We start from the raw sequence: 72089 nt of genomic DNA, 5'->3' as shown, positions 1-72089 counted from the left end.
AATGATCAGATCAGTACTCGGGTTTGAACCCAGCTGACACCCCTCAGTTCTCATAGTTTTTCATAATCGCCCACTTCTCTCTCTCTCTCTCTCTCTCTCTCTCTCTCTCTCTCTGGCATCATGGATCTCATTTTTGATAAAATCTTGTTTTAAAAAAAAATGAGAAAAAATAAAAAATGGCTACAATTATTAATAAAAATCTATTTCATATGGACTAATAAAACTATTTGTTGCAGTGAGGGTTGGGCTACAAAAATGGATAAAAATCTATTTCATATGGAATCAGGGCTAGGCTAGGACTAGGCTTTAAAAAAAAAATAACTGTTTCGGGAGGCAGGAATGGGCTACATTCTGGTCCTGCCCCCCCTACGCCTTTGCCTCTCTCACTCTCTCAGGTGGCTTTCACCATAAAACTCTCTCTCTCTCTCTCTCTCTCTCTCTCTCTCTCTCTCTCTCTCTCTCTCTCTCTATATATATATATATATATATATATATATATATATATATATATATATATATATATAGGAAAATTGAAGCAAGTAAACCTACAAAATATGTAAATTAGTATTAACCAAGATTTTCATAGATTTATTGTAAATCTAACCCTGCATATGCATTCATCGTGGTCCATTTGCTTGGAATCAATTATTGGAATATGGTAATTGGATAAAAAAATATGATTTTGTATGCTTCAATGTTTATGAAAATTCTGAGTTGTTGATTTTCAAACCTTAAAAAATCAATCTTATGCATCGTAATCGGATGATTTAAGAGTCATTTTCTATAAAACCAAGCATCTAGATCGCAATTGTATTGTGAAGTTTTAGAAAAAGTAAAAAAAACACTATGAAAAACTTGGTTTACATATTTCAGTTATATATATATATATATGTGTGTGTGTGTGTGTGTGTGTGTGTGTGTGTGTGTGTGTGCGTAGAATTCTTTCATATTTAACTTAGTTTCACGTCTTTGTAGAAACAATGGGCAGTTGAAGTGATGCTTGCTTATCTATCATGACAAAACGGGAAGAGAATCCAAAAGGTGTAATGCCCCAAAATCCCTTACCCAAAATTTTACGTAAAAGTTTGAAATTTTATTTTTGACTTTCAATCAACAAAAACACAGCGTTCAAGATTCTGGACCTTGGGGTCGATCGATTCTCGGTGAGTCATGGGTGGGAGATCACATTCAAACAACCACAGCAAAAACTGCTTGTTTACATGTCAAAGATTTAAAAAATATATACAACTTAAAAAATGTTTAGGATTCAAAATAAAACAAACAATATCCTAAATTGGCCCTCTTATCTAGAAGATTTGGCTCTGAATACTAGCATTGTCTCGCACTTCTACTGTTTATTACTCATTTGAAATATAATAAAGGGTTCAAACTTGTGACTTTCTGGTAGGTATCCTATTAATTTCAGGTAAAAAGCATAATATTTAATATTTATAACACAGTATTCACAAATTTAGTGAATCTATATTATACCATTCATGTATCGTAGTAAATCAATAGATATGCAATAGTATGAACATGAAGATCTTGTGTTTCAGTATTTACCTCCTGCAGCAGGTACTCACAGGAAAAAGATTGTGACACAGCTGAGACCACACAGAGGATTATTGTTCTATGTATTTTAATACCTCATATGACTAAGTGGTCACTATAGCCAATCAGGAAACGGTACATCGACTGAGAGAAGTTTCTTTAAAGTGTGTCAGACAAAGATACACCATATCCTTCTGCAGAAGTCCATGAAAACTACCAACCTAAGATATATATGTGGCAGATCATGTTTCATACCTCCGATGACCATGGACGTTGAGTCATTGCCACTCGGGGGGCTATTAAAAACACTATCCATCGAAGTTTGTACCACCTACCAACTCTAAGATAGACCTAGACCTGAATGAAAAACTAAATGTTTTATTTCTTAGCAAGTATTTTATTATTGTATTTGTCTCTTATGGGCATTCCAAGGCATCGATGGTCAACATACCCTTTTAGGATAGCCAATATTTTATGATATTGTTATATGCTCCCTCTCATTCAATATTGCTCACCCTTTGCTCATATGAGCACTTCACCTAAGAAGGCGGATCCCTTTAAGTGTGTATGTATAAATGCATTATTTTATCTTGCAATATTGCTCTGGCACTTTTGGCCATTACAAGCACTTCGCCTGTGCAGGCGGATCCGAATCATCACATTTATCGTGCATATAATCAAAACAACACCACACAAAATTTAAGTTGCATTACAAAAGTTCCTCGAATCTTGGCCTCATTTTGAGCCATATTCATGCATGCTCAATAATAATGGCCTTTGCATAATTATGTATATTCATGGCTCGTAAGGTTTCGCGAACCCTAGCAATATGATTGAAGTATTCATTTATTGCATGTAAATCATGATTTTTTATAAATAATTGCATCCGAGCACAAATTTTATGTAAATAGTTGCGTGAATATATTTCCTCGTAGTATCACATATGCAAAAATATTTTATTCGAAAATAATCATTTGTTGGTAAAATATCTATTTTTCTTGTAAATTATTCATGAAATATCCATTTCCTTATAAACTATTTATTTTCCCTCAAAAAATATTTGTAAAACATTCATTTCTTTATAAAATATCCAAACTATTCATTTTCTTCGTAAAAATGCTTACTTCTTTGAAAGACATCCATTTTTCTCGCAAAATATCCAAACTAGTTAATTTTATCTTAAAATATTTACTTCTTTGAAAGACATCCATTTTCCTCATAAAATATCCAAACTATTTGTTTCCCTCATAAAATATTTACTTCTTTGAAAGACATTTATTTTTTTCGTAAAATATCCAAACTATTTATTTTCTTCATAAAAATATTTACTTCTTTTTTCTCATAAAATATTCATTATCTTGTAAAACACTCATTTCTTTGTAAAGTACTCATTTTCCTCGTAAAAGTGTTCATAAAATATCCATATCCGTCGTAAGATATCCATATCCAAACACATTTTATTTTAAATATTGTTTACATCAAAAAATCGCAATGGTGTATATAATTAAAAATAATATTTACATAAATTAAATAAATAAATACATATATTAAATGTCACGTGCTTTACAAGCATTTGATAGGAAGAGACCCTACCTTGGAGCATGTGTCAAATTTTTAAAAAAAATCTAAAATGTTTTGGAGGAATTTTCCTTCAAACAAATATATGAATCTCTGGTGATTCTCATGTATGCGTAAGTTCATCGATAGAGGTGGCAGAGTCAAACTGAACCCGACTGAGCCGAGGTGGAGTCAATGTAAACACCCCAAATTTTCCACATTCACTCACAAACCCTTTTCTCTTGCAACTGGGGCCCGCTCTCTAAATCCTCTGAGAAATCAGTGGGTCGACATCTGAGCCAGGGCTATTCAGAGCCCGAATTTTGCCCCAAATTCAAATATTTCAAAATTCAATCCTCATTTTGACTCAAATTAAATCATCAATATTTACCTTCAAACCCTATTTTGAAATCAATTTCAAATACCTGGATTTTAGATCAACATTTTGTCATTTGCCAACCCCCAGGATCTTTATTTCAAAACATTTCCTTTAGAAAGCGACCTGGATTTATTTTAAAATCATTTTTTTAACTAATCTCAATTCTCAAATAAGACCCATCTAGGTGGTGTCACTTTGGAATTCCTTCATTTCTCAAAATTCTCAAATTTTAGAGTCCTAGTCAGATCAGGACTCTATCTTTTTACCTTTTTGAGCTTCTTCAAAATTCTATTTATTTTTTAATTAGTAAAAGTCTTATCCCTAGTCAATTCCCTTCATTTTGGCCAAAATCTCAAAGTTTCAATCAGACTAGGACTCTATCACAAAGTTTCAGTCGGATTAGAACTCTATCACGATTTTATCTTTTATTCATGTTTTCACTCATTTTCAAAAATCTTCTCATCTGACTTTCAAAAAGGCAAAAAATTTTGCGTTTCAGTCAAACTAGGACTCTATCATAGAGTTTCAGTCGAACTAGGACTCTATCTTCCACCTCTATTTTTACTTATTTTCAATAAAATCTATCAAAATCTTTCATTTTGGTCAAAATTTTAGAGTTTCAGTCAGACTAGGACTCTATTTCAGATTTCAGTCAAATCATGCCTCTATATTTTATTGGTATTTTTACTTGTTTTCAAGAAAATATTTCAAAAACTTTCAAAATCTTTCGAAAGAAGTCAACATCTTAGAGTTTTAGTAAGATTAGGACTCTGTTATAGAGTTTCAGTTGGATTAGGACTCTAACCCTGACTTCATTTTTTTAAAAAATCTTTCAAAAACTTATTCATTTATCTTTCAAACAATTAAATTTCAAATTTTAGAACTTTATTTAAGACTCAAAATTGGTTTTTAAAAGTCTGTTTTCACCTTAGCATTTTAAACCTTATTTTAACCTCTAATTAAAAGTTTTAAAAACCAAATATGGGTCTGCCTTGGTGGCGCCACATTTAAGACTTTTTTAGTTGAATTAGAATTCAATTAGACTAATTAGCCAGAGATGGAGTAGGTTAGAATTCCAAGCACAATCACCCTCTCTCATTTGACTCATCTCAACCAATTAAGAAGAATTTCAAAAAATTGGGACTCCTTAATTAAGAGTTTCAAAAAGTTATAAATAGGGGCACCAAGGGGGGCTACCCATGCTCTCTCTCTCATCTTTCCACTTTTTCTTGCTCTCTCTCTCTCTCTCTCTCCATTGGAGCAGCAGCCCAAGGTAAGACTTCTTCTAGTTTTTTTTTCATTATCTTTATTAATTTTTAATGCTTTAGTTGATATTTTAGCCATTGTCACCCCTTGCATGTTGATTTCAAGTATGCATTCCATTCAAAAATCATGTAAATGATTCAAGAAAGTGATCTACAGATCACTCGTGATCATCTACACATTTTTGATCCATTGAAATCATTATCTATGGGTTTATTATGCTAAACGCCCAAAAAAGATTGAGATTTAATCGTTCGATGATTGAATCCCTCTTTTAGAGGCTAAATCAAATTCAAACCATGCCTTCCCTGATTTTTTATTTTATTTTATCATTTTTATGTTTGTTTTACTCATTCAAGCATAAAATCCAAATTCGTTAGGTTATTTATAGTTTTTTCTTTATTATTTTTCATGTTTAGATTAGGATATTTCATGCATTATCGATAATCTGTAAATCTCGATTATGGACACACGGGAACGATGTTATTTCATGTTCATTTTTCTGTAAAAAAAATAAATTTTTTTAGAGTTGATTTATGCATTTATTAGTGACCTTCCATGAAAAAATTGTATTATTTTGAGTTTTATAACTCTGCTAAAAAAATCAGAAACCAAACCATGATTCATGAATAGTGAAAATGCTATATGAATTCAAGGGTGGCTTTTTGAGATGATATCTCTCTTATCAAAGATTTGATCGATGATCCGTAAAAAACAGTAGGTTCATCATAATGTCTAGTATTTCATGTAAAAAATTCAGATTTTTTTATGATTGATTTTTATTTTTATTTTATCAAAAACTCTAATCTATTTTACAAAGCCCGTTATGGCTTGTTTAACCCTTATATCAACTTGTGTGGACTGTATCTCTCTAACCAAAGATTCGATTGATGATCCGTAAAAATGAATATCTTCAACTGTGTCTTTGCTATTATTTGTGAAAATTTTATAATTTTTTAACATTGTTTTATATATTTCCTTGCACCCAAAACTGAATCTTTTTATTTCAACTCGTTATATATTTGCCGGAATCAAGCGTATATTCTCGGAGTGATATCTCTCTAACCGGAGATGATTTTTCTGATATGTAAAAAGGAATTTTTTTGTTTATCTGTTTAGTATTTTTCTATAAATTTATATGAATTTCTATGGTGGTTTAATATTGATTCAGCTCTGATACTATAAAAGGTACGTGCCCACGAGCAAAAATTATATATTTTATGTTTTATTTAATTTTTATAATAAAATAATGCTAAAATTTCTATTTTTTATTCTATTTTAATTTTAGGGTTATTAAAAATGTTTATATCAATTTTTGTGAAATTTGGAATTCATTTGATACATTATTTAATTAAATCATGAAAACAGGATGCCCGTAGAGTCCTGATTCAAGCGAAACACTTGCAAAAATCAATATTTTTCTAATATTTCAATTTTTTTAGGAAACACATCATGTTTTAGAGTTTGATCGTGTTTATAATCATGATAAGGTGCTTCACACCAGATTTGATGTTGATTTGAATCTGTTTGATCCTTCAATCAAAAGTTTTACAAAAGTCTTTTCTGAAAACCCTAAATTCAAGGCCATAATCTTGTTTTTAGGGGCATTTTGGTTATTTTTCTCAAAATTCTGAATTTAAAAGTTGTTTGTTTTTATTATTTATTTAAATTTTTATTGTATTTTATTATGTTTATCTAAGGAAAACATGGAAAAAAGATTTATATCTAGATAAATCCCTCAATTTTCAATATTGTTGGATAAATCTAGAAAAGCTAACATATCTTCACTAACAAGTTTCCTAGTTTTGCAGAGACATTCAAGATTGTATTTTCTTTATTTTTTTTCTTTTATTTTAATTTATTTTTGATGTAAATTGTAAACAATTTAGAATAAGAATTTAAATTTCTGCTTAGAATAGGGTTGTATTGCATATAGTTTATTCTTTTATAATATGATTCGTGTGATGAATGATGATTCATGCATATTTAGACTCACAATAGTCTACACGAATGGCATGTGCACTAGCTTCTAAGGAGTTGATAAACTCGGTGGGTTTCATATTTGTGGTCATAGTCATAATACAAATGAAACTCAAATTTATTATCTTTTTCTAAGCCACAAATAACCTACACTCTTAGGCATTTTCAGAAATCATTGCATATTTCAAAGTTTTATTTTTAAGTATTTACCCTTTTTAGAATCAAATGAGATATATTCAATATGTATTCGTGGCCATAGTTAGGGATATGTAAAGAGTTTATTTCGTCTAAATTCTATAAGGCACAAAAGTCCTTTTCATCAATGATTTTTCATAAATTCTTTAGAAAATATTTTCTCAATTTGCATCCATGCATCATCTAGGTTAGATTGCATCATGAAAAGTTTTCAGAAAGCTACACGCTCATCCTTTCGATCAATTCAAGAGTTTAAAACTCAAAAAAATTGATTTTCTAAAAAATCATTCAAGTCTCCTTCATAAACCGATTTTCCTCAAAACATCAAAATTTATTCAAAATTCAATTTTTCTTTTCTTCAAAAATATTTTCAAAATGTAATTCACGATTTTTAAAGTATCTCCTTCTTTCAAGTATTTTCCAATATTTGAAGCAAACATCATGTTTTCAATCTGCATTTTTTTAAGTCATAGAACATGTCCGATTCTTTGTGCATTTAGGAATAGAACAACGATTTAGACAAGTTGAGCAAAACAAAGCACATGATTGATCCTTGGTTTGATTACCCCTGGTTATGATGACAGGAATGGTTGAACCTCGTACCGACAGGCGAGTTTCATTCTTCAAAATTATCCTGCATTTTAAAACGGAAGTGAGTTATTTTCAAAAGTTCAGTTTGACTTGCAGAAGTAAAATTTTGCAATGATAACAGTCATCTTATGTTGAACCGAGTTAAAGGGATAGAGGTGGTCAACTAGATTGGACTGGGTTGAGGTACGGTGAGGTGAGGGTGGCAAGTGGGCTAAAACCAAATTGAGGTGGCTCTGGTCGACTTTGGTGGGAAGGTAGTGATCGGGTTTGGAAGGTGCAGGGTTTAGCGAGGAACTGGGTAGGTGAAGGAGGGTCAAGTAGGGTCAGATAGCAGCAATGTGGGGGAGTCGGGGGTTCAGGCGAACTTAGCCAAATCGGGTTGAGCTTGGTGGCTGAGGGGAGTGAACCAAATGGGGTGGTGGTTTGGTTGGGGTGTGGTGGAGGTGGCCACGTCAAGTGGTGAGGGCTAGGTTCATCACAAGGGGGAGGCTCTGCTAGCACCACCACCCAAGGTAGTGGCTAAGGCAAGGGAAAGGAAAGGCAAAAAGGGGGAGGGGGCTGGGAAGACTACAACCACCAAAAGAGGTGGTGAGAGGGGGTGAAAAGGGAGAAAAGATAAAGAGAGACAGAGAGAGATGGCAGAGTGAGGGTGTTGAATAAGAGAAGTGAGAGGAGATAGGTGGTATTTATAGGTTTGAGGAGGGGGTTGGGGCGTTGCCAAGTGATAAAAGGAGGGAGCTACTTTGTAAAAATGAAATAGCATGTGCAAGGGGGGAGGGGAAATACATACTTGGGTTTGAGATTCCATGGGTAAAAACGGTGGGCTATGCTTATGGTGTGGTGGTCTGGGTGTGTGCTGGATCCTGGTTGAATCCAATCTAGATCTAGACTAAATTAGTTTGGTTAGGTTAAAAAATTATTGTTGGTTTCACTAAATAGGCCTTAACCTAGTTAGTGAAACTAGGTCCTATATATGTTATGTATTTAAAAAACAAGGTCTTTCAAAAAAAAATCAGAATAGTTTTTTTATTAGCATTTACACATAAATGGTTGATTGCTGGTCAACCTGGGGCTTGGATGACTATGACCCTTAGGTCATATCTATCCTTGAATTTCTCTAAAATTACTATTATATCTTTGGAACTTGTCGAACATGTCCTGAATGCATTGCAATTTTGATTTTGATGAAATCAAAACCATTCTTGAATTTTCAATACGAATGCAACCAAATATTCAAAACTCATAAAATAGACCTTAAAATTATGTTTTTCCCTTAACCATTTTTTCTCCATAAATAATTTTTATTTCCAATAATCACAACCATGCACATATATATATATATATATATATATATATATATATATATATATATATATATATATATATATATATATATATAATTCATCTTAAATGAGAAGTTCCTCATTTATTCAAAAAAATTATGGGTGTTACAACCTACCCCTCCTAAAAGAATTTTGTTTGTGAAATTTTGATCATTGCCCTATGATGTTGCCATCTTACTTTAACAAGATGAATGATCTTCGTCCTTAGCACATGATTCCTATATGATGTGCTTCTAAGGTCATGTCTTCTTGAATATCTATATCTTCATATTGGATAATGTGTGATGGGTCATAGACATATTTCCTTAACATCGAGATGTAAAACACACTATGACTTTGTGCATATTTGAAAAGCAACTCTACTTGGTAAGTTGTTTCGCCAATTTTTCTTAAGATCTTAAAGGGTTTGCTAAATTTGAGACTTAGCTTCCCTTTAATTCTGAATATAAACACGCACTTTTTCAAAGATACTTTAATAAAAAACCTCATCTCTAACGACAAAAGTCAGTTCTTTGCATTTTAGATATGCAAAACTCTTTTGGCGACTCTAAGCTATACGCAGTCTTTTTCAAATCATTTATACTTGTTGGGTGTAATGTTTCAATATAGTTGGTAAATTTGTCATTCGTTCGCCTACTTCATCCTAATGAATAAGTGATCGGCAAGATCTCCCATATAGAGCTTTGTATGGAGCCATCCTGATGCCGGCATGAAAACTATTGTTGTATGCAAATTCTGTAAGCGCTACATGTGAATCCCAGACTCCTTTTCAATCCGAGATACAAGCTCATAAGATATCTTTCAGAGTTTGTATCATTTGATCTGATTGCCCATATGTTTAAAGATAAAAAGTTATACTGAACTTCAATTGTGTCCCAAAGCTTGTTATAGTTGCTTTCAAAATCAAGATGTCAATCTGAGATCACTATCAGAGATAATCAAGATTGACACCCCATGTAATCTAATAATTTCTCGGATGTATAGTTTTACTAAACTTTTTAAAGATTGGTTTGCACGAATAGACAAAAAATATGCAGATTTGGTTAAGCAATTGATGATTACCCAAATGGCATCATGTTGCTTTTGAGTCTTGGGTAGCTCTATAACAAAATTCATTGTTATTTCTTCTCATTTCCATTATGGAATCTCGATTTGTTGCATTACTCTATCAGATTTTTTATGCTTAATTTTAATTTGTTGTCAAGTCAAGTATCTCAAGACGAAACCTGCCACGTCTCTCTTTATATTGTTTCACCAATACTTCCTTTATAAGTCTTTAAACATTTTTTTGCTTCTCGGGTGAATGGTATAACAAGTTTTATGAGCTTATTCAAGCATTTTATTCCTTAATTCAGGGTCATTAGGTACCCATATTCTATTTTTCCTTCAAATACTTACGTATTTTCAAAGACAGAAAAAAACATCATCTTCTTGATGGGCTCTTGCTTTCATCTTTTCATATAGAGGATCTTTACTCTGCAATGCAATTATTTGAGTGAGTATCTCAGGTTGTACTGTCAAACTGAACAAATGGATCTTTCCTGGTTCTAACATGAATGGTTTCCAATCGATGAAATTCCCTATGAGTTTCTATCATTTCATTAATGAGGTTGGTAACATATCTCTAGTTTTACAGTTGAAGGCATCTGCTACAACACTTGCCTTTCCCATATGATAGGAAATGATGAAATCATAATCCTTTATAAACTCTAACCAGCGTCATTGCCTCATATTCAACTCTTTTTGCGAAAATAAATATTTGAGGCTCTTGTGATCAGATATTACCTGAAACTACTTTCCATATAAGTAATGACATCATATTTTTAAAACAAACATTATTGTAGTTCTTCTCATGAATCTTTAACTGCCTCAAAGAGTAGGCAATAACTCTTTCATTCTATATCAATATGCAACCTAGACCAGTTCCAGATGCATTAATATATACTATAAATCCTTCTTGTTCAGAGGGCAAGGTTAATACAGAAGTTGAGGTGAGCGTCTTTTTAAGAATTTGAAAACTTTCTTCACATTTATCAATTCATTCGAACTTGATTCATTTTCTTAAAAGCTTTGTCATGGGTAATGCTATATGTGAGAATTCCTATATAAATCTATGATAATACCCAGTAAATCGTAGAAAGTTGTAAATGTTTGAAATAGTCTTTGGTTGCTTCCATTCCAAAATTGCTTCTACCTATAATTATATAAAAAATCCTTAAAGTTCTAATTTAATATCTAAACCGAATTTGAAATCTTAATTTCTTGTAGTAAAAAATAAAATAATTATCTTCGTGGGATCTATGGACACTCCATCTTTTGATATTACGCTTTTCAAAAACTTGACTTTCTTAAGCCATAATTCACACTTAGAAAATTTAGCGTAGAATTGTCGTTTCCTCAGAGTTTTCAAGATTATTCTAAAGTGCTCCTGATGTTGCTCCATACTTTCATAATATACCAAAACATCATTATCGTGAAAATATCCACGTATGGTCTGAACATACTATTCATCAAGTCCATGAAGGATCTGGGCACATTTGTGCACCTAAAAGGCATCACTATGAACTCAGTGCCCATACCTAGTTCGAAAAGCACTATTTGAAATGTCATTTATCATGATTCTAAGTTAATGATATTCATACCTATGATCAATCTTTGAGAATACTATGACTTTTTATAGTTGATCAAATAGATCCTCAATATGTGGTAATTGACATATGTTTTTTATTGTGGCATGGTTAAACAACCTATAATCGATGCATAATTTCAATAATTCATCTTTCTTCTTTACGAATAACATTGGTGCTCCCCATAAAGATACACTTGGCCTAATAAATCTTTTTCTTATCAATTCTTGTAGTTGTTTCTTTAATTCCTCGAGTTATGTTGGAGCCATCTCATGTTGGGCAGGGCACCAAAATGTTAGGATTATTGTTATCTTATCCATACAGTTTCATATGGATATGATAAGATCAGATAGCCATATCATGCACATGGCACCAAATGGATATGCTCAGTGTAACACGTTTGTTGGATAAGTATTAAATAACAACAAAATGTGGTAACTATATGCCACATTATCATATTTTGCATGTTTTGATATTATTGACGGCATTATCAATATGATAATGCAATTACTGAGTTGAACATTGTTGTAACATATCTTCTTCTTTCCTATATAAAGCGTATTATATCCCACGAATGCATTGATTCAATAATAACAACATTTTCCCATCATCAGTCTCTGCATGCTTCTTTCATTCTCAGCATTCTCTTTCATGGTATCAAAGTGGGTACATCATCAGCCTCTTTATGATCTCTGAAGTTGTGCCCTTGTGTTGCCTTGCTGAGAGAGGATAATCGCCTCTCCTCTATCGTTGTTGCTCTGTTATATGGTGGACCTCTACTGCAACTATGTTGCTGCAGCACTATCATTTTTTTCTTATGTTCCTGTGTTGGGTCCTGTAAGATCAAGTCAAACCTCTGTCATCTTGGCCTTCTATGCGAGTCATCTAACACTGTGGTAGATGTGCCCTATGTCTCCATCGAGCACTTTGACCTGCATCGCCTCCCTCATTGTTAGCCTTTGTTAGTCACTCGAGTGCCATTGGGGTCTACCATTCTCTGGTTCAATGTTTGCTAAGATCAAACCGAGTTTGTGTTCAGTTTCTTTTCGATGTTTGTGCTAGCAAGACTGTTTGCTTGGTTTGCTAAGATCAGGCTCCCTATATCTTGTTATATTTGATGCAACACTGTTGACATTGACCTGACCGCTTGCCAGCACTATTCAGTGCCACCATTTATCCTCTCTAAGAGGCGACCTCTTTCTATTGCAAGATGTTTTATTCTTAAGAACAAATGAGAAAGGTTGTGTTCTCTGCTGCACATCTTCGTTGCAGCTATAACCTCTCTTCATTACAATTGCCACTCTTATTCTCTTGCTCCTGCTGATTGTTGAAAGACATCGTGTCATATCCTCTAGTGCCAAGCTACCATCGCATGATTCATGGCTTCTAGCTATCATTTGCAGAAGGATGAAGATACAACAGATTTCAATCCCTTCTATATACATTATTTTGATAATCCAAGAGCATTGCTCGTATCGCAATTTTTTACGAGAGAAAATTATTCTATGTGGAAGCGGGCAATGTCTATGTCGCTTAGTGCCAAGAACAAGATGGGGTTCATCAATAGCACCATCATGAAACCCACAAACCCACCAAAAATAGTAGCCGCTGGGGAGAGGTGTAACAATATGGTCCTCTCTTGGATTCTCAATGTCATTCATAAAGATTTATCAAAAAGTGTCATATATGCTCAAAGCACCACCCAGGTATGGAAGGACTTGTAGGATCAATTCTCTCAATTAGACGCTTAAAGGATCTATCAGATCCAACATCAAATAATCAACACAAAGCAAATACAATCTTCAGTGGTAGAGTACTTCATAAAATTAAAGGGACTATGGGACGAACTCAATCTCAAAACTGATGATTGTAGCAAGTAGGAGGGGGAATGGTCTCTACATCTTTGAGAATACCAGTGAGATTGTCTTGGCTTCCCTAACACTTGCCCACATTTGGCACTCCATACTAGGCCACATTTCTAATAAACGTTTGCAAACTCTTGTTAATTCCAATAAAATAGATGCTTGTTTATTTAATGATCATTGCGACATTTGTCACTTTGCCAAACAATCTCATTTACCGTTTTCCATAAGCTTCATTTCAACTGATGATCCTTTCTAATTGATACATTGTGATTTGTGGGGAAAATACCATACTCCCTCTATTTTGGGTGCTCATTATTTTTTAGCCATCGTTGATGGTTTTTTAGAAGCACTTGGGTCTACCCAATGATATATAAGTCGGAAACCTTGCAGCTTATGCCAAATTTTTTTCCATGATCAAAACCCAATTTGACACTCAAATATATCTTCAAAGTGACAATATAACATTTTTTTTCTCAAATAACATGCAGTCTTTCTTTCGTGAGCAAGGGGTAGTCCATCAACATAGTTGCATCTACACACCCCAACAAAATGAAGTGGTAAAATTCAAGCATCGTGATGTCTTAAATATGGCACATGCCTTTCGATTCCAAGGTAATCTTCCCATAAAATTCTGGGGAGAATGCATTCTTACAGCTGCATATTTACTTAACTGAGTTTCTACCAAAACCCTACTTGGTAAAACTCCCTATGAGGTTCTTTTTAAAAAAAGTCCTAGTTACATGCATCTTCGTATTTTCGATTGCTTATGTTATGCCCACAACATTCATCATTCGCATAAGTTTGACACTCATGCGAAACAATGCGTGTTCATTGGATATCCTCACAGCTAAAATACTTATCGAGTATATGATCTTGACAATCAAGCAATTTTCACAAGTAGGGATGCAAATAATTTTTCCTTTCAAATAATAGTTGATGCACCAGAAGATGATGGGAGCGTGGTTCTGCTTATACCATTTCCTGATGTATCTCAAGCACTAAATAGTTATGTCATCACACCTCACCATAATCCAACTTCAGATCCCAACAATGTCGTACTATCCGACCAAGCCCTTGATCCAACCCAAGAGCCATATACTGATTTAGATACGAACCCAATGCACTTAAACAAAAAGCACATTATATCATACGAATGCATTGATTCAATAATAACAACATTTTTTCTTCATCAGTCTTTGCATGCTTCTTCCATTCTCAACATTCTCTTTTATGGTATCAGAGCGGGTACATCATCAACCTCTTTGTGATCTCTGAAGTCTTGCCTTGCTGAGAAGGGATAATCGCCTCTTCTATGCTGCTACTGCTCTGTTACATGGTGGACCTCTACTGCACATGTGTCGTTGTAGCACTATCATTTTTTTCTTCTATTCCTGTGTTGGGTCATGTAAAGATCAAGTTAGACCTCTGCCATCTTGGCTTTCAGTGCAAGTTATCCAACAATATGGTGGATATTCACTATGTCTCCATCGAGAACTCTAATTGCATTGTCTCCATATTATGCACACCAAATGGGCACCTCGAGTTCTGTTGGAACTATATGGTATGGTGTTTTGGAGATTGACACAATTTTGAGTAATAATTTGACACCGAATTCTATGTCTCGATGTGGAGGAAGATCTAGTAATTCTTCTAGAAAGATATCCAAAAAAATTATGTACTACTTTCAGGCTATCAATAGATACAAATGTTGGATTTACAGAGGATATACTGACCAAGAAAGCTATGCAACCATTCCTTAGGTATTTTTTAACCTTCAATGTGGATATTACTTGATCCTTTAAAACAAGTTTGAAAATCTTGAATTCTAGCTTATGAATTTCTAGTCGAGATAATACAACCCTACCTTCCCGATATAAAATCTTAGTAAAATGTTTCTATATCCAATCCATGTCAGGTATGATGTCATACTTTGTCATATCAAGTAAGATTGCATCTACAAGTAGATTTTATCCTTATATTTCAACAGGTACATGCAATAAATAAATGAATGTGATCCACCACAGTTGAATAAAACAAATGCAACTTGACTAGCTATCAGTATGGTACCTTGCACTAGGTCACCTGTGGTGAGCTTCTTAACACTAGTGGCATATACATGACCTGTCGCTGCTGGCCTCTGAGGTTGTTGTTGAGATTAGGGCTACCTTAAGAATTGTCCTCCTCCTGAGGCTCTCTTATGGTCATCTGTCGCTTTCTTGTGGCATTCCTTTATAAAGTGACCCATCTTACCACAATATATACAGCCACTTGTATCCTTGGGGCAAGACCGCCCTATATTATGATGATTGCACTTAGGGCAGTACGTGTTTGGTTGTTGTTCTTGGGAAGGAGTTTTTTCTTGCTGAGGGGATTTTGGAACTGGTGCAGTGGAGTTTCTTCCTCTAAAATTCTTTTTTTTCAGAACAGTGGTCATTGTGTCTAACCGCCAAAAAGCAACCTTTTACCATTTCCTTCATGTCATGTTGGCTTCTTGTTCAAACTTTTGTTTAATCACTCATATTCTTCATCCAACAGGGTAGCCGTAGTCATAGCTACAGGGATGGTTTATGGCATACTTATCAGGACTCTTAAGCAAAGTCCTTCCTTGAGACCTCTGATATACTTATTTGCCCTCTCACAATCGTCAACAAACATGTTAGTATAATATATTTTCAGATTTTGGAATCTAGTGGTGCAATCTACCAAGTTCATGTTTTCTTGACTTAATTTAAGAAATTTCACATTCTTTTTATCTCGTGCATGAAGGAGAAAGCAATCCTCTAGAAAGGATTTCCAAAAATAGTTCTAGGTGAGTTGTCAGTTCACCTTTCTCTCCGAATTTCAAAAACTTAAAAGGAACTTCATTGTCTTCATTATCATAGCCTTCGGGTAATAAGTCCTCCGTAGAATATATCCTTTAGTCTATATCCACATATCTCATTCTGATGTTGAGATTCTGGACCATGTCCTCAAGGGATTTGATTTTCTTGCATGACTCTGAGGATCTAGTATAGACTGGATGGGTCATCCGGTGTTTGTGAGCTCTTCTCTCTCGATCGAACACCTGGGATTCACCATAATACTCTTGTTCTTGGGTATGTCCATCTCTTCTCGCTTCCAACACCTCTTGGGTCTATTGGTACTCTTCTCTTTCTTGCAATTACCTTGTCTTTTTTCTCTATCTTCCTTATTTGATGCCTCATATGTGCCAGCTCATCGCTCTCCTTGGTTGGGGTCTGACATGGAATGTTCTACGGACTTGTCTCCTAACTTACTTGTCTATGTTGGAGTCATCAATCACGTAATCCATTGGAAGTATGTTATGAAAAACTCGAAAGTACCAACGAGCGCTCCACTCAGACTGTACTAGACTATTTTCTTTTCTTCGAGTATCTTTGAGCTCTCTAGGGACATCAGTGTGGGTCGCTTCGTTCAAATCCATAACATCATCATCCGATGTGACAACCCATTCATGGGTCTAAGCATATGGGGTGACATCTCATAAGTGGGATTTTTCTAAGGTGGTTCCTCCAGAATAGACAAGGTGTTTGTCTTCTTGGTTTAAGATCAGGTATTTATAATACCCCAAGCAGGTGATTCAAAGAAGCTCAAACAAGTAAATAGAGATTTTGTAATTGGATGGGCATCATATGTCTCTTTAAAAAGCACTCCATGGATTTTTGAGGTTTCTTCGGGTTCTAGGATATGGTTTCCTTCTGGATCCAATATCTGATGTACTCAAGCTAACAACTTAAGAGTATTCATATGGACATTTTGGCTCTGAATGATATTGTCACTAATATACCCAAGCTAACAACTTAAATGTACGAGTGGGGGAATCCAAAGATCCAAATGTAGGATAGAGGAGAGTTGAAAATCCAAAACAAAAAGTGGGCTTTAATCCTAAAAGTGAGAGAGTAGAAAAAAATAGGAAGCACACAACTGAAATAAACAAGGTTTTCACACAATATCCTAAAATTGTGAGAGGTTATGTTTTTTAATTTCTAAATGTCATGCAATTTCTTCAACAATGGTTTCTAAAAATGCTAAAACCTAGCTTAATATTTATGCATGAAAGTAATGCGAAAAAGGCTTATAATTAAAAAAAAAAAGTAAAACAACACAACTAACTGAAACCCTAAAATAAAAATAGAATGTGCCGATAATGAGAAAATCTAACGGTTGCAAAGAAGAGCTCACAGATGATAGAAAGGTCTGAGACGACAGAGTCCAGGACGACCAAACAGTTTGAGATGACACTACCTGAACGACATAACCGAAATGGCCAAGGTTCAAACGACTAATCCTAGTTAAACGACCAAACTAGGTCAGACGGCTAAAATAGACAAATGCTCTGGACGACCAAAGAGCAAAGGGTTGTAGGACCTGGACGACCAACTCTGCAAGAAACTTACAGAGTTTTAATGGTCAAATCTGTAATAAGGTCACAAGGCCCAGATGGCCAAGTCTGCGAAAAGGATCTGCAGGACCTGAATGGCGAGATACAAAAAAAGAAAAAAACATATTATGGCCTAACGACTAAATTTGTTATAAACAAAGTCTGGCTGGATGGCCAAACCTGTTAGAGACAACAGAGTCAAGACCTTGGATGACCAAGTCTATGGAAAAAGCAAGATGGATCACTAAAGCTATTTTTGTCATTTAACGAAGCAGAAAATATTATAAAAAGTAGGAATTCATACTAGCCATAGACGGCCCTGCCTGAACAAAGAGGGCCAAATGGTCGGGATGGCTAAGCTTAAAAAAAGCAAAGACTGGAGGCAAAGACGACTTTGCCTGCAACAGGGAAAAGGGAAAAAAATAGAAGGCAGACTCTGCGGATGGCAAAGCCGTCAGATGGATAAATATTGGACAGGCAAACCTTGTTTAGCCGTCTAGACAGGCAAAAAACTAAGAAAAATAAAAATAAAAAATACAATTCTAACTACAAAATTTGAAAAAAACTATGGCGTCCCACCGTTATCGCCAAAAACTGTTGATAAATTTTGTTGAGACTTACCTTCTAAATGGCTAAAAACTCCTTTAAAGAGATGTGGGGATGTTGTTCGAACTTTGAATATCCTTTGCCAAAGAGAATGTAAAGCCAAAATTGCCTTTTGATTTCGTAGAGACACTCACACAATAGATGATGCAAATAAACAAAAGAAACGTGCAAGTATCCACTCTAAAATTATAAAATTAAATTAATGAATAAAATGAACAAATAAAAAGAGGAAAAAGGGGAAACAAATTCACCTTTTCATACCTGGGGTCCATTTTAGGCTTTTGAGTTATTTGCGATCATTTAAAAGCACTTTCGCTAAAAACTGAGGATTTTTTGTAGTTGTTCTGACATAATCTCCACACAAGTGAAGAAGATCGAAGGGATGAGTGTCAGCGGTCTTGCGTTTGTACTTCTTTGTGTCAGCGTTTGGATGTCTTCCTTCCTCCCTTCATTATAGGGGTGGGCTCTTATTTATAGGCATTAAGAAATGAGGTTAATTGAAAGGAATCCTCCTTGAGAGAAATTTATCTAGAAGGAATATTGTCTTAAAATCGTGCAAAAGTGGTTAGAGATGAGACAAATGTGTCTTAGTTTTTAAAATTGATTGGATGGCTACGTTGGTTTGTCTTTCAAGAAATGGACGACTAAATAGGTTTGGTCATCTTCTGAAGACAAAAAACTAAATGTCAGATAGACTGGACTGGACGGTTGAACCGGTGTAGCCATTGGGAAACAAGAGGGGTGTTGTACGTCTAAACTTAGATAGTCATCCAGGATCGAACTACTAAACTGAGATAGTCATCCAGGGTTGAGTGACTAAACAACTTTAGTCATCTAACGGATCCTCTAGGTTTTCTCGTGCCACCCTCTTTGTGAACTCCAACTTGTAACTTGATTCTTCCAAAGATGTTAGTATTTTGAGCATCTTGGAAAAATTGGGTGTCTATAATAACCTCTCTTGGGTTACAATTTGTGTTCATTAGTGTTGCTTCTTAACGCTTTCTATCTCGAGCCTAAACTTGGATAACCGTAGCGAGAGTATTGAGGGGTCTCCATAACAAGCCCTCATTGTTCTTCCCATTCATTCAGAGGATCTTGCCTTGTTCAACAAAATATCCTCGGTTTAATCGATGCAATAAATGTAACGCTCTAAAATTTTAACCCTTAAATTTTAGAAAAAACATTTTTTCCCTTTTAAAACAATAAAAACAATATTTTATTTGGGTTAAAGATTCTAGGTGGGTTACAATACAATCAATCATCATAACTAAATTAAAATATGAATATTAAGATTTAATCCAATTTCAATAATTTAAAATACATATCAGAGTATTTGATGACAATAATTATTTTTTTAAAACTATCCCCGAGAAAGGAAAGGACTGGCTCTCGATGTCTTTAAAATATTTTGTATATGCTTCGCAATTTCATATCATTTTCTACCTAAAATCCCATAAGATGGGTCAGACTCGTGAAATCCTGGTAGAAAATAACATACTTGCATAATGTACGATATCAGAATCCATTCAAACATAGCCTCAAACATATCAATTATGCAATACACATCTTAGGAGGCTATGACATAAAAATCATGCTAACAATTAAAATAACAAGTCAATTTAATGCACAACTACTTATGTTAAGATTCACATTAATACAATAAATTATTCATATGCATGAACATATACAATATGCATGAACTTACCATTCTACTGCTTAAGTCCTTCATGCATGAAGAGCTTTTCATCTTCACTTACTATTTTCTTGCTTAAATGATGCATGTCATGTTCTATCTATATGCAATTCAAAGTTAAGTTTCACTTGCCAATATCTGTTTGTGGGTAAGACACAGACTCTTTCATATGGAAGTATGACTCAGGTTTGTATCTTCAAACAATTGTGTCTTATTAACATACATGATGACCCAGTTGTGCATACTCTAGAGAGGGAATATAATTTTATAAAGAGAGTTTTCAACTGTTGCAATCCCAATATATCAGATTTTTCTCACGAGTCTTACCTACCATGCTACGGATAAATCATGGTAGTTTCTCCAGTTACTGGTCTTGTGGATGTGGGACAAATGCAACCTTCCATGCTAAGCCAAATATCCCATAGAACCATCAGTACCATGTTTACTCTCTCAATAAGCCCCAAGAGAATTAATTTTATTTTGATTTCTTAATTAACTCTCTTGTTAGTCGTGCCAATACCCACATTTAGGGTTTAAATGCAGTAATATTCATGGCACTCTATCATGTTTTTGATTAGTCTCTACTATAAAATCAATACAATAATATAATCATTATACATTTACAGAGTCAAGGTAGGTTAATCATTGATATTTATGCATACTTAATTCAATCAATAATAAAATGCATTCAATTAACATGCAAATCAGTTGAATATCTCATTTAAGCATCGACAAACATGCTGCAAAAAGTAAAATACAACTCGGTATTAACATATGTCATACTATGCAGTTGAGATCCCTGTTAACCCGGTTTTGGAAAACCCACCAAAAATCATAGGTACCGAATTTAACTCTCAACCATTTACTGGGATTACCCTATTATATTAGGAACAAAGTCCAATAAACATAATTATAAATCTTATTGTAATAAAATAAATAAAAAATCATGGATTGAACCCTGTTCAGAAAAAATATCAGACAGATCCTGTTAACTGCAAAAATTTAATTTGGCTTGAAGAATTTCTCAAGAATTATAAAAAAATATTTTGACAAAAATCTTTTTATAGAATCTTTTTGTATATGTTACCTTTCATCTAAAATTTTTATAATATATTTTGATTAGTTTTGATTAGGGTTTTAGAGCTTTTAAAATCTTTGGTCAAAAAAATCCTGTTGACAGGGCAAAAAAAAATTTGCTCTCTTGCAATAGATGTTCAGGCCTCCAAACTGAATCAAACGGGACAAAACAAGATTCTAAATTCACGCCCTAAATGTGAAAATACTTCAGTATTTCTATTTATATTCATTGATTATATTTTTATAGAGATGTTTTTTTTTCAAAACTGGTCGTAACAAAAAATGAGGACAAAATAACCAAGATTCAAACTCATGCAAGAACAATAAACATGGTGAAACTCATACAATAAAAAAAATTTCGATGCTCTAAACATATTTACAATATCATACAACACATCTTTGATCATATTTAAGCTAATCTTGCTAAGACATTAACAAACATAATCTAAAAATCACCAAACCTTCATAGAATATCTCAAATACGATTTCATTTATGCAAGAGTTACAATAGGCACAAAAATAACATACAATCATATATTATCTATGTAATAACATGTTTAATCATGCTATACATGTCCTAATCTACCATATATAATCAAATTAATTTTCTTTATCATAAAACATCAAAACCTTAAATCATTTATGGTAAAACCTTCTTCAAAATGATTTTTCCATATTTTTAACCAAGATTTATACAAGAGACATATTTATAGCATCAAGATCCATGAAAAAATACTCAAAAACATGCTTCTATATTGATTATTCAAACTGAATAATCAAATAAAATACATATCTACCTATTCATATGATTTTTGCTTTTTAGGGTTTTGAAACTAGTCTTTTCCAAATCATTTTCTAAAAAATGATCTTCCAAAATACCATTTTGAGTTTTTAAAAATATTTTTCATGTAGATCTAATAGACATAGATGTTTTGGGAATAGATTATATGATGATCCAAGCTCTGGATAAAAAAGAGAATATGCTAATGCATCCCAAAATTGAACATCATGAAAGTAGGGATTCCCTACTGAAAACGCGCTTCCTGCAATGATACGATCACTTTTTCCTACATTCGTACCTCGTTCTAGGCTGGATTAGACCTTCGCTAAGGCGGTTGCAGATCTCTAATGAAGGTCTAAACTTTTCTAATGATTTGAAGGAAGAAGAGGATATGAGGAAGAACAAGGAAGAGATGCACATCCTTATCATGAGGGCCTCTATTTATAGATGGGCTTAGGCAAGAGTCTCATATCTAATATAAGAGGTTAATATCTATTAAATTTTTTTATTAATAAAACAAGTAAATAAATTATGGGTCCTAACTTATTCAATTTTAAAATATATTAAGCTAGAGAAGAAATGTGGGGTATTCTTACCCTCTCTTGGGCTCTAGTGACATGGTAACCTTTCGGGAGGCCTATAGACCCAAAGACTTAACAAAATTTGATGTTTAAATAGTTGATTTGATAGCTCTCAAAATGCAGATCATCGTGATGATCTTAGATTTAATTGTATGCACATAAAATGGTAAGAAAATTTAGTTGACATTAAATAACATTAATTTTTTACCAACAATTAGGCATGAACTTCGGTAGATGATAAAATACTCAAATCAACACCAGTTTGGGTATGTAAATAGTCGATTTTGATGCCCTTAAAATGCGAAACATCAAGAATAACTTTGGTTTAATAGATGAGCCACTGATCGGCCAATATTTTTGTCGAAACAATTATAATAGTGCTATAAACGTCACATCCTATGGGTCCAATCCAATGAGTTTGGATCCAAATATCCGAAGTTATATCTAATCCAATTCATCCCTAATTAGATCCAAATATCATGAAGTATATCTAACCTAATTGGGTTGGATTCAAATACCATTACTTAAATCCACTACATAATTTAAGGTCTAAATCCATATTAAATTTCTATGTATGATTAAATTCTCATTTCACACCTAATTAAATTCAATAGTAAATTTTATTTCAACTACTGACTTAATTCAATTTATAGTTTCAATCTCAAATTGGAAATTAGATAAATTCCTATTTTAATCAATATAATATATAAATAATGATTTAATAATTATCAAAACATCATAGGTATTATAATAAAAATATGATAAGTCATAACTAGTTGTAGCAGAAAAAACAAACATATATTAAAGGAAGTTGAAAATTACAAACACACTTCAATACAAAAATTTAACAAAACAAATACTTCTATGTTTCTCCTATGGGTGTCTGGAGAATTATTTCATATAAAGTAGTCGGATCAGTGAATTTATATCATAAGCACAGGTTGCTGTTGTGTATTCGGGTGATGCAGGTATGTATTTAGGTGATGTCGAAGAGTTTTGGTTACTTATACCCACACATGAGTCTGAAGAGGTGATTTCTATTGTTGTTGCTTCTTGACCACTGACATGTGATTCTGTATCAGATAAGTTTTTTGTTGCTTGATGTCTTCTTTCATATCCCTTTCTGATGTGGCATTCAAAGTGAGTATGCCTAACTTCATCACAAAATTGGCAATCTAACTGTTCAAGCAAGCATATGTGCTCCAAATGCATTATCTAGCATCAGCAACATTCACCCAATCGCCCATGGTTGGTGGCTCGGAGAATCAACTATTGGGCTTGTTATCTCATGTTGTGCATAGTTGTTCATTATTGCTCGACAACCTCATTCAAGGCATTGATAGCCTCAATCATGTCATTAGAAGATATCTACTTAAACCAGATAATATCAATATAACAAAAAAAATGAGTATTGTACTTAAAGTGATGTCAGAAACAAGGCAGATACTAAACCAAAAATTTCTTGACCTGAGGCTATGATACCATGTTTGCAATGCCCCAAAATCCCCAACTCAAAATTTTAGGTACAAATTTAAAATTTTTTGTTTTTTGACTTTTAATCAGGGAAAACTCAACATTCAAGGTTCTGGACCTTGGGGTCGATCGACTCCGGGCGAGTCACATGTGGGAAACTAATAGATCACATTAAAACAAACACATGAAAAAATGCTTATTTACATATCAAAGTTTCAAAAAGTATATACAACTTCTAAATGTTTAAGATTCAAAATAAAACAAAAAGTATCCTAAACTGGCCCGCTGATCCAAAAGTTTTGGTTTTGAACGTTGCCTTTGCCTCATGCCATCTCTTGTACATTGCTCATCTAAAATTTTATAATAAAGAGGGTCAAACTTGTGACAACCTGGTAGGCATTCTATCAACTATATCCTATCAATTATAATAAATTTGATAAAATTTTAAATATTTAGTATTTACAACATAGTATTCAAAAATCTAGTGAATCTATATTATACCATTCAAATATCACAGTAAATCAACAAATACACAACAGTGTGAACATGAATATCTTATATTTGATATTTACCTTTTGTTGCAGATACTCATAGAGGAAAAACTATAACAGTTGAGACCGCATAGAGGTTTATTATTTTATGTATTTAAGTACCCTGCATAACTAACTAGTCACCATAGCCAATCAGAGGATGATACACTGATCAAGAGAAGTTTTTCCAAGGTGTATCAAACAACAATGCATCATATCCTTTCATAGAAGTCCATGAAAACTATCAACCTAGTATATATATATATATATGATAGATTTTGTTACATACCTCTGATGACTAGGGACGTCGAGTCATTGCCACTACCTATTAATAACAGTATTAATTGGAGTTTGTACCACTTACCCTCTCCAATTTCTGCTTCTTATAGGGCGCTAAATGAAATTCTAAGAGTTTTATTTTTTAACCATTGTTTTATTCAATTGTACTACTGGTCCACAACAAATATACATCCTGTATGAAATATGAAAGGCTAAAGTGTTTTTATACTTCAAGTTAAAAGTAGGTGATATCTTGAATTTGTTTTTTCACATTATACCAGCTGGAAATATCGTTGTTTTCTTAATATCAGCAATATTTATGTCATAGGTCCCACGATGTTTAGATAACCGAACCTATTATAGTGGGTTCAGACCCTAATACTAAGGGGTCGGTTTCGGGTCTAGTCGGGCAAGACCAATGATCCATTCCAAGGTAAAAAAAAACAAAAACTCTAAATTCCCATGATACCCTTGCGTGGACATGGACCCGAACCCAAGAGAAGAGGAGGAGGGCCCCAATCCCGAGGAAGTAAACCCTGGTCTCCCCGGCGATCGAAAATATATGAAGAGACAGGGATCGGACAAAAGTTTATAACGGTAAAACAACGGCAGCAAAATTACGGGAGAAATTCCATATGCATACTTGACGTAATCTTATCGGGAAAATATTGTTAGAGTAAATTAATTAAAACTAGTTTAAAATATGTCCAAACGGCTTAAGAAAAGGGGAAGAACGTAAAATTTTTTTTTTCAAAATACCGTTGCATGAGTAGTTATAGCTGATAATAAATTACCAGATGAGATAAAGTTGAAATCGAGACATTTGAGAAGATCGAAAATATCGCGTGGTTTGAAATATGGAGATATTTCGGGCGTTTGGTTGAGGCGGCTAACAGATTTGCGATATTTTCGAAAATATCGCGACGTTTTTTGCGCGCCTATTTTAGCGGAGGCCGTCGGGCTCTTCCGTCTATATAAGGCGGCACCAATCGTGCGCGCCCGCCCAGCCACCGAATATCCGGCGATCACATTTACCTCCTCCGATGATTCCTCGCCGTTCGATCCTCCCGATCGCGGCGGATTCCGGTACTCTTGGCCCGACTGTCGCCCTTTGATCTCTTCCCCGTCTTCTCCCTCTCCTTCTTTCCCGTCTCACCTAGGGTTTCATGATCCGATCGGTTCCCCTCTCCCTGAAACCCTAAAGCTCGCTGCCCGCCCAGTGAGGGCTTTCTTGGAGCTCTCCGGCGTCGGTTCTCGGTGAGTTTGATCGCTCCGTTTGCAGAATTCTCGGTTGCCTTGTCGGATTTTTAAGGTATCGTACTCAAAGTTAGTCGAATTTGTTTGCGCTACTGCCTCTTTAGTTGATTGATTGTCTTTCTGTTTAGTTGTTATCTGCGTTTGTCGATAGACTGTGTTAAAGTATCGAATCGCTTGTTTCACACTACCTCATTTGAGATATCTTACTGGTGAATGGTTACTTCAAATTCAAGCCGTTTCTGCTTGTTTCCTTGCTTTTCGAAGTATAATTGGAGTTCCCTGCTGTTTTTAGTTCGTTTGGTTGCGTAATCGTTAAATTTCGGGTGGAAATTTGTATTCTTTACTTAGAAGTACACCATCCTGGTGGTTTTCCTTGCATTATTTGGTGCGAACTTGTTCTGTTAGACATCGATTACTTTCAGGAGGTAATTTTTGCGTTAAGTTGATATTTAAAGTTTTTATGCTTTGTAACTAACTGGGTGCTTGAATTAGTGATGGAATCGTGTTATGTAGATTTGGATTAATGGTGTCAGTGATGTGTTGTTTTGATCTGAAAAAATGTTTTGATTGTATGTATTGTCATTCTTATAGGTGGCTTATTGCAATGTGGGTCCTGACTGTGGTGCATAGTTGATCATAGTAACTTGGTCTGGAATTTGGTACTCGGTTATGCAGTTGAAGGAATAGAGGCGGTGTTTGATACGATATGCGGCGGAGAAGCACTGTGAAGTAGCATTAATGTCATCCGGTGGTCGATTTGATCCAGCTTCTGGCAGTCCGGAAGGCTCAACTCTTACCACGAACTACTCCAATGGGCAGCGTGGATCATTTGCAGCCGGGTCTTTGGACAGGTCAAGCAGCTTCCGCGAGGGCAGTGACAATCGCATGATGAGCTCTGGTTCCACGTCATTGAGAGGAGATGTAACTCCATATGCAGATATGCCACCGATGACCCAGTGTTTGAACCTTGATTCAATTTCCATGGGTGAACAGAAGTTTACGTGGCTGGGGGAGTTGAAGAAAGCCTTGGGTATTTCATCGAGCATGATGATAGAAGATGGCTCTTTTGGGGCAAAGCTTCTTCCTCTCCCGATGTTGGAGGAATTGAAGCGTTTCAAGTCCAGCGTTGTCGAAAGCTCCACTCGAGCAAAGTATTTACTTCCCCTTCCTGGTTAATATGTCTTTCTGATCAGATGATTAGTGTATATCAGCACCCTAAACTCACGAAAAAGGAAAGGGAAAAATGAAGAAAGAAGAAAGTAACAAATATGCAGTTTTTTTCTTTTTTTTTGGGCCAACTTAGTTCACTTGTTTGATTATTTTAAGAATATTAGGTTTCTGAACTGTGTATTTCTAACTTATCTCTTTGACCAGGGATCGAACAAAATTACTGAATGAATCCATAGCAAAGTTTGACAAATATCGACATGCTCTTTTGTCTCGGAAGCGGCCACGGAGTGAGGGACTACCAAATGAAAGGTCTAGTGGTTTGCTCTCTGGAGATCGCTCTACTTCAGGAACAAACTTGATGAAGATGGGGCCACAACCTCATCAATCATTAGGCACTATGGACCTTATATCTCCACGATCTGATGATAGGGCTAAGAATATGATTCCTAATAGGCGCAGTCGCACATCAATGGCGGATGTATGGGTTTGTGTTCTTTTATGTTTATTGTGGTTTCAATAGATCTCTTTCCCTTTGCTTTTCTTAACCTCATTCGTCCCTGTTTGATGTTTTCGGTCACTTTCTATCTATTTTCTGCTCACTGTTTTTGAGTATCTGCGATCATGTTCAGTTCCGGTTTGTGTATCTCTTCGAATCTTCACATTCCTTTTTGCTTTATCCTTGTGTGCTTGTGATGTTAAGGGTTCTAATTGCAAGTTTGCAACTTTCTCTGCAAAACTCTAGTTATGTTGTTTTGGTTTAGTTGTGTTGCTTGATTTCTATTCATCTTTACCATTTTGGCAGCATTTCTTTTCTTTCCTTCTCATCACAGAAAGTCGTAACTCTCTCTCTCAGAGACATGCATGCACACATGCTCAATCTAATGTACTAGATAGTCAAATGCTATATAATGAAGAGTATTAAATAGGGGCGAAACTAGAAAATTTATATAAGAGGGGCTGGCTATATATAAAAATATATAAAAATAAAAAAATACAAATTATATATATAAGGAAATTTTGCATACAAAAACTATAGGCATTAGTATGCTAATCAACCTGTTCACCAAATACATTGAATTAGAGTCAACTTTGATACAACCCCCAAAAGGAACAAATTATGACATATATAGCATTTCTTGACCCGAGCTCTTTATATATTTGGATCATTTAACGGAGATCATTTATTTGAGCATCCAAGGAAGAAGGCCATAGCCCTAAGTACTAGGGTTATCCTAGCAGTCAAAACCTGTAAACATTTTAAACACTAGCTTTTCTGCAACATTGCTAATATGATTACTTAAAGTTAGTTGAAAACCAATCACTAATTTTTTTAATATACCTATGTTTGCAAATGGATTGTGTTTGGTCATACCTGCAATCCAAATCTAATATCTTGTCCTCGGATTTGGATTTTAAAATAAGATCCAAATGTATATTTGTTCAGGTCAGATTTAGTCTTTTGTAAGTTTTTTTCTTTTTTCCTTTTTTGATTAGGATCAACAGATATATGTTCCAATTCAGGAAAAATGATATATATTTGTACTTTTTGCATATAAAACCCATGTCTCGAGTATGATATAATATTCTCATGCAAAATTTGATTCTAGATTCAACTCTATTTCATCAAATTCAGTTTGGATCTATATCTGAATCTTGTCCTGTTGTCAATTTGGATTGAAAAACTACCATGATCCAGCCTGCATTCAACCTGTTTGCAGCTCTAGATGTAATCTAGAAGTGAGGCATAATCAGATATACCAAGTTACAAACAGACAGAAAAGGTTAACAGCCAGAGTCTATTATGTGAATATTCTAAAAAAAGAGAGTTCAGCAGTGGATGTATCTCAAGAGAACCACTTGAATGCAATTTTACAAAAAAAAAAGTATGAAGAAACTGTCAAAACTGAAGCCTGGAAACAACAAAAGCGGGTGGCACCCTCCCTTCGAGGAAATTATTGTAATGAGATATGTGGAAATACAAAGAGTGCTATAAGCACTTACAATGTCCTACAATGGACAAACAAAAGAGACAATAGCCAAGTCCACAAAGGGACAACACAACATAAAATATAAAAGTTTCTTTATTCAAAGAGAGAGAGAGCTCACAAGAATACATGTTACATAGGGGTTCACCCTTATTTATACAAGAAGAAGAAGAGAGGAAGGGAGGTCACAAGGGCCTCAAAAGGTGCGCCAAAAGGGGGCTCCCATAGAGTCGTTGGGAGCCCCCAACGGTCACAATTGTGACCGTTGGGGGCCCCAACGATTCTATGGTGGGCCCCTTTTATGTGGCTTAAAAAATGAAAAAAAAACAAAAATAAAATAAATACAGAAAATAAAAAAAGGAAAAAAACAAGTACCCATATCGGGTATTGTGTGAAATGATCATAATACCCCTATCGGGTATTATGGTGTATATATATATATATATATATATATATAATGATACATATATTTTAACACCCCCCTTAAACTTTACGGGGAGATGACGGGAAGTTTGCCAAGAAGAGACATGAAGGGGGGGGGGCAGGAAGAACTTTAGTAAAGAAGTCCGCCAGCTGATATTCTGAAGTAACGTATGGAAGAGTAATTGTTCCTCGTAGAAATTCATTCTGAACATAATGACAGTCCATCTCGATATGTTTGGTACGCTCATGGAAGGTGTGATTGCTTGCGATATATATGACACTTGTTGTCATATCATAGTTTTGAAGCTCAAGCAATATCAACCCCCATGTCTTTAAGAAGACTGCGAAGCCAAACTAGTTCCATTGTTATGGTTGCCATAGCCCGATATTCAGCTTCAATAGAAGACAACGAAACTTTCTGTTGCTTCTTGCATCTTCAGGCAATTAAGGAATCTCCTAAAAATACACAAAACCAGTAGTTGAGATTCTATCATTAGGGTTACCTCCCTAATCTGCATCAGTATAAGTAAGAAGGTTTAATGAAGAGGATGATGATAGAAATAACCCTTTATTTATAGTGTTTTTGATGTATCAGATGACCCGAAGTACCACGCTCGTATGCACAGTTGTAGGAGCATGCTGAAATTGGCTGACAGAGTGAACCGCATGAGCGATGTCTGGTCTGGTGATGGTTAGGTAAGTGAGAGATCCAATGAGTTGTCTGTAGGGTGTGGGATCTTCCAGAAGAACCCCATCCTCCAACCTTAATTTGGCATTAATGACCTCTGGAGTCTCTACCTTTTTATCATCTAAAATTTCAGACTTGGAACAAATATCTGCAGCAAGATTCATCTGTGACAAAATATATCCTCTAGGAGAGTATGCAACTTCAATACCAAGAAAATATCTAAGAAAGCCTAAATCAGACATGTCAAAATTAGTGTTCAACATGGTTTTAACATCAATAATACTATTTTGATCGTTTCCGGTGATAATCATGTCATCAACATAAAGCAATAAAATAACAATGCTAGTACCTGCACTTTTAACAAAGAGAGCTGTGTCAGTATAATAAGAGTGAAATCCTAATTTAATCATGATATCACTAAAACGATCATACCAAGCCTTGGAGGCTTGTTTAAGACCATATACGACTTTTAAGAGTTTGACTTTGTCCAATATTAATTCCAGGTGGCGGATCCATATATACTTCTTCATTTAAATTCCTATTTAGAAAAACATTTTTCACATCTAGTTGATATATAGGCCATTTTTTTGTTGATGCGACAACTGTTAGAGTTCTGACACTAGTCATTCGGGCTACAAGAGCGAATGTTTCCTCATAGCCGATTCCATATTCTTGCGAATATCCCTTCGCTACTAACCTGACTTTATATCCTTCAAAGGATCCATTGCTTTTAGTTTTAACTTTAAAGACCCAGCGACATCCAATAGTTTTTTTTATGTGGAGGGAGTTTGACTATTTCCCAAGTATTAGCCTTTCTTAGCGCATCTAATTCTAGTTTCATTGCTTCAACCCAATGTGGTAGAGTTTTAGCTTGATTATAGTGAGCGGGTTCATAATATGAATATAAGGTTATCAAACATGCTCGATAATTGGGTGCTAAAGACTCATAGGAAACAAACCTATTAGGGGGGATTGATTATCTAGAAGAGTGCCGAATGGGAGGCTTTTCTGAAGATTCAGAAATTTGAGAGTATTTTTCTAAGGCACTAATAGGCCTTCCTTGATCTCTTCGCGTGTAAACATTAATATTTTCATTACTAACACCATCACTCGATGGTGACACATCAAGATTGGATACATCCACAAGTGTCTTCTATGCTTTCAAGATGATTCATAGAATCATCATTTATGTCATCAATAAGATCATGTAAACACATATAATTGCTTTCATTTGATTTTTTCATTTTTTCAAAATCATTCTCATCTTCTAAAAAAGTTACATCTTTTGAAACATATAGTTTGCCATTTTCGAAATCAAAATACCTATAGCCTTTTTGATTTTCCTCATAGCCTAAAAAAACACATTCAATTGCCTTTAGAGACAACTTATCTCTCTTATGCAAGAGAACAAAGCATTTACAACAAAAAATACGAAGACAATTAAAATCCAGAGTGAATTTAAAAAGTTTTTCATAAGGAGAGACGTTCTTTAATTTTGAGGAAGGCATTCTATTGATTAGGTATGTTGAGGTTAAGGCGTCTTTGGCCCAAATTTTTTTTGGAATATTTTTAGAGACAATCAATGTTCTAGCGGTTTCTATGATATGCTTATGCTTTCTTTCTGCTAGTCCGTTTTGGTGTGGAGTTCTAGGACATGAGCTTTGGTGACAAATTCCATTTTGAGTTAAATAATTTTGAAATTCATTAGATAAGTATTCACCACCGGAATCGGTTCTCAAAGTAGATATATTACTTTGAAATTGATTTTGAATTTTTATATGAAATTCTTTAAAGAAGAAAAATACTTCCGATTTGTGACTAAGAAAATAGATCCAAACATATCGAGTAAAGTCATCGATGAAAGTGACATAGTAGGGGTAACCCCTTTTAGACATAACCGGAGATGGTTCCCAAACATTCGAGTGCACCAATTCAAAGGGTCTTGAAGAGAGAAAAGTTCTAGTTGGAAAAAGAATATACTTCATTTTTTTAAAAATACAATCTTTGCAATTAATGTCTTTTTCCTTACAAAATTTGTTTCCAAACGGAAAACGATACACTTTTGAATAGCTTGGATGACCAAGCCTTTTATGCCAAGTTTCAATACTTTTTTCTTGGACATAAGAACAAAAATAGTTTGTAGGAAGGTTTAGATGATCCATATAGTAGAGGTCCCCCTTTCTATGGCCTTGCCCAATCCGCTTCCCGGACCGGAGATCCTGCACAAAGCATCCATTAGATGAGAAAGATATTTCACATCCATGGTCGGCAATTTGGGAGCGAAAAAAAATTTAAATTTAGTTTTGGAACAACTCTAACTTTTGGAACAAAAAGATTTTGAGAATTTTTTGAGTTTAGAGTTCCAATACTAGAGATTTTCAAAAAAGTTCTATTGGCCGTAGAAATACAAGAGACTTTTGAATTGGTGCAAACATCGACTAAGGTATTCTCATGAGGGGTCATATGAAAAGATGCTTCAGAGTCTAAGATCCAAGAATACGTACCGGGTGATGATGTAGACGCAATGGCCGCACCCGATGTGGAGGAAGTAGCTTTAAGGATTTATTGAAGAGCCATGAATATTTGACCAAGGGTTTCTTTGAGGTCACCATTCTTGCCTTCATCTTCTTTGGTGATAGATTCTTCAAGAGAGGTCACCTTAGGCTTGAAAGTTCCATTGAGCTTTGGGCAAGCAGGTTTAATGTGATCCGACTCATAGCAATGATGACATACAATCATTTTTCTTCCTTCGTTGTAGTTTCTTTGTTTTCCAAAGTGGGGGGGTTTATAGGTTTTTACATTATTGCCGGGTTTGGAAATGGCAAACACTTCATCAACATTCTTACTCATGCCAAGCCTTGTTTCTTCTTGAGTGATTTCGGCAATAGCATCCTCTATTGGAGGAAAGATGAATCTATGGAGAGGTGATGACCTCACTTGCTCAAATCTGGGACATAGCCCAAATAAGAATTGGAACAATCGATCTTGTTTCATTTGCTTTTGTCTCAATTCAACATCTTTCATAGCAACCCATTTTGGCTCTAAAAGAGCCAACTCATCCCATAATGCGTTTAAAACACTATAGTAGTCTTGAATACTCGAATCACCTTGTTTGGTGGTTCTAATTTTTTCTTGCAAAAAATATGCTCTTGCAAGATCCTTTTGAGTATACATACCCTTCATAAAAAACCAAGCCTCATTTGCCTGACGAAATTTAGCTATATTAGCACATGCCTTGAGTTTGACATTGTTCATGAACCAAACAAGGATTTTTGCGTGATTGCTTTCCCAATCTTCAATTTCTTTTTGGTGATTTTCAATAGCTTTGAGGCGAGTATCTCCTTCAAGAGCCTTTTCTTGGCCACCTTCGGTCTTTGTGAGCTCCAATTTAGGTTCCGGAATGAAACCCATAACATACCCCCAAAGTTTCTTACCTTTGAGGTTGTTCTGCATAGCCGAAACCCACATCATGTAGTTCTTTCGATTGAGTTTGAAGCTATGTCACATGGGTGCGGGTACGGGTGCGGCACGGGTGCGGCGCAATTTCAAAAAATTCGGACACGGGGACTCGGCTATATATATATTAAAAAAATATATTTTAAATATATATAATTATATATATAACAATAAATTAACACATAAAGATTGTAAATTTTAAAGGAAAAATAAAAAAGCAATTCTTAACAACACAAACTTACCAAAATATAACACATAAAGAAGCTTGTGAGTGTGATAAACAACAAAACTTATCATAAATCTACCTCATCGTCTGAATTAGAGGGAAGAACAGGATCGAGGTAGTCCATGTTGAGAGTATGCAAATTATGTTCTCACTCTAAGTCAAAATCTTCTGGATTTACATCCCAATTCTTGGATGGTCCACAACTACATCAAAAAATGACTATATTAGTATCTAACTCAAAACTTTGAATACAAATATTTAAATACAAACTTTGAATACAAAGAAAAAAAGTACCTATACTCTTCTTTGGTGCGACGAAAAATTAATCGTAGATTAGAGTGAACATAAACCAAATCCTCTGCTCTTTTACTAGTGAGTTTGTTTCTTTTAATGTTGTGAATTTGAGCATATGCACTCCAATTTCTTTCACAACAAGATGATGTAGTAGGTTGGGATAACAACTTCATTGCAAGACGTTGCAGATTTGGTGTATCTGATCCATATGTTGCCCACCAATTAAGGGGATCTTTCTCGTCCCTTGCCACGAGTACTGCTAAAGAATCAAATCTCCTAGTAGAAAACTTGCCAAACTCACTATTTACAACCTTAAACATATGAGGATCATTAAAAAGTCTTCCCAAACATATCATTCTATTTCTTGATATCTCAGGATCTTCATTTGGAGAAACACGACTAACACCTGCTGTTAACCATTTTTTTGCATAGTATTTTGGATTGAGAGAGTGCAATGCAAATGTGTATTGCTTTTATCTCATATTCTCATTAAAACTTAATGTACATGATTATAAAATTCTGAATCATCAAGTGCAATATCTTTCTTCTCATGTTTAAAAATGATACTTTGAATTTTTTCAATCATATTGTCCCACATTTCATAAATTCTATGAAGCATGGTTACATCTCTGTCAACTTCTCTCAACATTTCCCAAATAGGCTCTATAAATTTAACAAAATATGTAATTTTATCCCACACAAAATCATCACAAATGCATTTTTTGATAGCTTGAGCCTTGACATCATCTTCAGTACGATAAAAATCCCAATCTTGATAAACTACCATCATCATCAATGCATTCTTGAGTTGCTTAATTCTTTTCATCATAACATTGAGAGAAGCAAAACGAGTTTCAGCAACTTTCAGTAACTTGAGATCAGAATGCCTATTAAATATAAAAAGGGCATGATGATGGTTTACAACAAAAATTTTAATATTTCGAACATCATGCTCTATTTTCTCAATCCATAAACACATTTCATGTGCATGTGCATCATCTTTTGATGAATTGCATATACTCTTAAGTGCCAAATTTAAACTATGTGCTGCATATGGAGTCCAAAAAATATGTGAATATGTATCTTCACTTGCCAAATTCATTCTTGCACGACTGTAAACTGGAGCATTGTCAGTAATGATTTGCACTACATTTCACCCACTTCTTTTATCACTTCGACAAATAATCTCTTTAAATATTCAACATCTTTATACTCTCCAGATGCATCAACAGTCTTCAAAAAGATTGGCCCATTAAGTGAGTAAGCAATGAAGTTTATCAGTGGTCGCCTTTGTATATCAGTCCACCCATCAGAAACAATCGACACTCCATGTCGTTTCCGTGCAAATTTTTGGGTCTCTAACAAGTCTTCAATTCTATTTTTTTCCTCTGCAAGAATGACTGTTCTTAGTTTTTCTGAACTAGGAGACACATAACCACTCAAATTACAATTAGCCAAAGATGTAATCATATCTTTTCAGTATGGACTTGTAGCTATATTTAAAAGGAATTGAGCTTGAGTAAAAGAATCGACCAATCTTTTTATCAATTTATGCTCTTGCCATGTTTTTGAATGACACTTGTATTGTTTTATTGCTTTCTATCTTTCTTTTCTTCAAAAGCTCTTCTTGTACATCACTAGCAATAGGAAAAGACAAATTAATTGAATCGCTTCTCATCTTTGCAATTTTCTTCTTTTTAGCTTCTTCTTGTTCTTTCTTTAATTGCTTTAACATGTTTTTGTCAACCCCAGAACATGCCCTAATTCCTTCACCACGAATATGCAAAAGATGTGCTTTCACACGCGTATAAGAACCTGTGAAAAACAGTCTTACATAAATTACAATGAAACTGCACATTCTCACCATCACTAGCTTTTAGCCCTTTTGTCACAAGCCTCCAAAGTGGTTGAGAATCTTCTAATTCTGGGTTAGTGTAAAAACCGAAAAGTTTTGCTAATAAATTTTGTTTATATTACAAAATATTTCAAAAAAATGCAAATTGGGCCTAGATCCACATTTCGGATCTAGGACCCATAAAGGGGTAATCAGGTATAAATGATATCAACCACAAGTTAATAATAATAAAAATAATAAAATCAAAATTTTAATTATAAAGTTAATCCGAGGATCCACAGTTGGATCCATATCGTTTGGGGGCGGGTTACGGGTCTCGGGTCCGGACCCGAGCCGCGCCCTGTGTAACATGGCTTATAAGAAAAAGGGGCAACCCGATAAGGGTTGCCCGATAAGTCTGAAACGAAAGAAGAAAGGGGGTTAGGGTTCTGAGAGAGAACCCTAACCGAAATCGCAGGAAAGAAAGGGAGGGGGCTTGAAGCGCAGCCGCTGGAGGGAAGGGGGCTCCATTTTGTCGGGCCTTCCTCTTCAAAAGGGGGTCCCAAGTTGGTCGCCTTCCCCATTTTTTTTTTCTCTCTCTCTCTCTCTGTTGGTGTGCGCACGCCGGAGGAAGGAGCCCCATTACCGGCGAATCCCCGGCCATCCGCAGGTGTCAAGGGCCACTCGAGCATCTCCTTTCACGACAGTTGGGAGGAGCGTCACCAGTCTGCACCCCTCTGCGATGTTCGTCTCCGGCCACCGGAAAACCACCGTAAGAGGTACGGGTCCCCTCTCGTGGAAATGAATGAGAAATCGAACCCTGGTTCGATTTTGTGCTCTTTCCTTTGGATGGAAACCCTGAAAAAAAAGGGATTGGGGTCATCGCTTTAGTTGATGGTGGTAGGCGACAGGCCCAACCGACCCAGTCGGCTGGGTGTTGTGTTAGTTTTGGCAGGGTCCCAACCGACCCAGTTGGTTGGGTACAGGTGCTGGTTGTGGCAGGGCCAAGGCAGGCCCAACCGACTCAGTCAATCGGCTGGGTGTTGGTCTGGGTCTCAGGTAAAAAAAAGGGGGTTTTAGGTTCAATATCCTGATGTTCTTGCTTGGCTTTGATAAGTACATTGACATCCTTGACTCGAGTGTGACGTTAGTCATTTTCTTTTTAGTATGTTTCATAAATTTGATCAGCCTGTGCGTGTTTCCCATAGTGGTGATTTTTGTTTTTCTGTAAATGAAAAATTTGGAATTGTGGGCTTATGTTAGGAAACTTTCTTTATGTAAAAACAAAAGCTATGGGCTGGGTATAGGTAGTGGGATTCCTTTTATGTTAGGACCCATGGATAAAACCCTTTGTAGCTTCTTGCATCTTCTGGAATAGTCTAAATGGAAGTAGGGGGAGAACTCTACATATGATTATGGACACATCCGTGTCGGGTTCACGCTGAGTTGTTCCACCAAGTAATGTGTGTTTATGAACCTATGTTGGATTGCCATTACACAATTCAGCTTGTGTTTTGTTTAAGACTTCAACTGTGTATATTGGCCTGCTTATTTTTACCTTGTTGTCGTGGGCTGAGATCACACTAGGCTGATAGTACAGTTCGTGTTCTTTCAGGATGGAGTTTCGCTTGAGATGGGCTTGAAATCATGTTATCCATTCACACTCTTGCTTTCTTTATTTTTCTTACATATGATTGAATATTATCGAATTAATGTCTTCATGGTATAGTTAAATCAGAGAGAAATCTGTAGTCTATTCCATGTGATGAATGGCTTGCTTTTGCTCGCTTGTGGTACAAGTGTTACAAGAAAATATATACATAAATAGTTGTTAAACATGTATGATGTTGTTTACTGGCAGCACACACATGCCCAAACTGGGTCTGCGTGTATTCTGTTGGGCCCGACGGATAGGGTCGGTTGGGCTTCGCAGGTTAAAAAAAAAAATATATATATCTATATATATATATATACAAAATTTCATAAAGGGGATTTTCTCTATGCTGTTTAGGTCTTGACAGCATACACAGGCCCAGACCCGTCCTGTGCTGTCAGACCCAGCCGACAAGGTCGGCTGGGCTGGATTTGTTTATTAAAACAAAAAGAAAAATAATATATAATTCCTGCTTTTCTCCTTCAGTGATATATTGTTCGGTTTGACAGGAGGAGTGTGAGTTTTTAATAGATGCACATTTTGATGGAAATGAGCAATGTTATGAGTATACATGTAAAATGTATAGTCATGCTTCTACTAGACTATTGATGTCTCATTTAACATAAGTATGTGAAATTGCGGGGTTTATTCGCGTGCACATACTCGCAAGAGATATGTATTGGTGGATACCCATATGTGATGGAGGTAGTACACGTAGTGAGAATGTAAAAATGACATGCTTATAATTGGGTTTATGGTTGCATGAGTGGACATGCTTTTGACACTTTGGCCTAGTGTTATAAATAAAACACTACTTTTGCTTTTGTTGTGATGCATTGATGGCCTAATGGATCATCACCGGCCTGAAGAGCCGTGAACTTGGTTGTTTTTGTTATATGTTTAATAGCATCACTCAAACCACACAAGTTGGTAGGGCACACTACTACACTGTTCTCGTTGTCCTCACGGGCTGGAGTCTCGTAAGGGAGGATGTGGGTTTTCACTTTACCTTTGCATATGGTGTTGCACACTTAAAGAATTGACTTTAATAAGAACAGTGTAACTTATGTTCTGGGATCTTCCATCTGGAGAATGAAGATCTTAGAAGTCCAGTCTTGAGGAGACTGTGAGGATACAAAAACTCCGTGTGCTTAAATTTGGTTTCTTGAACCTGATATTGAGGTTCCTTCTCCTGGCCATGGTTTTAGGGAGAGTCCGCCACTTTACCCGGAAGTGGTGTGTTAGTCACAACTGTGAGGTTATGGTACCAAGGAAGTGACACTTGTGGGCGTGGGTGTCCCCGACATTAGATGTGGAGCTCTAATGTTCCGAAGGTAATTCGGTCGAGGGCTAAGTTGGAACCTAGTAATAAAATACAAATTGTGTGCTAAGCTACTCTGGGAACCTAACTTGACCTCGGGGTTTTTACCTGTTTGGTGTATCCACGGGCGATAGTAAAAAAAAAAAAAGAGAAACTTAAATTGTATGCATTTAATAGGGCATGCATATAAAAAAAAGGGAACTATAATGAAAGACAATAAGGTGTTCATACATTATACGTATGTCATGCATAACCTTGCTATGCATTAGTACATGCATAATTTACTTCCCTTAAATGTTATATGGATGGGTGATGGTTACACTTTAATGTATGTGGAATACCTTGCTTACTTAGATTGATATACTTGCTGTTGATTAAGGTTCTTATATGCTTAATAGATGTGGTATGAATGTTTAATCAGATTAGTAAATTATCACACTTACATTCCTCTGAAAAATTGCATAAAATTGTACATGTGTTCTTTATGTTCTCTTATTTTCACTAGAGGGATCTGTACACAGAATTCTTCGGATTTCTGACCCTCTTCTTTTATGGTTTTACACAGGAGCAAGAACTCAGTGAAGCGATTGGTGTCTAGGAAAGTCACGGGTGTCACACACTTGCTGGATAGATCACAAATGAACATTATGGCTTTACTTTTGTTTCCTTTTTGGTTCATTTAATGGATGTTGCACTTTAAATAATTCATTATGCAAGTGTTTATAGACATGTTTATCAGTTTTTCAATAAATGAATAATGGTTTGATTTAAAAGATAAATGTAAGCTCTATTGTGGTGTGTGGTTATCCTGCGGTGAGTGGAACTGTAAAGGCCCCAGATCTCTGGGAATAATTTCACCTATTGAAAAAAAAATCCGCATTTTCAAGGAGCATGAGTTGGGGTTGTTACAGGTTTGGTATCAGAGCCACCACAATATCTTACACTTTTTATCATCATTTTTGCAATAAGTTTTAATTTTGGTAAGTGGGCCATGTTCTGAAGTGTCAGCAAGACGTGCCTCGAACTCCAGATCAGTCATCTTCACTGGTAAGGTTATTTAAGTACTTTTATCTAAGCATTGACATTTAGTATGCTTGATTGTATGTAGGAGTAAACCTCATTCTAGAATACACTAGTAATTGTATGTGATCTTTAAATGTAGTTGTATAGGATCAACCCCAAGAGGGGTAGGATCAGAGAGGGTTTAATTTTATGAAATTCATGTGCGATGTAGATGTCGTATACTCGCAGAGGTGCTTCGTCCTCTATTGCTGCTCCCGCAAACTGGCAGGAGCAGAGAGATTTTATGATGGAAGCCATTCATACCCTGACCGAAACCATGACGGCTCAGGCTGCACAGACAGCACAGGCGGTGCAAGCGGCTCAAACCATACAGGCGGCACAGGCTGCTCAAGCGGCACAGGCTGCGCAAGCGGCACAGGCCGCTCAGGCAGCTGCACAGGCAGCCGCACAAGCAGTAGCTCGTGACCCTCCTGTCAATGTTGTTTCAAACGCGGGCGGCACTTCCTTCAAAAGGTTCCTGAAGTTGGATCCGCCAACTTTTTCAGGGAAGGCAGACCCAGAGGCAGCGGAGAACTGGGTTGAGGAGATGGAGCGGGCGTTTGGTGTCCTATCTGTCCCTGAGGACAAAAAGACACCTTTTGGCACGTACCGGCTGAAGGGCGACGCCAAGAAGTGGTGGGACACCCTGCGAAGGGTGAAGTTCACTGAATGGGGCGAGAATCCCTGGGAGACGTTCAGAGAGGAGTTTCTGGATGCGTACTTTCCCTCCTACGCCGGGGAACATATGCAACGAGAGTTCCTCGATTTGACTTAGGGGACCATGAGTCTGGTGGACTACACTACAAGGTTCCGGAACCTCGAGAGGTACTGTCCGGACACCTTCAAGAATGAGAAGGCAAGGGCGGGAAAGTATGTGCACGAATTAAAGGATGGGTTGCGGACTCGCGTCCTGACGAGTCGGCCTACTACTTTGGCCGATGCGATTGAGTCGGTTACCGTCCTGACCAAAGATTGGGAGAAGTCTAGGGCTACAATTAAGAAAGGGGGTGGCTTTGGAGATGGTTCTCCGGGTGTGACGAGGAAGAATTCACCAGCAGGCGGTAGGGTTCAAGGTAACAAGAAACAACAGACCCATGATGGGCGACAACAAAATCAATTCCAGCAGCAGAGACAGTAGGGAAGGGCCCTGCCAGTGTGTCGCAAGTGCGGCAAGAACTGTTACAACAATGAAGCCATACATGATACTTCAAGTACAAGGTTTTGATGATGAGCAAGTGGAATCAACTGCATTTCAGCTAAGGCTATGAAGAAATTGAAGAATTCGATGAAGAATCTTTGAAGACTAGTGTGCAAATGTTTAATTCATTAAAAGTCTTAGATTCTTGTAAGAGCCTTACTTAGAGTGCATATTTAGGTTGCATTTCACCTTAAAAGTCTTTAGAAAAACTTTTCTAAAAGAAACACTTTTGAAAATCTTTTTAGAAAATTCTCTTCTTAAATTTTCATGTTTATTAGTCGACCAATAGACTTACCAGTCGACTAATCCTTTCGCGCCATATTTTCTAAAAAGTCATTCTTGTCAAATTAGTCGACCGAAGATTTTATCAGTCGACTGGACAAAATGTCTGTTTTCTGGAAAATTAGCAGCAGTCGACTAATGGTTTTATCAGTCGACTGAACAGAACATGTGTTTTTTGAAAATTTAGCAGCAGTCGACTAATGCTTTTTATCAGTCGACCGAACAAAATGTTTTGTTTTTCAGAAGTTTTTAGCAGCAGTCGACTAAAAGGTTTTTCAGTCTACTTATGATATTATCAGTCGACTAACTTTTCTCAAGTCGACTAAGTTTCAAAAGTTCAGATTTTCAAACGGCTCGATTAACAGATCAGTCGACCGACAATAAATGTCAGTCTACTAATAACTAACTATTAGTCGACTAACTGATGTTTCAGTCGACTAATTTTGCCGTTTTCCTGAAACTTCAAAAAGGCATGTCTTTTCATTTTTCAAACGTTTTGATCGTTCGAAATGGACTGTTTTGACACCTTTTTATACCCTCAACGTATGAAAAACTTTAACTATAAATATGAGTGCATTGTACACTCAAAAGAAACAAGAATTCAATCGATTTGAATCATTTACATATTGCTTTTCACTTCTATTCATTCAAGTATTTGTTTTCTCACTCACGTGATATTTTCACTTCAGTTTTTCACTCAAATCACTTTGAGAGATAGTGAATTCGTGAGTAGAGTGTTTCAACAACCTCAAAAGCCAATTGCATCTCATTTGCATTCAAAAGGAAGGCTCATAGGTTGTATTGTAAGTTGTTATTTCTTTTCTGTAAAAAGAAGGACTCCTTGGTGTAAAGGAGTTGTTTGCTTTCTGTAGGATTGTTACTGAAAGTGGGACCAGTTATGGTCTGTGTGATCTTGTAGTTTACAAGGTTGATAGTGGATAATCTCAAGCGGGTTTTGCTTGGGGACTGGATGTAGGTCGGGATAGACCGAACCAGGATAAAATCTTGTGTTCTTTGTGTGTTTGCTTTGAGATTTGCAAAATCATTCAATATTCTGCAGAAATTTTTAAAAGCACTATTCACCCCCCCTCTAGTGCTCGTTGCCTCGATCCTAGTGCACTTTCAAGAACCATCAACCTGACTTTTGCCCTATGTTCAAGGGAGTCTGTTTTCAGTGTCAGCAACCTGGGCACATCGCTCCTTTCTGTCCGAACAAGCCTGCGGTTCCGGGAGGACAACAACCACCACAACAGCGACAACAGAGGCCTCAACAACAACAAGATCAACGCAGGACCAATGGGCGAGTCTACGCGGCTACAACAGCTACTCAGGGCCATCAGTCTGATCTGATCGAAGGTATATTCTTAGTTGCTGAACACTTTGCACGTGTGATGTTTGATTTAGGTGCAACACACAACTTTATTTCTTCTTCGTTTGCAAAGTTGCTTAATTTGGTTCCTTCTAGCCTCGAAAGGGCTCTTAATGTGATGTCACCTATGGGTGCATCCTCCTCCTGCGGGAAATATTTCCCAGCAGTAAGCGTGGTGATAGAAGGCCATGATTTGTCTGCCGATTTGGTCATTTTAGATATGACATTTTATGATGTCATTTTGGGTATGGACTGGTTGTCCAAGCATAATGCGACCCTCTAATGCCGGGGTAAGAAGGTTATCATGGAGCGTCCCAATTTGTCTGCGTTGTTGCGTCTTTCAACGAGACCGACCGACGGGGTGAGGGTCGTCTCAGCTTTGAAGGCCTTTAAGTACCACAAACAGGGTTGCATGGTGTTTTTGGCCAGTGTGTCCGTTCAAGACAGTCAGGCGACACCCTTGGAGCAGTTAGATGTGGTCCGCGAGTTCCCAGATGTTTTCCCGGAGGACTTGTCGGGCTTACCGCCGCATCGGGAAATCAAGTTCTTGATTGAGCTAGTGCCCGGTATGACACCAGTTTCTCGAGCTCCGTATCGCATGGCACCTGCGGAGTTTAGAATTGAAAAAGCAGTTGCAGGAGCTTCTTGACAGGATTTATTAGACCGAGTGTGTTCCCTTGGGGTGCACTGGTCCTCTTTGTTAAGAAAAAGGACGGCTCAATGCGACTTTGTATCGATTACCATATGCTAAACCAAGTGACGGTGAAAAACAAGTACCCACTGCCGAGGATTGATGATCTGTTTGATCAATTGAGGAAGGCAAAGGTGTTCTCGAAGATCGACTTTCGTTCGGGGTACCATCAGTTGAGAATCAAGACAGAGGACATTCCAAAAACAACATTCAGATCCAGATATGGGCATTATGAGTTTCTAGTGATGTCCTTCGGACTCACCAACGCGCCTGCAGCGTTTATGGACCTGATGAATCGGGTTTTTAGTTTATGGTTGGACTCGTTTGTCATCGTGTTCATAGATGACATTCTGATTTACTCAGAGAGTATGGAAGAACACCGAGAACATCTATGAATCGTATTACAAACACTAAGAGAACATCAACTTTATGCTAAGTTCTCAAAGTCCGAGTTCTGGATTGATAAAGTGATGTTTCTCGGTCATGTAATATCCGAGAGGAGCGTGGAAGTGGACCCAGCCAAGGTAGAGGCTGTCTTGTCATGGGAGCAACCAAAGACGGTGACTGATATCATAAGTTTCTTAGGATTGGCGGGCTACTACCGTCGATTTATTCAAGACTTCTCGCGTATAGCTGCCCCTATGACTCGACTATTGCAAAAAGGAGTAAAGTTCGTGTGGTCACCTCGATGTGAGGACAGTTTTCAAGAGCTGAAGAATAGGTTGACCACGGCACCTGTTTTGGTATTGCCTTCTGGGACGGGTGGTTTCGTCGTGTACAATGATGCTTCTGGGACCGGACTGGGTTGTGTCCTCATGCAGCACGACAAGGTCATAGCGTATGCTTCTAGACAGCTGAAGGTACATGAGAAGAATTACCCCACGCACGATTTGAAGCTGGCGGCAGTAGTCTTCGCATTGAAGATTTGGCGTCACTACCTTTATGGGGAGCAATTTGAGGTTATGCCCGATCACAAGAGCCTCAAGTATATATTTACTCAGCAGGATTTGAATTTGAGGCAGCGTAGGTGGTTGGAGTTCTTAAAGAACTATGACTTCTCCATCGCTTACCATCCTGGTAAGGCGAACGTGGTGGCAGACGCGCTTAGCAGAAAGACGACGGTCACAACTGCCAGCTTGATTGAACGCAGTTGGGATTTGATCGAGGAGCTGGTCAGATGGCAGCCGTTTGCAGTTAATTCTGGACGCATCATTTGTGCGGGGATGCAGGCAAGACCAGAGATCATAGATCGGATCGAGGAGCTCTAGTCAGCCGATCCAGATTTTGAGAAGCTATGTGAGAGTGCCCAAAAACCAGAAGCGCAGTTTCGTCGAGAGGAGGACGAAACCATCATGTTTGGAGACAGATAGTGGGTTCCAAAAGCGTTACGGGAGGAGCTGATGAGTGAAGCTCACAGGTCGAGATATTCCGTTCACCCTGGTTCCACTAAAATGTTCAAAGATCTTCAGAGGACTTACTGGTGGAATGGGATGAAACGGGACATCGCAGAGTTTATGTCCCGGTGTCTTACCTGTCAGCAGGTGAAGATTGAACACCAGAGACCTGACGGACTTCTACAACCACTTGAGATTCTAGAGTGGAAGTGGGATGACATTTCGATGGGTTTCATAGTAGGGTTACCTAAGACCCGACGACAACGAGATGCCATATGGGTAATAGTGGATCGTTTGACAAAGAGTGCCCATTTTCTTCCCAATTAGAATCAGCCAGAGTTTGGAAAGTTTGGCCAACCTTTACGTCGATGAGATAGTTAGACTCCATGGGGTGCCGCGTTCGATAGTGTCAGATCGAGATCCGCATTTCACATCTCGATTTTGGCGCCAGCTTCAGAAGGCTTTAGGCACAACGTTGAAGTTTAGCACTGCGTTCCACCCACAGACGGATGGACAGTCGGAACGTACGATCCAAACGCTCGAGGATATGCTAAGAGCATCTGCGTTAGATTGGGCTGGCGATTGGGACAAACATGTGAAGCTGACAGAGTTTTCGTATAATAACAGTTTTCATGCCAGTATTGACATGGCCCCGTATGAAGCTTTGTACGACCGACCATGTAGATCACCGGTGTACTGGGACGAGGTTGGGGTGAGAACAACGGAGTCTCTCGAAATCATCCAGCATTATGCGGACCAGATACATTTAATCCGGCAACGATTGATTGCAGCGCAGAGCAGGCAGAAAAGCTATGCTGATCGGCGGCGCAGGGAGCTCAAGTTTGAGGTGGACGATCATGTATTCGTTCGGATTTCGCCTACGAAGAGTGTCTTTAGGTTTGGAAAGAAGGGGAAGCTGAGTCCTCGATATGTTGGACCCTTCGAGGTTCTTGGATGAGTTGGGGAGACCGCATACCGAGTAGCACTCCCTCCCCACTTTTCGCAGATCCACGACGTATTCCATGTCTCGATGTTGAGGAAATACGTACTTGACCCCTCACATGTGATTCATTATGAGGTGATCGAGGTTCGGTCTGACTTGACTACGGAGGAAAGGCCAGTAGAGATTGTAGACTGTCAAGAAAAGACGCTGCAAAATAGGACGATTTCGTTCGTGAAAGTGCGTTGGCAGCATCACGGGCAGGATGAGTGCACTTGGGAACCTGAGGCGGCTATGCGTCAACAGTACCCTCATTTATTTGGTACGTTCTAATTTCAAGGACGAAATTCTTTTTAGGGGGAAAGGATGTAAAAATCGAAAAGTTTTGCTAATAAATTTTGTTTATATTACAAAATATTTCAAAAAAATGCAAATTGGGCCTAGATCCACATTTCAGATCTAGGACCCATAAAGGGGTAATCAGGTATAAATGATATCAACCACAAGTTAATAATAATAACAATAATAAAATAAAAATTTTAATTATAAAGTTAATCCGAGGATCCACAGAGGGGGCCTACCCTCTGTCTGACGTAAAAAGGAGGGGTAGGGCAAGCCCCTGCTGAACCTTATCGGTGGCATGGGCTTCGCCCTTGCCAAAAAGCCAAAGGCAGCAGGGGAGGGCCGAGCCCCTCTTCTGCGAGCAGAGAGTGCAGGGAGGGGGGGGGGGCTGTCGGAAAATAAGAACGAGGCAGGGGCGGAGCACCCTGCCTCGTTCTTTTTTTTTGGCAAGGGGTGGAGGCAAGGGGCTCCGCCACCTGCCGAAAAATAAGAGGGAGCCCCCTGCCGGACGAAGAGGAGAGAGTGGGAATGGGGGGCATACCGGTTGACGGAGGAAAGGGGGAGACAGTGGCTTGCGTCGCCTGCGGCTACCGTCGTCGGAGTCTGGATCGCCGGCGTGAGGAAGCTGCAGGGGATGAGGGGAGGCAAAATCGACAGGGTAAGCCCCTCCCCCTGTCATAAACCCCTTTTAGGGTTCGAGATGAAGTTTGGATCTGGGTCGGGTCCAGATCCGGACTTGATCCAGATCCAAAACATATTTCAAAATAGACATTTTGGGACTCAGACAACGTTGACCGAGTCCAAAATGAGGACGGTCTCGGCCTCGATTTGTTGACCAAGTCCGACTCGTCGTTGACCGAGTCTGGACCGTGTCCTAAGCCGCATCCGTGTCGGGGCGTGTCAACTCGGGTGCGGCGCCTCCCTAGCCGAGTCCGTGTGACTTAGGTTTGAAGGATAGGTCGATTTTTGCTTCCATAATGCCTCCAATAAGTGAGAGACGGGAGACAAGAGATGAGAAATATACGTACCATGCTTTTTCCTCTAAGAACCGAGTGACTTTGATACCATGTAATGAGATATGCAAAAATACAAAGAGTGCTATAAGCACTTACAATGTCTTACAATGGACAAACAAAAGAGACAATAGCCAAGTCCACAAAGGGACAACACAACATAAAATATAAGTCTCTTTATTCAAAGAGAGAGAGCTCACAAGCAAAGTTGTTAAATGCGATGAGGCGAAGCGAGGCGTTGAGCCTGCGCTTCGCTTCTGAGGCGTACGCCTCAGGTACTGAGGCGTACGCCTCTCACAACTGGTATGGAAGTGAAGCGGTGGGAGGGGAGGCAGTAGGAGAAGGACCACGCGCCCAGCTGGTACGGAAGTGAGGGATATGCCGGTTGTCCGGTGGTCGGAGAAGACTGAGCAGCACAGCGACTCCGGTGGTCGGTGGTCACAACTGGTCGGAGGTTGATGAGGGGCAATTTGCGCATCACAGCAACGCCTCAGTACCTTGAGCGTGCGCCTCGCCTCTGAGGCGTACGCTTCAGGTACTGAGGCGTACGCCTCTCACAACACTGCTCACAAGAATACATATTACAAAGGGGTTTACCCCTATTTATACAAGAAGAAGAAGAAGAGAGGAAGGGAGGCCACAAGGGCCTCAAAAGGTGCGCCTAAAGGGGGCTCCCATAGAGTCGTTGGGAGCCCCCAACGATTCTATGGTGGGCCCCTTTTATGTGGCTTAAAAAATGAAAATAAAAAAACAAAAACAAAATAAATACAGCAAATAAAAAAGGAAAAAAACAAGTACCCCTATCAGGTACTGCGTGAAATGACCATAATACCCCTATCGGGTATTATGGTGTATTATATATATATTTTAACAATTATCTTATCTTTTTTTTTGCAAAATCCTTTTGTTGGGGTGCGTGTGTGTGTGAGAGGGCGGGGGGGATTGTTGGGCTGGGCCCCTGCCTCCTCTTGGTCCCACCACTGGACCTTGTGCTATGTAAATGAGGCCTCATAGATGGTATTCTCTAGCTTCCTGTAGTGTTAAGATGATTTGGATCAAGTTTGTTTATTTTAAAAGTATTCTTTTAACACATCATACCAGTGCAATCTAGACCTTGACTTCTGCCATTCTTGATAAAAACCTACTTGGACATCAAAATTGCTTGTGTGAATGCAGTAGGACTATCATGATGTCATTCATCTTGTCCACTCCACAGGACCTTCACAAACTGGATAAGATTTACCAGATGGTACATCATTATCTGTATTTCCAAGTATTATGCTGAGGTATATATTTCTTGCTTTCTCTTCTTTACACTCTGGTTTTTTGACAGACTGATGGACGTATGAGTACATTGTCTCGGCCACCCAGTTTTTCTAAAAAAGATAGAGAGCTTTTGAGGACTACAAATGGAGCGCCAATTCAAGCTGAAGAAAAAACCCGGGGTTTGTCACCTGGCGGTGATGGTTGGGAAAAGAAGATGAAAAGGAAGCGTTCCGTGGGCACTGCAGTTAATAGGACTTTAGATGGTGATCATGATCATAAACGTAGTATGCAACAGAGACTTAGCAATGAAAACCGGTCACGATCAATTGATGGCCATGGTTTCAGGTAATACTTGCCATCAATATTAGAACATGCATTATTGAACTGGAAAATGTCTTTTGCAAGTTTGTTTAAGTTTTGGCAGTTTTAATTCCATCATTTTATAGCTCCTTCCTATCATATCCATGATAACTTGATAAGTTATTATGCATGTGTAGTGTTCATTCTTTTGTTTATCACTTATTGTCAGTGGTCTTGGTTGGTATACTGTTTTTATTATATATGAAATTTCCCCTTTTTTTTCTTTCCTGTAGATTTTTGGCAGGCATGTTAGGCATGAAAAAACCTTTCGGCTATAATAACCGATTTCAGGATGGTAAACTTGAGAAATAGCATACCAGGCCATCAAATAGTCGAACAGATATCAGAATGTGAAACTGAATTTGCTTCCTTCTTGGACTACAAAGCTTATGAACTGAAGATCTTGGAACATATCAAGAAAAATCCTAGTCATTGAAAGTGTTATGCTTTACCTCATTATTGTGTTGCTTTATGTAAGTACCTCATGGCTTACAACCACATTGTTATGATGCTAAGATTGACAAGTTATCTCAGTCCAATTTGGAGTGATGGTTATATGGTAACAATCTACTACTCTTTTGGAAAGAATTTATTTGTCATTCTTATTAGAAATTTCTGGCATATGTAACCAGATGGAAACATTAGTACTGGGGAATTGGTCATTGATGATACCCAAGGTCTGTATATTTTTTTCCTTCCCCTGTAAAGGGATTAGTGTTGTTTGCTTAATTGTTTTGTTCACATTTCTATCATTTTATGATATGGTTAAAGTTCTTTCCTCATGTAGAGACAAGACCAAAACTACATAAATTATACTTCTGCTTTTGGAATCTCATACCAAGTTACTAACCTCATTGAGGCATACAATTTACTTCCAAGTTTACAGCTGTTTATTTAATTTCTTGTTCAATTTCTACCGAGGATAGCAAGTTAGAAATTCTATCTTGTCCGAGCATGTATTTCTATTTTACACGGTTGACATGGTTAGTAGCTCTATATCATGGTCATCACATTTCTCATCAGGCAAGAGAAGCTCAATTACTAAATGAAGACAATCTCTTTATCTTGCAGATGATCAAATGAAAAGGTTCTTGCTTAGCATTTTCCTCTCTAGATTAGAGAGCAAAAGAAAAGAAGAGTTTTGGAAGCAAGTGCCCTCAATGCAGGGAACAATGATGTAAACAGCTTGACAACAGAATATGTTGTCCATGCTTTCCAATCATGGTTGACTATCATCCATACACAAAGAAAATGTAAGAGAGTACTTACATGGAAACTTTGTCACCTTCTAAGCTAAATAGGAAAAAGAAAATCTTTTGTTACTTTTTATTCAACACTCCAGCTTATGTGAAATCCAAATTAGAAAACGTTAGTATGAGAAAATTAGAGGACAACGAATCAATAGATGTGTAAGGAAACAAATATCTGTGAAATAAAGGAATAATAATGATACAACCACGAAGACATGTCTTTCCTAGGAATGACAGGCCTAACCTTCAGAGAGCATGGGCATGTTCATATAGTCATCAATTGTTTCGTCCTTTGCCAATTTCCCTCTGGCATTACCAAAACAATGGCCCAGCGCTCAAATTTGCAGTCATCCTGCAGAGTTATCTCCTTCATTAGTATGCTGTCCTTTGATGAGATGGTTGGTCAGTGACAATCCTGTCGGCCTTTTGAGAAACGTGTTCCTTTTGGAAACCTGGAATACCACCATGGAATGATGGAGAACAGGAGAAGGATAAGATATCAGAATTAAGCATGGGAAATTGTTGAAAAGGAGAGGAATGACCTTTATTCTTTAAGATTACTTTGACTTATTCTTTGTGAAGTTCCACTGATGATTGTTCTGAAGATCTAACATTGAGATCTTGATCCTTGTGTGATTCATCTAAGCGTTCAAGGAGGAACATTCAGATGATACTATGCTACACAGGTGTATTTCGTTGTTGTATCATATTGGTGGATATTAAATTATAATATTGGTTCAGCTATATCTTGTTGTTGTTTTCTTGGGCATTTTAATCATTCTATTCATATGAGGCTATGGTGCTTTTGTATAAATTGAATGGTGTAATTTGTTTCCCATGGATCTCTTGGTTCTAGTTGCTGATATTATTTGTATCTATTATTAGTATCTTGGGTCCTACATTTCCCTTAGAGCATGTTACATTGGGCCATCCCATGCATTTCTTTTCCTTCCTTTTTCTCTATCTTTAAATTGAATTTTCTCATATATATCCGATCCTATAAAAGTCCACTTGGTCATTGCATGTTGTGCTGAACCTCCTTTTGTTTCCCTATGCATGGTGTTACTTCATTGACACCATTATTTTGTTCTGTTTTTTTTTTGTTTTTTGTTTTTTGGATTCATGCCTTAAACCTTTTGCACCTATTGCAGATCAGGTTCTGCCAATGCCATTATTGGAGCCAATAAGTTGGATGGTGCTACTCAAACAAGTGGATTAAATGTTCACCCTATACCAAAGACAGACTCTGACAATATTTCCCAAGACAGAAGGGATCAAATTGTTGGATCAGATAAAGAGAAGGTCACAGTGAAGGGAATCACCAAGTATGTAAAATGTGTTAAGTTGATCCAGTTCTTGCTGACAGTGGATTTCATCTTGTTATTTTGTCTTTACTATTTTTTTCGACTTTCATTTTGCATGCATCTTTAACCCTTTTTAAGTACGTGCAGGCAAAATGTCCGTGAGGGAAATCCGGCAGGAAGTTCTACTCCAGTTGCAAAAATAAAGGCCTCCAGGGCACCACGCTCTGGAGCTGGTGCAGTATTTAATTCGTCAGCTAACTTCTCACGGGTGGCTGGGGCTCTTGAAGGATGGGAGCAGAATTCAAGCTTGAACAAAGGCCAGGGAATGGGCGGAATTAACAGTAATCGGAAACGTCCTCTGCCTACTCGGTCATCTTCCCCACCTGTTGCTCAGTGGGTTGGTCAACGACCCCAAAAGATTTCACGTGTTGCTAGAAGAACAAATTTGGTTCCTCCTGTCCCAGACAGAGATGAAGCTCAGCTACTTTCTAATGGGTTCACCAGCTCTGATACAGGGGCTAGATTGGTTTCTGGAGAGGCTAATGGGTCTGGACCTTTAAGGCGTATTGCTAATGCTTCTCAACAATTTAAACTGAAAGTTGAAAATGTTCCATCTCCAGCTGGATTTTCAGAGAGTGAAGACTCAGGAGCTGTTGACAAATCTAAAGACAAGGGAAAGATTAGTGGTGAAGCCGAAGATAAGGCTGTTAATTCAGTTCAAAAGGCTACTAATTTTGCAGCACCCTCAAAGAAGAACAAGGTTCCTACTAAAGAAGAAATTGGAGATGGAGTGCGGAGACAAGGACGGACTGGAAGAGGTTCTGCTTCATCTAGAAGTTGCTTGCCTCTTTCTAGAGAAAAAGTGGATATTGCATCTATCACAAAGCATAGAAGACCTGTCTCAGATAAGATTGAAAGGTGTTCTGTCTTTTATGTTTAGACTGGATATTCAGCCTTATCATTTTAAAATCTTGCTATTAACTGCTTTGGTTTGACTATAGTTTGTTATTTATGCTGGTTTCAGTAAGTCTGGTCGCCCACCTACTAAAAAGTTCTCAGATCGCAAGACATCTACTCATATTGGACATGTTTTGAATGCTACTTCAGATTTTGCTGGTAAACTGCAGTTCTTTTGCAATAAGTTTTTAGTATTGTTATTGAACTTTTTAGTGTTTTTCACTTCCTTTTTATTCTGATACTGCAAGTTTGTTATCTGCCACAGTTCCTTCAGGTGAAGCAGATGATGATCGTGAAGAACTTATAGCTGCTGTTGCTTTTGCTCGGAAAGCCAGCTGTATGCATGTTTTTTTAGTTGATTAGTGTTCTATACAACAACAACAACAACAACAACTACGCCTTCATCCCAAAACAATTGGGGTCGGCGATATGAACCAAAAAAGAAATCATTCTGGGTCTTCCACATTAATCCTTCTCCTCCAATCATTTCTATCCAATGCCATGTCCTCGATGAGGTTCAAAGCATTCATATCCTTTCCTATCACCTCCATCCATGTCTTCCTAGGCCTACCCCGATCTCTTTTAACTAATATATTTTCCCATTTCTCCATCCTTCTAACTGGAGCATCATTAGGCCTTCGCCGAATATGTCCAAACCACTGTAAACGATTCTCTCTCATCTTATTTTCAATGGGTGCAACGCCTACTTTCTTACGTATCTCCTCGTTCCGAATCTTATCTTTTATTGTATTTCCACACATCCATCTCAGCATACACATCTCAGCTACACTCATTTTTTGAATATGATGTCTCTTGGCAGCCCAACATTTCGTACCATATAGTAAAGCGGGCCTAATAGTCGTCCTATAAAACTTTCCCTTCAACCGCAATGACATTCTACGATCGCACAACACTCCAGTTGCACTTTTCCATTTCATCCACCCAACCTTTATCCTATGATTTATCATATTAGTGTTCTATGCTGAAATATATTAATGAAAATTTCATTATTTATCTTGTTATTGATGTAGGTAGTAATTTTAATTACTTGTGCAGATAATGCTTGTTCAAGCTCTTTTTGGCAGCAAATGGAGTCTGTTTTTGCTTTTATCACACCAGATGATGAACCTGCTTAAAGGAACAGGTAAGTAGCTATATATATATATATCTGTGTGTGTGTTTGTGTGCATGCATAGACATTGGTATTATGTACATACATTGATTTCAAAAAACCACTTAGAATTTGGGCCATAATAAAAAGCAGACTTGAGTTTTCTATTTTTGAATTGTCAAAAAATGCACCTAAATATTCCTTAGTTAACCAAAAATAATATCAAGTTAACCCATGTTACCATTAAACCATCTTCTATTAAAAAAAGTCTCTCTCTCTCTCTCTCTCTCTCTTTGTGTATGCATGTGTGCATTTTGTGCATATGTGTGTATGTCTCGTGCATGTGTGCGTGTATATAGGAGTTTAAATCCATAACTCCTTTTCAACCTAGTCAGCAATTCATATCTGTAACCTCGACCACCACCTACTATTTAATCAAGGTGTGACATGAATCTACAAAAGAAATTGGTTTTGACATGAATCTACAAAAGAAATTGGTTTTATTTTAAATTCACTTTGAGGAAAAGATGATAATTCTAGCATATAAGCATTGTTTAATAGAAAGGGCCCTTTTTTTCAGTTAACCATGAAAGAATTTAGGCCCCTTTTGAAAAGATGGTTTTACTTGCTTATTTTTGCTGAGTTTTTACTGAAATTGAAGCAGGAGAGGCTTGCAGAGGAGCTGGGGAATAGATTGTGTCCCCAATCTGGATTTGATCAGAGTAGGAAGGTATGTGATGTTTGCTTTACTCCTGTTACTACTTATGTTAATGAAACTGATTGAAGATTCCAAACATTAACTTAAGCATCAAATGGAAACAGATAATCTTAAATTTCTACAGCCTTTCTGGGTCCATCATGATTTCTCTGCAGTTCAGTGATGTGTTTAGGGTGTGTTTGCAATGCCAGATAATTTCTCCCCTAGGGAGAAATTTATCAGAGATAAAGTTGCTGGGGTTACCTAGTGACCTCTTATCTCCACTTTTGAGGAGTACGACTCCCGAAAAAGTGGTAAGTTGCAGGAGGATTTTATTGTGTCTGTGTGTTTATCAGTTCTTTCCCTTGTCACTTTTTGCTTCTTTTGTGACAATGATTGCACAATCCTTTTACTTGCTTGTTGTGACCAAGTTTTTTTCTTTTCCAGGTTCAATCTGTTTGTGAAACATTTGCATCATCCCCTGACCTTGTGTTTGAAGACAAACAACCAGTTCAGTCAAACAAAGTGGGGCTGAATGAGTCAGGCAGGACTGGAAGTTCTGTTGATGAATCACAGGATGTAGATACTGGGAAATTAGGAAATGACAGGTGGCTTGAGAAGATTGTACCTCTTTCACAGAGGCTTCTTGCAGCCCTGATTGTTGAAGATGATGAGGTTGGCGAACTTAATTGTGTTGGTGGAATAGAAAGGGATTATCAATATACAAGTGATGATTCTCCTTGTGGTGCTTGTAGTTATATTGGTAGTGAATCCAAAGATATGGACAGGAATGGGTTTGAAATTGAATCAGAGGGGGAGCTTAGGAACCATAAGTGTCATTACCTTGACGACTTCTCATATGATGGAAGTACTATGTCAAATGATCTTAGAAGCCCTAAAACTGGGAACCTAGCAGTGGAGGAACTTGTGTTGGACGATGGTGTCATGCTGCACTCAGATACTAGCAAGCATCATAGAGTTAACGGATCACAGCAGATTCAGTCAGTATTTTCTGGCATCACTTCAGTTGATTGTTGTTATCAGCAAATGTCGCTGGATGACAGGATAGTGTCGGAGCTTCAGATTATTGGATTATTCCCAGAAGTGGTGGTAGGTGCCACTCTGAGCACTTGTGTGCCCTTGTGTTATTGAAGTTGCATAAATTTGTGCTCATAATAATTTGTCACAGTTGTAAGATAAATCTTCTCTGACACTTCAATAAAGATCAAAACAGGTTGTATATGGATTGCATCAGGATTGACCTGATACTGAATCTATTTTCTGGGGAGTGTGTCTGGTTCTTGATCCATATCTTACTCTGATCTCACAATGGTCTGGATCTGGTTGAGACATATGCCCTTGTTTAGTGAATCTGCTGAAAATGGGTAAAATCTGTTGATTTTCAAGTGAAAAAGATAAACAGGTTAGGTTATACCTGATTCCAACCTGGACCACACTATATATGCCTATTCGATTCCGATATGGATCCAAATAGATCCGAGTATTTGTTCTGGATCCAAACCATATTTGGATGCATACCATCTAAATTGGACAGTATGAGTTGGATCTAGTTCAGCCCTGGGTCAGAACTCTGGCCCATTTGCATCCCTACACTTCAATTAGTGTACTTGCATCAAGCAAATGTTTTTATAGATTTTCTTGGTCATTGTCATTATTGTTATTGTTGTGGAACCTTAGGGTGTGCTTTCAGATGTTCTTTCTTGACAAGCTTTAGATGTATTTCTGCAAGTGACTCTTTAATGTTTAGAGATGTGATCATGAGTCTGATGAATGTTATACAGCTTTCCCATTTAATCGTTAACTCGTTGGAAGGTGTAGAAAATGATTGATAGATCTTTTGCAGTTTATTGACAACACTAACATTAACAGTATCTCTCTCTCTCTCCCAAAAGAAAAAAAACCAGCAACAGAAATAATTAATCTGCATCTCTGTTATTGTACTAATGAAAGTCATGCATTTCTTCTTATCAGATATCTTGGCATGCATCATCTTCTCTTTATGTTGTCAGTTTCTTTTTGCAATCCATTTGACTAGCATTTGTCTTCAGAAACCAGAAAACTGCACTTATAGTTGTGAAGGATGGTCCAGGCAGATGTCTTTAGATCTTCACTTATCTTTCTCATTGTCCAGTTCTTTTTCTTTGTTTTCAGCCTGATCTGGCACAAGAAGAAGATGATGATATTAACAGGGATATCTCCAATCTTGAGGAGGGATTGTTTCAACAGGTTAGTTCTACTAAAATTTCTGTTGGCTGTGTACTTGGTTTGGCAATATCAGAGATTGTTGTTCTGCTTTTCATTCATTCTGATATTTTTCCCTCGGGGTGGTTTGCTGCATGATCACCATTTAGCAGTCTTAACTAAGAAAAAAAGTTTTTGCAATGTACTCCACCTCAGTTAAAAAAAGGGTTTTTTTCTTCAGCTGTCAACCTAAAAGGATAGCTCCATATGCTTTGCCTGCTATGGATGAAGCTATTCTTGCGTTCTATTTGAATTGCAGTATATGGAAGACAGCTATTCCTAATCAACTTTTTGATTAATATATAGATTGTTCATATTGCTCCCTTGGTAGGTGAAGAAAAAGAAAAGTCAGCTATGCAAGTTGGAGAAGGCTGTTCTTAGAGAACGAGAGCTTCAAGAAAGGTCAGATGTGTGTATATCTGTCCGGGCTTTTGTCGAACAATGTCTTTCAGCATTCATTAAGTTTTATTTGCAGGGCCCTTGAATGTCTGGCACTGAACAAACTTGTGGAAATAGCATACAAAAAGCATATGGTGATTTTCCTCTCCATTTGTCATTTGCAGTCTTTTGATAGTTCTTACATTAATTACTAGGCTTTTCTAATCCAAATTTAGCATGACTTTGTATTGTTTGTTTAGTATTGAACATCTGAACTTTTCTTTTCATCACATTACTAAAATTTTATTATCTATTTAGGTAAGTTGTACTTCATTGCATATTGCTTAAAGGCTGTCCATGAGTTGGTATCATGATGCACTTTTAGTAATAAGTCTTTCATTGTTTCCTGTCAATAACTATTAGCAGAAACATTTCAACAACGAAGCATGTACAAGTGTTCTCCAGAGGGCAATGTGGATAGTTGGGTTGATTCCATTTTTATGCTGTCACCTCGTGAGAATTAGTGATCACTTTTGACTTTACTGAAAAACATAGAGAAAGGATAAGGTACCCTTTCAAGCATCTGAAGTCCACACAGTCCACCACCCTTTGGGGCTTCTTTCCCCTGCAGGTCATGAAATTGGTGGGGGGAGAACTATCAGGACTCTCTTTGTATCCATTTCTAATGTTCTCATGACTGGAAAAGTTTAGCACTCACCTATTCCCTAATGCTTTAGTTTAGGTTTGCCAAGCTTTTTATCTTTTATGCAAGATGTAGGCTTTGGCTGGGTGGCAGCCAGTTTCGACTATACAAGCCATTCATCTTCAATGCTTCAGCATCTGCCATAGTTGGAATTCCTCAGAAGTATTTGATGCTATTAGTAGAATGACAGAAGAAGGAGAAGCGCTATTTACTCATGGAGAAAGGGATTTTGACTATGGAGAGGTGGGGTTATGTTTTGGAAATGAGAACAGAGGTTGGTGCTTGTCAGAAGTATTTGATACCAAAAAGAATCATTGGTAAAAATAGCAGAACAAGTAGAAACACTATTTATTTATTGAGAAAGGATTTATCACTCTGGAGATGTGGTGGTGTGTTTTGGAAACAAAATCTCCTGTCTTTTATACACTACTATGGAGCTTTGACCTGGAAAGTTTTTTTCTGTTTCAAATTCTGCTATCTTCGGTTTAGAAAGTTATTGATAGTTTTAATCTTTTCTGTGCATGGTTGCCAGGTCGACAATATTTTATTCTGTAGCATGTTAGATGTATTCTAACATGTTGCTATTAGCTGAGTTCATCGTTTAGTTGAATAGCATGAAGCTCCCGCTATCTATAGTGATTCTTAATATCTTTTTTTTTTCTGGCAGGCTTGTCGAGGTAGTAATGCATCAAATAATAAAAGTGGTGGCAGTAAAATCTCAAAACAAGCTGCTCTGGCATTCGTTAAGCGAACTCTTGCAAGGTGTAGGAAGTTTGAAGAGACAGGTACAAGCTGCTTTAGTAAGCATCTATTCAAGGATGGTTATCTTTCTGCACCCATCTTCAGCAATGATGCAAAATGCACTGATGCTAGTAAAGAGGTGCAGACTGTAAAACCACAACCTGAGGCTTCTCTGCAACAGAATGAATCTAAGGCAACAGGTATATGCTTTGCCACTTATAGGAGGATCTTTCACTTATAGGGTTATTGTATGGATTCGTCTTCCTACTTTAATTACATCCAGCTACTTAGTTTCTTATGTAGAGACATCATTTCTAAGGGTTTCTTTCTTTATTTTTTGGTTTTTGCCTTATGTTTGTCCATCTACTGCTGCAGGCATTTTGGCATCTGGTCTTCTTGCAAATCCAGCTGAGCAGTGTGGACATCATATGACCAGCCTTAACAAGGATTTATCTGATACATTTCAGCCTCTTGCTCATTCATCATACCAAAGCTCTGTAAAAGATGAATTGTGGTCCAATCGAGAGAAAAAGAGGGAATTATTGCTTGATGTTGTGAGCAATGTGGCAAGAGGTACGTCGAACCTTGGCAGTAGCCTTTTGGGTGGAACAAAAGGAAAGAGGAGTGAGAGGGATCGGGATCGGGATCGGGATCACAACAGAGAAGGAACAAGAAACTCTGTGCCAAAAGCTGGTCGGCCCACACTTGGCACTGTCAAGGGTGAGCGGAAGACTAAGACAAAACCTAGACAAAAAACTGCTCAATTGTCAACTTCTGTCAATGGTCTTCTTGGTAGGTCTGCAGAAGTGCCTGATTCCATGTTGAATTCAATGACGAAGGCCAGTGAGACAGCTACAAATGGGAGCAATAAAGTCAAAGAAGTTTTACCCAATCCTTGTGTGATTGCTCAAGATCTTCTTGGCACTGAGGGAGCCATTGACCTTACACATTTGTCTTTACCTGGAATGGAAGAATTGGATGTTTCTGTTGATCTTGTTGACCAAGGCCAAGATCTGGGTACTTGGTTGAGCTGTCCAGATGATGGCATACAAGACCATGAGCCGGATTTTATGGGCCTTCCTGTTCCCATGGATGATCTCTCGACAATTCTCTGACTCTCTGCTGTACATTCTCCTACAGTGCTCTTAGGTTCTAGAAAAAAATATTTAATGCTGATGTTGTGACTTAACCACCTGATCAAGTTATCCCTCACTAGAGCTTGTAATTAGCAGAAGCCATTCTTTTGTATGCTTTTATATAAATATAGTTTCAAAAGCAAGTATGCTAGTTGTAATAAGATGATTTCTTTTCTTTCCACTCATTGATATCCAGCCTAATCTGGGAAGAATGTTTCTTGTTGTTAAAATGTAAAATATAAAGTGTAACATATATATATAATATTACATTATATATATATTTCTTTATTTTATTTTTTGCTTTATATATATATATCTAGTTCCATTTGAACTAGATATATAATCTAGTCAAGTTCTTGTTATTAGAACTTGACTGGGTTATAACCGTTAGACTCTAGTCCTACGGCTACAATAAGAGCCGTTGGACTAGAGTCTAATGACTCTTTTTGGGAGAGCTCAAACCTCTTCATTCCTCTTGTATAAATAGGGGTGAACCCCTCCATCAATTGTATTCAATGCTTTTTAAGCATTTTGGTTATTAATAAAGATTTTTCATTTATTGTTGTGTTCTTCCTTTTATGCCCTTTTATGGGTTGTGCTTGAAGTGTCTTTTAGACACTCTTTTTTGGTGGATTCAAGGTCTTTTTGTAAAAGACCACCATTTCATTACATATGTATCAGATCTTAGATCGTGAAAAGCTTCTGCTTCGTTTTTCGTGACTCACTTGCAAAGGGTGTTTCATCACCTTGTTCTTGGTTCAAGAAGATTCGTTTGAAGGAGGCTATTGAAGAATTTTTTTGCTGCAAAATTTGTATTATCTATTCTCTCTCCCATACTTTTATCTCTTCTTTTCTCTCTCTTCTCTCATCTCTTTTTCTCTTACCCTTGTAAAAGATGGATAACAACGATAAGATCACCATCTTGCCCATGAAGTTAAATGATACTAATTATGTAATGTGAGCTTCGATTATGAAGCACCACATTTGGAGAAAAGGGCTATGGGGTATAGTGGATGGTTCCGATTCAGAACCTAAATTATCTCTCACCAAGATAGAGGGTGATAAAGAGGTTCCTCTAACGAAAGAGGAGAAAACATTAGCCACTTATAAAAAGAGATAAAGGAGTGGAGAATAGGGCATGCAAAAATTATGTCATGGCTAATTAATAACATAAACATTAAAAAATGCTCTAGTCTTGCTAAGTTCGAACATGCCGATAAGGCTTGGGAATATCTCAAAAATATGTATTCCCTTAAAAATATTGCATATGTGTGCAATTTACAAGACAAAGTTCAGACAATGACTCAAAAGGAGAAAACCATTAGAGAATATTACAACGAGTTGTTCGAACTTTGGGAAGAATTAGCTCTTTTAGAGCCAAAATGGCATTGTCCCGAAGACATTGAGCTCCGTAAAAAATAACTTGATATGGAGCATTTTTATCAATTTGTAAACGGTTTGAGACCGGAGTTCGAGTCAACTAAATCAACTCTTTTTCATCGAGGAAAAGTTTCCTTTATTATCGATACTATAAAGAAACTGACTATGGAGGAAAACATAATTAGAAAGAATACTCCAAAACGAGAAGATGATTCAGTTCTTGCTGTATTTGGACCGGGTAATCATGTATGCTCTTACAAGCCATCTCATTTCAATAGAGAAAATGATGACTTTGACAGGAAAAAAGTTATTTGCCATCATTGTCATGAACCAAGACACTATAGGCTTGAGTGTCCTAAACTTAGAGAGATAAGGGAAAAGAGAGGTTCGATTGTTGGATCGGAACCCAAAGATCAAGATGCATCAGTTTCAGTGGCCCAATTAATGAAGATTCTCCAACCTCTTATGAAAGAAGCTTCTTCCTCGTCTGAAGCTTCAACTGGAGCAGTTGTTTCATCCTTCTCCGATCCAGGTAACTTTTCGTGGCTTCTTGACTCTGGTGCTTCGTTTCATATGACCCCAAATAATAATAGTTTATCCGAATGTTTCAAAAATAAGTCAAGTGTGTCAAAAGTTTTTACAGCTGATGGAACCTTTCTTGAAATAGAAATAATAAGAAATTTTGAAAAAATTCATAAAACTAAGAAATTTTTTATTCCATAAGATAGATATATTCCTAAAATAAATTTAAATTTTTTGTTTGTCTCTCAAATATCTGATCATGGATGTAATATTTTCTTTTCTTCTCATGGTTGTTGGGTACAGGATCGCCAGTCAGAAAAGCTGATTGGAGAAGGCCATAGAAAATGATGACTTTATTGCATGAATTTTTTGGAATTGCCTAAGAATGCTTTCTGTTATAATATTCAGAAAATTGAGTTGGATTTGTGGCACAAAAGACTTGGTCACCCTCATATGCCAAAATCCAACATTTTTCAAGTTTGGGAAAATTTTGTAATTTTGAGAATTTTACTTGTAAAGATTGCATTCCTAACAAAATTAAAAGATTACCATTTCATGATCGAACCTTTATTTCTTTCAGACCACTTGAATTAGTACATTCGGATGTTTGGGGTCTTGCACCAATTATTTCAAAAGGTGGCCTTGCATATTATGTCATTTTTGTCGACCATTTTTCTAGATATACTTTGATTTATTTTCTTAAACATAAATCTGAAGTCTTTATATTTTCAAATATTTCATAACATGGTTAAAAAAAAGTTTCAAAATGATATTTTCATTTTTCACACGGATTCAAGGGGAGAATTTATGTTTAAAGAATTCAAAGATTATCTCAATTTACATGGCATTACACACCACAACAAAATAGACTGGTTGAATGTAAACATCGATACATTATGGAAACAACTAGGACATTATTAATAGTAAACCAAGTTACAAAGGAGTTTTGGGCTGAAAAATACTACCCCAATTGAAAAACTTATGAATCTTTCTCCCGACTACTCTAGATTGAGAGTATTTGGATGCAAGTGCTTTGTTTTTGCTGACAAAAAATGATAAACTCTCTCTTTGTGCGATTCCCTGTGCCTTTTTATGATATACCGATAATAAAAAAGGCTATAGGTGTTTAAATTCTCAAAATAAAATTTATATGTATCAAGAAATGTCTCTTTTCTAGAAAAAGAAAGCTTTTTTGATTTTAAAAAACCTAAGGAAGTTCTCGAATACTCCTTTATGATTGATCTAACATCAAAATCTAATGAATATGATCATAAATATGACTTTGATAATGATCAAAGTACTATTGATATTGATCATAATGATGACAATGAAGAGCAAATCAATAGGGATGTTGGATTACAATATTCAAGAGGAAGAGAGTCAAACCTTCCATGTGCACTTGAAAAATATTCTGAAGTACCAACCAGACGATCATCTCGAGTCTCAAGGCCTCTTGGATAGTTTGTGTCATACGAATCCTTTTCACCCACATATAGGACAATTATTGCATTAATACACTCATATGAGGAACCGTCATCATACTCACAAGCCAAAAATCATGTAGAATGAGTAGAAGCCATGAAAATTGAGTTAGATGCACTTGAAAAAGCTTTTACTTGGACTATTCAAGATCTTCCTTTAGGTAAGAAATCTATAGGTTGCTGATGAGTTTACAAAGTTAAAACCAAGAGTGATGGAACTCTTGAGAGATACAAAGCCCGATTAGTAGCCAAAGGATATACACAAGAATATGACATTGATTATGAAGAAACCTTTGCCTAATTGCTCGTATGGCCACAGTTAGAACCTTAATTGCCTTGGCTTCCATTAGAAAATGACCCATATATCAGATGGATGTCAAAAATGCATTTCTAAATGGAAACCAAGTTGAAGAAGTGATGCAGAGCAGGATAGACCCAGACCTATACAGCCTGACCCAGGCATTGGACCGGATTTGCACCATGGGATGGATGATCGGATCCAAGTGGTGGATCCGATCCAAATCACTGTATCGAGGTGCGGAGAAGAAGTCCCTTTGTACCTACTCCAGGCGAGAACAGAGGGCACAACTGGGACGCCCCAGATCCAACAACAAGCAGAGTTCGTCTCGGGTCTGTGACCGGACCCGAGACTCGGATCCAGCTGAAGCCTTTTAAATAGCCCAACCTAGGGTTGCGTAAGAGGAACTATTGGAAAATCACAACGCTCTCTTTGTTATTTTTTTAGTCATACGTCCTTTACTGTTTTCTTTGTCATTTTGTGTTTGATTTCTTCTATCAGTCTGAATACCTTTATTATTGTTCTGTCAGTCATTGTTTTTTTTATTCCCTGTTAGTAGAATCAATCTGTGGGCATCATTAGTTGATTCTTCGTTTAAATACATTGAGTTCGATTCCTTGTTCCAAGCTTCTCTTTTCATTGCTTTCACATATTTTTATGTTATTTACGCTGCACGATTGTGCATCGCACGAAGCCATTAGCGTCAGCGTCCGACCGATTATGTGGTTGTCATTTTTTGCCGCTGCGTCGAGAAGCAACAGCGTCGACATCGTTATCGTGACAACACCGTGCCCTCACTGCATTAAAGTGGTATCAAAGCATAGGGCTTCTCCTTCGACAACGTGATGTCTCATGAAGCGAGGACTGATCCGACACGTGGCAAGGAGTGTGGGAAACCCGACGTTGAAGGTTCGGTGCTGCGGGTGCTTGACGTGGTGACTACGATTCAGGAGAATCTACAGCGCGTCAGCAGAGAGGTCGCCAGTTTGTCGAGATGCGTGGACGGAATCGAAGAACGACTCGGGGCCATTGAGTCGTTCGGAGAAGTGCGCGCGACCTCCATGCTAAAAACGGGAGCAGGAGTGGGTGACAGTACGAAAAATCAAGCAGTTGCTGCCGCAACCGATTCCTCGTGGTCGCACCACCGCCCCGAACCTGGTACTTTCCCTAACGACGGATTCAGTCACGGCTGCTAACCACCCTCTCGGTGCCTACCAGACCAAGCATGGGGCTCTGGCCGCGCCTCCCAGCGTTAGCTGGGGTGCGCAGGTCTGGCCTCGTGCCCCAACACCAGTGCCGCAACCTGGGTTTGGCTCGCCGGGTCCCAGCGTGACACTGGGCCCGACTGCTAGCCCAACCACGTCAGCCCGAGCAGGGAGCGACCCGGTCCACTGTCTCGGGCTTGCGCATGGGGGCGCTATTGCAGGCCATCCGCGTGCAGGGAGTGGCTGTACCCAGTGGGTGGGTCCCGACCAGAGAGGGTCCAGACCCGAGCTTGTGATATCGGGCCCCCGACCCGGGTCCCAGGGACCATCCTTTGGGTCCCAGGGAGCGGGTCCGGACCTTGAACTCATTTACCCGTCCTACCTAGTTGGGTCTGGTTCGCGGGTCCCCCCGAACCAGATCCAACTTATTAATTTTGATCCCCAATTCACATCCCCAACCAACCCAAGCCCATATCGGACCCGGATGGAGCTCCAGTTTGAACTTGAGCCGGGTCAACACCAGACCCGTCCTGTTATGGATCAAGGATCGAGTTCTACCCAGGCCTTCTCACATCCAAACTCGATCCATGATCCTACCTACCCCATTCTGGGTCCGACGAGTAGCTTAGGACTGGACCCGATCCATATCCAATCGGGCGAATCATCCCAATACTATACCAACCAGACCCAATACCCGTACTAGAACCAACCCATTAGCCCGTCCCCGATCCAAAACCCAATACCATATCCGACCCAACACCCCTATCCTAGCCCGACCCATAACCCAAACCCATATTATCCCATTCCTACCCACGTAGAGCCCGAGACCCGACCAGGACTTCCACCATTAGTAGGACCACCTGTCATATAGGTGCCAGAACGCCGGCCACAGATGGTTCCCACTCACGGGCGAGCCAAACAAAGACAGATTCCTATGCAAATTCAACAAGGATTGGCGCGACCAGAGCGCCGACCACAGGTCGTCAGAGTTCGTCAGCATCAGTTACCAGGAGAGCAATATCGTGGTGAAGGAGATGATGTCGTGATGGATGATGACGCCTTCTGGAATGAGTACCCCGCAGGCATGGTGGAGGCAACCCTCCATATACGTGGTAAAGTTGGAGCTTCCAGAATTCGCAGGTCGGTTCGATGCGGAGCAGTTCTTTGACTGGTCTTATGCCGTTCAGTTCTTCTTCGACTACCACGATGTCGTTGAGCACCATCGTGTCTCCCTAGCCTCTACTCGGTTGAGAGGCCTAGCGCAGACATGGTGGGTTGAGCTGCAGAGGTCGAGAGAGTGGCAAGGACTAGAGCGCGTACAAACTTGGGAGGAGATGCAGCGGTTGATGCAGTCTAAGTTCGTGCTGTCAGATCACGTCGAGAGAGCCTATAAGGAGTACCTGACTTTGCGTCAAGGCACTAGTACTGTGGCATAGTACATTGCTGAGTTCCATCGTCTTTTCCTACGAGTGCAGATCGAGGAGACTGCTCGCCAGCAGGTCACGAGGTATATTTCTGGTCTCCGTCCTGCTATTTCTGATGACTTCAGTTGTGTCACAATCGAGTCATTAGATCAGGCAAGCAATTATGCCATGAATATGGAGGAAAAATTGAAAAGGAGGCAGGAACATAGGACATCCCGTAGTGATCAGTCCAGTCAACCTAAGTCGAGTTTTCCAACCAGGGGAGCGAGCTCTCCTAGGAAAGAAGACTCAAAGTCCACCCCTGGAGTCGACCCTAGCAAACCCGACCAGTCTGGACCCGCGTACCACACCAGATCCAAAGCTAAGTCCAGTGACTCTATCCTTCATTGTTTTAGGTGTCAAGAGTTGGGTCATGTTGTGTCCAAGTGCCCCACGGTGAGCAAGAACATCAATCTCGCAGAGGGCATTGTTGAGTTAGCGTCCGATAGTGAGAGCGAGGGTGAGTCGCTTGTTGAGGGAGATGACGAGATGAAAGTCGTAGAGTTCGACGACAACATCGAAAATTTGTTAACCATTCGTCATGTTTTGACCGCATCCCAAGAGTCGGCCTCGACAAAATGGTTGCAGAATAATATTTTTAGAACCCGGTGCAATTGTGAAGGGCGCGCATGTGATGTTATCATTGGTGCCGGGGCGTGCAAGAATATGATGTCCGAGAGTGTCGTGTCCCCCTTGAACCTAAAAATGAAAAAACTGTCCCATCCTTATAAGATGACATGGTTCAAGAAAGGAAACGAGGTCCCTATCACCCTGTGTTGTCTAGTTCGGTTTTTCATGGGGGAGCATTACCACAATGAAGTGTGGTATGATGTGGCCCGTATGAGTGCGTGTCACATCCTTTTGGGACATCCCTGGCAGTTTGACCGTAAGACCATCCATGATGACTGGAGGAACATGTACTCATTTATCTTTAAGGGTCATAAGATAGTTCTTCCCACCAAGGAGACCGGGTATCCTCGGCTTGCGGGTCTATTTTACCGGTCTTCCTCGTTTGATGCTGTCGAGTACGTGCGCGACATACATAGATATGCCCACACCAAACTTATTGAGACTCACGTAGCCTACAAAGCTTTCATAGACCAAGGTCATCGTGAGGTCCAGTTTCAAGTCGGTCAGTTAGTGTGGGTTTACTTGCATCCCGAACGTTTTCTAGTGGGTACCTATGGCAAGTCGAGTCCTAAGAAGTATGGTCCTTTTAAGATTCTTAGGCGATTGGGTCCGAGTGCCTACCTCCTTGAACTACTCGAAAATTGTCACCTTTCGCCTATATTCAATGCGTCTGATCTAAATGCTTACTGTGGAGACAACAAGTCGTCAGAGCCGACCGCTTCCCAACCAGGGGAGAATGATGCAGAGCAGGATGGACCCAGACCTATATAGCCTGACCCAGGCATTGGACCAGATTTGCACCATGGGATGGATGATCATATCCAAGTGGTGGATCCGATCCAGATCACTGTACCGAGGTTCGGAGAAGAGGTCCCTTCGTACCTACTCCAGGCGAGAACAGAGGGCACAGCCGGGACGCCCCAGATTCAACAGCAAACAGAGTTCGTCTTGGGTTCGGGACCGGACCCGAGACTCGAATCCAGCAGAAGTCTTTTAAATAGCCCAACCTAGGGTTGCATGCGGGTAACTATTGGAAAATCACAACGTTCTCTCTGTTATTTTTTTAGTTGCACGTCCTTTACTGTTTTCTTTGTCATTTTGTGTTTGATTTCTTCTATCAGTCTGAATACCTTTATTATTGTTATGTCAGTCATTGTTTTTGTTTTTTATTCCCTGTTAGTAGAATCAATCTGTGGGCATCATTAGTTGATTCTTCGTTTAAATACATTGAGTTCGATTCCTTGTTCCAAGCTTCGCTTTTCATTGCTTTCACATATTTCTATGTTATTTACGCTGCACGACAGTGCATCGCACGAAGCCATTAGCTTCAGTGTCCGGCCGGTTACGCGGTTGTCATTTTCTGTTGCTGCGTCGAAAAGCGACAACATCGGCACCGTTATCGTGACAACACCGTGCCCTCACTGCATCAAGAAATATACGTGGAAGCCCCACCTGATATTAGTATTCCCAAGAGTAAGGCTCTTCGTTTAGAAAAAAGCTCTTTATGACTTTAAACAAACACCAAAAGCTTGGTATGATGGGTTTAGTCATGTAATGCTTGATATTGGTTTTCAACCCTGTTTGACTGACACTGTTTTGTTTATTAAGAATTCTGATGCTTAGATTATAATTATTCTTCTATATGTAGATGACATGATCATCACCGGAGGCGATAAACAGAGAGTTGCAAATATCAAACTTTTCTTAAAACTCACTTTGAAATGACTGACTTAGGTTTATTAAGATACTTTTTAGGAATTGAAGTTGTTTATTCCCCTCATGGGTATTTGATATCTCAATCTAAATTTGCCTTTGATATTGTTTTCAGGTCTGACACTACGGATGATAAGAAAGTGAACACTCTAGAAGTTGTCAATGTTAAAATGAGAATTGATGATGAAAAACTTCTTGATGATCCCACTCCTTACAGACAGTTTATCAGAGTACTTTCTTATCTTTCCGTTACTAAGCCAGATATAACACACGTTGTACACACAGCTAGTCAGTTTCAACATGCTCCCACTTCTGTACACATGAAAACATTTTTGCGTATTATTAAATACTTAAAGACCTTTCTCTTACGAAGCCTCTTCTCGTCTTCATCATCATTAGATTTAATTGCCTATACTGATGCTGACTGAGGAGGTGATCCTAATAATAGGCACTCAACCATTCGCTTTTGTGTTTTCTTAGGTGAGTCCTTAATTTCGTGAAGGTACAAAAAGCAAAAAAAAGTCTCTCTTTTCTCTACCGAAGCTGAATATAGAGCCATGACGACCACTACAATAAAAGTTGTTTGGCTCAGGCGACTTCTAGCTGAAGCAACACAAGCATATGTTACTGTCACTATGTTAGAGAGAAATTTTTGCATGGAATTATTGACCTGCCATATGTTACATCAGATTATCAATTAACAAATTTCTTCACCAAGCCTTTTGCTGCTCCTAGATTTTACTTCCTCTTAGACAAACTTTTACTCATTGTACCATAAATTTGAGACTGTCACAAGGACTCGGTCAATCGGGTGCCTCACCCGCGTCGACGCGACGCGGGTGTGCGTGCGGGTGCGGCACCCGGTGCGATCAACCGGACTCTGGGTGCGGTCAATACACCCAAGGTCATTTGTGTCCAATTTTTGGAAAAAAAATGCCCGATGAAAAGGGCTTAGGGGAGGAGGATTAGGGCAAAATTTTTTGCCCTAATTTTCCTTATGCTCGAGTTTTTCTTCCGACGACGACGTCGATGCCGACGCTGACGTCGACGCCTTCTGACCTCTCCTCCTCACTCCTCAGGTACTCGTTCTCTCTCTTCTCTCTCACTCGCTCTCTGTTACTCTCACTTCCTCTGTTCTCTCTGTCTCTCTCACTCGACCTCTATCTTTCACTCTCACTCGTTCTCCGTCTCTCACTCTCACTGTCTCTCTCACTCGACCTCTGTCTCTCACTCTCACTCGCTCTCCGTCCTTTCCATGATTATGCGTGCAGTGATTTTATGCATGAAACACAAACATAGAAAATCATTATGTGTGAAGCGATTTTTTGGCTTGCAAAATAGGTTTAGAGTTTAAATGTAAAACCCACGTAAAAAAAATATATCGGACCCGAGCCGGGTCGGGTCAGGACCCGACCTGGGCCCGTTATCAGCAGGGTTTTAAAACCCGACACAGAGGGAGGATTTGTTTAAAAACAAATCCTCTCCCCTGTGCGCCGCACCTCACCCGCGCCACTCCACCCTCCTCGGCAGGATAAGGAAACCCCTTGAGGGTTTCCCCGATTGTCGCCTCCCCCGAGTCTTTAAGAGAAGGGCAGGAGGGGAGGGGAGGGGAGGCACACCTCCCTTCTCTTCTCCTCCTCCTCTCCTCCCGACGCTGCTGCCTCTCTCAAAGCGCCGCCACCGACGACCTTGCAAGGGAGCCGACAACGACGACGGCGCCCCCCTTTCAGGTACGCCCTCTATCTCCTCGTCCTTCTCCTCCCCCGCCTTCTGATCCTCTTCTCGCTCCCTCTGCATCTATCGAAGGCCCGACAGGTGGCCTACGGGACCCCTGTCGTCTCCCTCTCTCTCTTGAAGTTGCCGGAGAGCCGGTAGGGGGCCAGTCACCCCTGCGGCACCCTCCTCTTTTTTTTTTCCTCTTCTGGAGGGCTTGCCGAGAGGCCAACAAACGGCATACCGCCTGTGTCGTGCCCTCCTATTTTCCCTCTATGCCTACCTGAAGGGTGGCAGGGGATCGACACCCCTCCCCCCCCCTGTCGCACCTTCCCCCTTGTTTCGCCGCTGTTCCGTCAGGCAGGGGCTGGACCCCCCTGCCATTTTTTTTTCGTTTCGTCAGGCAGGGGCCGAGGCCCCTGCCAGTTTCTATTTTGTCTGGCAGGGACTGAAGCCCCTGCCATTCATTGTTTTGCAGGGGCCGAGGCCCCTGTCGTCCAGTATTGTCAGGCAGGGACCCAAGTCCCTGCCATTTGTTGTTTTCGTGAGGCAAGGGCCGAGGCCCCGGCCATTGGCTGTTTTGTCAGGCAGGGGCCAAGGCCCCTGCCATTTATTTATTTCGTTAGGCAGGGGCCGAGACCCCTGCCGTTTGATGTTTTGGCAGGCAGGGGCCGAGACCCCTGCCGTTTGATGTTTTGGCAGGCAGGGCCCGAGACCCCTGCCGTTTGTTGTTTTGGCAGGCAGGGGCCGAGACCCCTGTCGTTCGTTGTTTTGGCCGGCAGGGGCCTCGGCCCTTGCCATTCACTGTTTTGTCAGGTGGGGGCTGAGGCCCCTGCCATCCGCTGTCCTGTCAGACAGGGGTCGAGGCCCTTGTCATTCGTTGTTTGGTCAGTCAGGGGCCGATACCCCTACCACTCATTTGATTCCGCCGACAGGGCAGGTCTTACCATTGCCCTTATGTTCTTTTTGTCAACTACGTCATTATAACTCTCACACTCTTGCAGATTTACGCAATAGGTCTCGTTCGTGCTCCGCGGCCGGACCCTCGTATTATCCTCACGCATAGGCGTACGCAGCTACACAACATTCCGAGGTAGGGTAAAGTCGCACAAAGGGCAATAAATGAACCTATTTAAGTTAAAATAATTAAGATGCCCATGCTAGATATGCTTAGATTTATATTGCTTCTGCATTGCATATTTTCTTGTCTGCATATTTATAAGTCGAGGTATGATTTTACTCTTTGAGTATTAATTTGCGTATTTGCTTATGTGGTTGAAGGTGGTTTCGTACTTTTTGCAATACTTATGCCCTTAATTGCTTGCATATATACTTGCCTGTACGTTCCTATGGGTCGATGTACAATTTCATTCTTCGATCATTATTTTGTATAGTTGCTTATGAGTTGAGGTGTGGTTTCGTACTTCGTGCAATACCTATGCTCTTGTTTGCTTGCATATATTTTTGCTTGCACGTTTCCTTTGAGTGAGGTACGACTTCGTGTCTCATGTATTACTTATGACCTTATGTGTTTGCCTATCTAAGTGGCCAAGGTATGATTTTGGTACTTCGTGTATTACTTATGTGCTTTTCCCTCGATGTGCGGCATCACAAGTCGAGAGTTGCTTGTTGTCATGTTATAACCTGCATATGCTCATATTCATGGTAAATATGTACTTACATAAATGTAGTCTTATGCCTATCCTGACATCACTTGTTTTCAAAACACTAGAAGTTGTGCTTGTGCATTGCAGTTCTTTAAAAGCGAGTTTCTTTCTGCCAACCCAGTGCTCTTCAAATTGCACAACTTTTGCAAAGTTAAGTTTTAAGTCTCGCAGGATTGCGAAGTCACATTTGGGCCCTCCCAAGTCCACACACTTGGGAGAAATGTTTTATAACCTTGATTCAAGTTGCGGCTCAATGTAAATAACCTCGATTGGGGGCAGGAGCCTGTGATCGAGTGAGGTTCTGTTGAAGGACCCATTCTTCATTTATTAAACTTAGTGTCGCGTGTCGTGTGAATCATGTCGATATTAATATAAATTTTGGATGCAAGATTGATAGTGATGTGCCTTGGGTGAATTGTGGCTTTTAAGGATGAATCGTGCCAAATGAGCACTCCTATATTCTTTTGATCGTTATGAAGTTGT

The 72089-nt window shown here is 38.4% G+C and overlaps 1 protein-coding gene across 1 annotated transcript; it reads left to right on the top strand.

The window, feature by feature from the left end:
• Positions 1–25792: 25792 nt before the first annotated feature.
• LOC149838021 (uncharacterized) lies at positions 25793–59675 on the top strand. The gene is made up of 16 exons (XM_090008169.1): positions 25793–26082; positions 26619–27178; positions 27402–27681; positions 48703–48980; positions 51397–51570; positions 51697–52467; positions 52574–52665; positions 52772–52843; positions 53563–53636; positions 54198–54347; positions 54762–55424; positions 56487–56561; positions 56908–56978; positions 57052–57109; positions 58325–58598; positions 58774–59675. Exons 2-16 carry the CDS (start codon positions 26766–26768, stop codon positions 59511–59513), a joined length of 4185 nt encoding a protein of 1394 aa, XP_089864295.1. The 5' UTR covers positions 25793–26082; positions 26619–26765; the 3' UTR covers positions 59514–59675.
• The last annotated feature ends 12414 nt before the right edge of the window (positions 59676–72089 follow it).

Source organism: Nuphar pumila, chromosome 5, assembly GCF_984573655.1.
Source record: "Nuphar pumila chromosome 5, dmNupPumi1.hap1.1, whole genome shotgun sequence".
Classification (NCBI taxonomy): Eukaryota; Viridiplantae; Streptophyta; class Magnoliopsida; order Nymphaeales; family Nymphaeaceae; genus Nuphar; species Nuphar pumila.
The sequence above is the reverse complement of the archived record's forward strand: the minus strand, read 5'-3'. Positions and strand labels throughout refer to the sequence as shown.

Coding starts and splice junctions, on each gene's coding strand:
- LOC149838021 (XM_090008169.1), top strand. CDS start 26,766: ATGTCATCCGGTGGTCGATTTGATCCAGCTTCTGGCAGTCCGGAAGGC. Junction 48,981..51,396: donor ATTGATGGCCATGGTTTCAG/GTAATACTTGCC, acceptor CACCTATTGCAG/ATCAGGTTCTGCCAATGCCA. Junction 55,425..56,486: donor GATTATTCCCAGAAGTGGTG/GTAGGTGCCACT, acceptor CTTTGTTTTCAG/CCTGATCTGGCACAAGAAGA.